This window comes from Natrix helvetica, assembly GCF_964273705.1.
Source record: "Natrix helvetica genome assembly, chromosome: 3".
In the NCBI taxonomy this organism is placed as follows: Eukaryota; Metazoa; Chordata; class Lepidosauria; order Squamata; family Natricidae; genus Natrix; species Natrix helvetica.
Window position 1 is genome coordinate 131777587 of NC_138549.1, and position 72089 is coordinate 131849675.

Consider the following 72089-nt stretch of genomic DNA (forward strand, 5'->3'; position numbering starts at 1 on the left):
CCTTTTATTTCCAACCATTCTTTCTCCCACAGCTTCATCAGCCCCTTCTTTTCTCTCAAGTTTCTTATTCAACACTGGCCTAATCTAATCCGTCACTTTATTCCCTGGTGGACTTTGCATATCTCCATCTGTTCCTTTCATTGTCCCACAATTTCTTTTTTGAAAAAGCAATCATTTTTTGAATAACAAAGGCATTATTTTTATTTTTTATTTTTCTAGGTGATATGTTTTGTCTTGATCAATATTTAGCATCTTCTTTCTTCCTTTGTGCATCACTTTTATTTAGATTAGAAATTTGGAAGCATTAATAAATTTTGCTACTAGTTAGGATATTTAGATATTAAATTCTCTTCATTGTAACTTTTTCTCCTAGATTTTGGAATTAACAATTCCCCAATCTTTACTGAGTAGTACTAAACTACTGTTTCTGAACAAGACCACTATGTGAAGTTTGCCTCAGCTTTCAGCTTACTCTCGTTCTCATTTTATTGGTCATTGATGTATACAAGGGATTTTAGCAATTATTATAATACAATTTGGAAATACAACTGTAGTATAATTTAATTCTTGTGGGTAAGTGATCTAAATGCTAAATAACTATGGCTTTTAAATAAAAAAAATCAAATTACTACTATTACTTTTATACTGTCCAAAGCCTTCAAAATTGATATTCTGCAGCATTCAGGAGCATGTATGATGTACCTATTTTTAAATAATTAAAGCATTAAGCATTATTTGCAAGATTCATATTGATGCTTTGCAAGATGTGCCAACCCCATTGCTTTACTTTTTTTCCAAGCAAAAGAAAATGATTGTACATATGAAGTACATTTTTCAAAAAAAAAATGAACAGGCTTGTGAAGTAACATTATTGCTTTTTAGCAACCTATTCAGTTCTGGAAATCAACTCTGAAGAATTCTATACTAGTATGCTGAATAATGATTTTTAAAGAGAATTATCAATGTAAGTTAAAATGACTAATTTGTTGAGTGTTCACAGAAGTAATTAAATTGCTTCTGTATCCCTGGCAACCTATTTTGCACTTGAAGGTGTGTTCGCACTCAAGAATACTATTTACTGCTCTTTTGGATCAAGTCAGGGCAGTTGTTATGATTGGTATTGAAACTGGACAAACTCTGCCATCAGACACTCAACCAGCCTTCTGATCATTTGGAAGAATGTTTTAGAAGGCATTACTATGTCACTATTATTTATTTAGTGTCTGCTGAGAACATGACAGAAGAGAAGTAAACATAATATATCAGTAAATTGCTCACAAATTATATTTTAGGAAAAAAGAGATTTTTCTGCTTAGCAACAGAATTGCCAGTCCTAATTGAGATTGCTAAACAAGGACTATTTGTATTATGAATTAATATAGATTAAAATACAAACTATATAATGATTACTTTTAATGGTAGCATAAATCTACCTGGCTTATTAAAATTACATTCATTCTTTAAAATATGGATATATAACCCACTATGATTAGGCAAATGAAGTAACATTTCTGCTGTGATTGCTACCAAAGCAAATTAGTGTGATACCAGTAATGATAATTGTGCTCAAGTGTTTGGTAATACATTTGTTTTTCTTCTCAAAAGAGGAAGGAGGATATATTCTTCACAGTCCAATTAAATGTTATTTCCCCACCATATACATTTAGAGTCCTAAGTAAAAAATATTTAACCTGCGATCAATACATTCTGGCTTTATGCTTCAAATATTTGGGAAAGACACAATATATTTGGATTCTACTTTTATAATTGCTTCTGATGAATGAAACAATTTTTGTATTATGTTAAAAGCCTGTAGTTATGCATGGAAAATTACATGGATATGCAACACTCATCCTAATAAGAAGGATTGTTGTAATTTTTCTACATTGTAATTGCTTATAGGGTACTCCGTATATACAACCTCCTACTAATCAATCTGCACAAAACAAGGGCTCCCTTTGCCTCAACACGCTCATAATCTAAATTGTTAAAGTAGTTTGGGTGGCATGTAACAAAGAGATAAGTAAAACTGATGAATGAATGGGATCAAATGCTACAATACATTTGAACTATTCATTTATTCATTCTTCACTCCTTAAAAAGAAACTACAATTTTTAATTTGTACCAATGGGTTTTTTTGAGGGAGAGAACTGTAATGACTGAAATGAACAACAATAATGGCAAAAAGGATATTTAAATGTAATCTTGATTAACTAGCTATAAAATGGATGGGTGACATGCAGGACCCAGATTTCCTTCTTCCAGGTCTCATTCAAAGGAGAGGAATTCCATGGAGAGAAATATAGGCCACACTTAACATCAACAAACACTAGTGCAGAAACATTTTTCCTTATAGCAGTAATTATATATGAATATTTTATTTATGTTGGAACACAGAACAAGATTGATTGAACATTGAAGAGAAACAAGAGTTTACCTATTGAAAGGACAAAGAATGGAAGCCCAATGAAAAGTAGTATGAATACCCTACAAATCTGCAACACAAAGGCACTATACAAAGAACTGACTTTTTGTTTCATAAGATAAATATTTTAAATTTATGCAGCCTGAGAAGATATGGCATTCTTTACATGTAAACTTACAGAAACACAAAAAGAAATTATCAGTTCTTAAGCAGACATCTTTACCTATCCCTAACTGCTGCCTTGAATGGCTGCCTAGAATTTACATGCTGCATTGAAATGCAAACTATAAAGAAAGGCATTTAAATGTATGAAAATAAATGTATTAGGAAGGTGTCTTCAAACTTAGGGGCATGAAACATCCTCTCTCAGTGGAAAGCTTTATCAAGTTACTTGTCAATGCTGGAATAAACCTTTTGCAGACTCTATTTAAAAGGAACATTCTTCAGGCAGATGGTCTTCTAAAAGAACCAAACAATATCTGTGAAAAGTGTTCCCATCAAAAGCTATTGTTATTAGCTAATCACTTTACTTGTAATAAACACAACAGGCTGCCTTCATCTCCCTCCCTGAGTCCTTTTAAGGACATGTAAAATGTCAACATGAACAGGACAATGATGCCACCTGCAACATATGCAAATCATCATGCTGCCACGCAAGATGTTTTGCAATAGCTAATATGTACTACTTTGTTTTTTTCTTTAATTGAAACTGGACCAACTGAAGAAGTTATGAAACACCAGTATAGTTTTTATTCATTTGGTTGTGGCCAAAATGTCACAAGCCATCAGGAAAACTGAAGCAAAAACTTATCTAATTTTCCATATTTGCCTTTTTGGATTTTCACTGCATTTAAAAAAAAAAGAAAAGACTGATCATCAGAAATGGCAACATAAAATAATCAATGAACAAACAGCCATCTATACTTTGTTTAATGCTGTAAGGAACAGCATTCAAACTTAGTATGTCTCTGGGATTAAAATGTCCGATGTTGGAATTCTACTCTAAAGCTGCACTGTTGTATCTATAGGCTATATAATAGGCTGGTTATTAATTGTACTATTCTATTTATTCCTCAAATGATGTTTAAGATTGTTATAGATTGTTAGACTGTCGAAGGATTTTCACGTGGCGTCATATATTCTGGTTGTAGAAGGCCGCCTGGACGCCTGAATAGTGTGAATGACCTTGGTGGAAAGGCTATTCCTATTTAGCAGGTCCCTCTCAAGTGCCAGACGGCTAGTTGTAGCCACTAGGGCTCTGGATGTTGAAGCGCCCCCTGGCTGAGAGAGACCTCATGTCGGGGAATCCGCCAAGGAGATGGAGAGACTCACCAGGTCAGCGAACCAGGTCCTTCTGGGCCAGTAGGGAGCCATGAGCAGAATTTCCACCTCCTCCAGCATAATTTTCTGAATCACCCTGGGAAAAAGAGGCAACAGGGGGAAGGCGTACATCAGACCCGGTGGCTACGGAGAGTGGAGAGCGTTGACCCCCTCAGCTTGCAAGGTGTGGAACCTGGAGAAGAACCTGGGGAGGTGTGTGTTCTCCGAGGAAGCCAACGGGTCAGCCAGAGGAAGGCCAAACCTCTGAGACAACTGGTGGAACAGGTCCGGGTGCAGGCGCCACTCCGAGTGATCGACCGTGGCCGTGCTCAGATAGTCCGCCTGGATGTTGTGGACCCCGGAGATGTACTCCGCTTGGATTGAGCACAGGTATCTTTCTGTCCATCTTCCCATCAGGGACCTGGAGCGGGTGCCCCCTTGGCAGTTTATTTGTGCCTTTGTGGCCACATTGTCCGTTAGGATTCTCATGTGACATGAGGATCTCGAATGTGGTCTCAAAAGTGAACGAGTGTGAGCCGCACAGCTCTCAATTCCAACCAGTTGATAGTGTGGGACACTTCGGGCGATGACCATCTGCCCTGCGCAATCTGGTTGTGGAGGTGAGCGCCCCAGCCGAATAGACTGGTGTTCGTCGTGATAGTGAGACAGTCCGGCTCTTTGAAGAGGGTGCCCTTTGCCAGCGTGGTGGACAGCCACCAATGGAGGGACTGATGTACCTTCGGTGAAACTCGAACCAGCTGTTGAGAGTTGCTCATGTTGGCCCTCTGGTAGGGCAGGAGGAGCCATTGTAGGTGTAGAGAATGAAGACGTGCCCAAGGAACAATTGACAGGCACGAAATCATCTTGCTGAGGAGTTGTGACAGCTGCACCACCGATGCCTGTGACGAGTGTAGTACCTGCAACACCTGGCTTCTGATGCTTGCCAAGCGCTCCAGAGACAGAGAGACCTGGCAGCTGATGGTGTCGATGATGGCACCCAGGTGCTGCAGCCTGGTGGTCAGATGCAGATGACTCTTCTCCTTGTTGCTGGAGATCCTGTGATGTTGGGAGGTTCTCAGTGTGTGTTGTAGGTCTTGTACCGCTTGTTGCCGTGACGATGACTGGATGAGGACGTCGTGCAGGTAGCAATGCAGGCGTACTGGGTGAGATTTCAGGAAAACCGCCACTGCGGCTAGGATCTTTGTAAAGGTTCGAGGTGCTGAGGACAGGCCGAATGGCAAGGCCCTGTTCTGGCAGTGGCGGCCTGCTTAAAAGAATCTCAGGAACCTGCGGTGAGCTTTACAAATGGGGATGTGGAGGTAGGCTTCCTTGAGATCTATGGATGTTAGGAGATCCCCCGGCCTGATGCAACCCAGAATTGACTGAAGGGCATCTTGAACCTCCAGTATGCTATATGATGATTTAGCATTTTTAGGTTGAGGATTCCCCTCCACCCCCTGGAGTTCTTTGGGACAAGGAAGAGTATTGAATAAAACGCTGTCCTTTACTGACCTGGTGGAACCAGTTCTATGGCGTTTACGTCTCTGAGGTGAAGGATCTCCTGTTCCATGAGAACCTTCTTGACCGGACAGGAGGGGGTTGGACACCGAACAAAGTATCGGGGAGGGGGAGAAATGAACTCTGTTAGATCTATGCATATTGTCTGAAGGACCCACTGGTCCGACGTGATCTGCTCCCATTGGGCGTGGAACAGCTGTAGATGCCCTCCTACGGGAGCCGTCCACTGGTGGTCACTTATAGCATCTGAAGGGTCTGGAATTGGACCCTCCGCAATAGGGACGTTTGGAGAAGGACTGTTGGCGGTTACTGTCACGAAAGGGCTGATGGTCCTGGGACCTATCCGTGCCCTGAGAGTATGGACGTTGGAAGGAACTAGAGGTAGACGGCTGTTCCGAGTTCCGAAATGGCTGCCTCCTATAAGTCTGTGAATCCTTACAATCAGATTTTTTGTTGACCAAAGGCATAACCTTCTTTTTGTCCTTATTTTCAACCAGGACGGGATCTAGGGCCTCCCCAAAAAGCTTGCCGCCCTTAAAGGTGGCCGAGGCGATCTTGTTCCAATAATCAGGAAGTAGAATAGAATCTTTTTGTAGTAAATAGAAAAACAGAGAGTCCAAACAATCAATTAGGAATGAAGAGAAACTGGAAGCACGTCCACTGGTCTTAGCTGAATTGAAAAAATCTGAAGATTAGTTGGCACCAGAGGCATCGCTTAAAGTTTCAATTCAGTCCTGGGCAGATTGGCTGTATTTAACCCATGCTTGGACTCTCCAGAGCAGCACCCAGGAGAACATTAGTTTTGTGTATGGTAGCTACTGCAAGACTATATGTTGGAGAAATTCCTACAACTGAGGAATGAATTGTAAAAATGGCAAAATTTGCAGAAATGATAAAACTGATCTGTTTGATCAGGGATAAAATAATAAACACTTTTTTAATATAAAAAACTGGAAACCTTTTATGGACTTTTTGTTGAAAATGAAAAAAATAGAATTGAAAATGTGATTTTTGGATGTGCTGGTTAAATGGGTTGAATAAGGGATAGAAAGTAACTATGTGATCTAATCTTAGAGAGGGAGGGATACTATATTGGTTTGTAACTGCTGTACAGAACATTGGAAGTTGAGTATTAAGATTTAGACTGGTTTGAAAATCAATATCCCAGATTTGTTGCTTTAAGATGATACCTGCTTGAACTGTGGTTGGCCTAAAAGACCTCCACAGTTCCTTCCAACCTAATTATTCTATTATTCTATTCAAAACCTAATTGAAGGAGACTTTCCAAAGAGACATCTAAGAATTGGAGTTTGCTAGAAGCTTTTATTAGCCAGTTTAATTTAAAACAGTATCTAAGAACAGGGAAAACAAACAATTTTAACCAAAAGTTAAGAACATAAAGATAGAACCAGGGTCTGGCACTAACAGAAACTTATAGTCTCTATCTATAAGGCAGCATTTTGATGCCTTTTAGAATTGTAAATACAGTGCTTATAAATTTGAACTGTATACCTTTGTAACTTCATAAAAATGCTTATCTGAACACCATAAAGCTGAGAAATACATTTAGCAAGAAAAACCTTGCAATTTGCCTGAATAAAAAGTGTCCCTTTGAATGGAAGATTCTTAACACAATTGTGGAGAGTACATTGGACAACATTTGCCCAATAAATGTGTGCTCCATGTTAGGAAGCCTGAAACTTCACTCCACGATATTTATAAATATGCACCTGCTCTACTGGGGTTCTAGCAATTTGCTATTTATGCAACCTACTGATATGTCATGGAATGATTTAACTGTAGTTTTTTGATACTACAAATTATTCTTTTAAGCAAAATAAGCCTGTACCATCAATAAATACCTTTCTCCTTTCCACCTAGGAAAAGCGTAACAAATCATCTGCATATAGCAAAGCTGGCATTGCACAATCAAATCCAGAACATTTCCCCTAATGCATCCCTATAGAAGATGCAGAAAGACAATGGAAAGACCCAGATTCTAGTTCATTCTTAGCCACAGCACTGGACCTGTCACTTCTTTTTAGCCCAAACTAACTCATAGGTTGCTGCGGTAAAACAACAAGAGACTATTGAACAGAAAGATGGGATATAAATCTTATAAATAAATAAATAGACAGATGCCATGGTTTGATCTTTATAGTCACATAAGGATAAATACACATGATACTTTGTTGTACATAAGAAATACAGATACCTCCTAGGGCCATGCTGAAAAAAGGGATTGAAAAAAATATATCCACAAACCATGCTCTGTATGCTTTTCTTATCCAGTTTGCTATATTCTTTCTCATATATACAAATCTATTCTAAGAACACAATATAAATGGAAACAAGCAAAACAAGACTTCAAATAGCAGCCAAATTCAAACTTGTAGTATCTCTGAGAAAGTAGTAAAAAAATCAGATTTCACTGAACTAATCTTGAGTCCTGATCACTATATCACAGCAGTTTTCTTTGTTCTGGAATATGTCCAATATCTAAAAAGCACAGAACTGCAACCACTCACCATCATTGTTCGTTATTTTTATTTTAAAAATAAAAAAGCCAACAAAGAGCTTGCATATGAAGATGATCCTAGGGTTGTTTTGTTGTGGGTAAAAATGGGTGTTGGGTTTGAGTTCCTCAATGAAAGTTAGAAGTAAAGTCAAAGTATGCTTGCCAATTGTTTCTCAATACCACACATTTCAGTTTATTATTATTTAAAAAATGAGATTAAAAACAATCAAATGAAAGCCTGTTTAGTGTAGCAGTTAGTGTAGGCCTAGAAATCAGGAGACTGAGTTCTAAACCTACCTTAGGCACACAAAACTGGTTGAGTGATTTTGAGCCAGTCACTCTGCCTCAGCCCAACCCACCTCACGAGATTGTTTTTTTGGAAAAAATAGAAGCAGGAAGGAGTATTGGTATGTTCACTGCCTTGAGTTGTATCTGAAAAAAGGCAGATTTTTTTTTAAAAAAGTAAAAAAAATGATACTTAATAAATATGGTAAATCAGGAGCAGAGATCCTGGGAAATCTCAGAAGAGACATTTGTGGATAAATGTAGGTTCACAGACACTATTTTGTCTAACACCCATCATAATTTATTCATTGATATAATCTATATCTTATCCTAGACTTGTTAGATTCCAATAATAATTCTAGGCTTAGCAGATAAACTTCCACATAATGTCCACAAAAAGCATATTCAGTTTTTTTTAAATACTACTTTCAAGTACATTTATAAAAAGACAAACGTTGTACCATTTCAATCAACCACCAAATTTCTAAATACTCTTATGCACAGTAAGTGCAATAGATACCAATATAGTTTGGTTTCCTCTTCTTTTTCTTGCTTTATTGTACAGTAGATAACGAAATATAATGCATAATGACAAATATAGTACGTACAATAACATATAGTACAGTAACAGTTGATACAGTTGATACTTGCAGATTACTGTCCAAGAGAATGTTCGCAAATCTGTTTATTTGCAAATCCAAACTAGTATAAAAAACATGCACGATAACAATTCTTACCTTCCATAAGTAGCAGCATTGCAGTAAAACCTGATGTTAATGGTGTTGGCTTGTCCTCAGGAGTTGATATGTTATGTTTCTCCTTCTTCCCAAAGAAGTGGTCCAGTGAACTTTGGGTGCCGGCCTTCCTCTTTTTCTCATAGATGATACTGTGGATTGCATGAGGGACAACTGCAGACACCTTAGTGAAGCATTGATATTAAGGTCATCTTGAAAAATGGCAGAGCTTTCTTAATCAAGCAGAAAACTTCTGTCATTAGCTTAGTCTATAACTGCTTCAGCGCTTCAATCTCTTCCTCTTATTTTTGCTGGCTTTTCAATTCCATGAGGTCTTTCTTGGAGAAGTCCTCCGTGTGTATAACTAATAGTTCATCAAAGTCCTTCTCCTCAAGGTCATGCTGAAGCTCTTTGCTCAGAGCAATCAACCACACTCTGCAACTCCCTTTCTGCCTTTAAAAATCATGAACAAGCTAGTGGCAAAGGCGTTTCCACCCTATTCAAGTTTGTAGAAGTAATCTTGCTCCAGGCTGCATTGATATTCTTGATAGCCTTATAGATATTGTGGGATTTTCAAAACTAGTACAAGGTGATCTGAGACTCCACTCTATAAACTGCCTACCTAAATGTGCCATGAAGAATATTTTTTGAAGGTTGCTATCACCTCCTGGGCCATAGGCTGGAGGAATATGGCTTTTGGAGGCAGATACACAAACTTCGCATTTGGTTGGAAATTATCCAGGGAAACTGTTAGATTTTAAATACCCTGAGGGTGTTTTGTGAAATAAGCAGAATCTTGAATTCAAAGTTTTTCTCATGGCAATACTTCTCCAATTCTGGGATGAAAGAGTGGAAGAACCAGTCTTCAAAGATGAGAAGGGTGAACCAAAGTTTTTTGTTAGCTTTCCACAGAACAGGAAGTGAACTCTTTGAAATGTTCTTAAAGAGATTGCAAATTCATGGAATGGTAGACGAACAGTGGTTTTAGGCTCAGATCACTAGAAGCACTGTCATCTAGCACCATAGTTAGCTTATTTGCAGCTTTGTAGGCTGGCATCATCATCATCTCCTTCCAAATGTAGATTTGTCTGCTATTTTCTTATAATAGAGCTCCATTTCATCTAAATTGAATATCTGCTGAGTCAAATAACCACCTTTCTAGGAGAAAGTCGGAAAAGATTTCTGTAGAATATGTGGCATGCACCAGAAGCTTTCCTGCCTTCTCCTAGTTCCAAGGGTCTTCTAGGATAGACTTATGGACAGGTTTCTTCATAGAGGCAAAAGTTCACAGTTTGAAAATTCTTAAATAGAGTAATATCTACATAGCCTGTAATTTGTCTAACTATGCTGTCAATTATTTCTCAGGCTCAGTAATATAGATCGTTCATAGCTTTTAACCACATTTATGAATGAACTGTACTCAGTCCTTTCCAAATGCCAACTAAAAAACCAAAGAAACTACACAGAGGGACACAATCATATCAAGTCGAACGTTTGTATCTAATAGAGTTTCTCTTTTCTGGGGTCAGCCATGAATGTTGACTATGTGGACAGGTCTACCCTGTTTCCCTGAAAAAAGGACCTCCCCGGATAATAAGCCCAATCAGGCTTTCGAGTGCATGCACTAAAATAAGCCCTCCCCCGAAAATAAGGCCTCCCTGAAAATATTGCAATACAGCAGCAGACATGGGATGACTACGCTCACTGCCTCCTGCACTTGAAAAATAATAAGACCTCCACGAAAATATGGCCAAGCACTTATTTCGGGGGGAAAAGAAAATAAGACCCTGTCTTATTTTCGGAGAAACATGGTACTAAATGCAACATGCAATCTGAGTACAATGCAATGAAATTTGATCTTTCAGGTGTTTGATATGGTATATGATATATGAAAATATATTTTCTAGCACAATATTGTTGTGTAGACACAACTTCATAATATTGTGTCTTACTTTAAAACCCATTTTTAACCTCTTGATATTTCCAAAATCATCTATGCCTACCTGATCTGCCATTATTTTTCCTAACTCATTTCTCTAGAATATGGCATGATTAAATTTGCAAGCCAGTCTTATCACATGCCACTTTACTTGGCAATAAATTTCACCATATTGTTTACAGTTTTTAACACAGTTCTCTAAATGATAGCATTTATGGGATTTTAATTTTTAGTGATGAGAATATCTTTCCTAGAATGTTATTTTGGTTTCAGATAATACAATTTTGGACATCTGATGTTTCAATTAAACAATGGCAAAAAAGGTAAGTAAATTTGAGTGAAAAGAAGACAAGTATAAAATGTTACAAGATGCAAAAGAAAGAGGAGAATAGAGTTTTGGTAATTTGAAATTATTTTTTGCAGCTTGCTGCTTAGTTTGGGTAAAAGAATGGATGCTGCCGAGAAACAAGGCTTTTGAAATTAGAAGAACATGACTTAAGATTTGGGTGGCATGGATATCTATGGCATGATAAAGCTAGTGTAGATTTTAAAAATCATTAGACATGTTATATTGACAATATGGAACAGATATACACCTAGTTTGTGGTGCTTAGCACAGAAAACATTTTATAGAAAAGAAATGATGCCTAAACATAAATGGTTAACTTACTCTGATATATTAGCATTTGGTCAAGGAAAATGTAAAATAAAATGAAGACGAGTTGATAATAAAAAGATATTCAGGTCAATGGTTTTCTTATGTAGAACTATCAGAAATATATAAACCAGACAAACTAATTTGGAGTTAAACATTTTAAGACTGAAATTGAAATAGAATTGTGTAAAAATGATGAACATGTCACTGCTATAATGTATAACCTTTTATTAAAATAATGTATGATGAAATGGGCTAAAATCTTTGGTTACAATATACAAATGGATTAAGGGAAAATATTGTTCAAATGATTGAAATTTACATTATGTTATAGTCTTAAAGATAATTTTGATAAAAGTTATCATTGATGCATGACACCAGCAATGACACATTGCTTAGAATGTATAAAGTTTCTTCAAATTTATGCTAGAAATTTAATAAAAAAGGGAGGTATTTTTATCAAGCGTGGTGCATAGAATAAAAAGGTAAAAAATTCTAAACTGAATTATATATAATATTTAAAGATTAATATACAATTAAAACTGGAAGCTTTTATTTTGGAACCGATGGATAAGCAATTGGAACAATCCATGAAACTTTCCTTTTGTAACTGCAGTGAGACTATTATTATGTACAAAGGTAGAAAGATTTGGTTTTACCCACAAGAGAGCAATGAATAGTGAAGTTGCTAAGATGGCCAGCTTTAAGTAGAGAAAGGACACTCTGTAAGTTCAATGTTGATTAGAAACTCTTTACTGACTTTTTGCAGAAAACAAAATGATGGTAGATGGTTCTAATTTTTTTTAAAAAAATGATAATAGAAAATATGTAAACGATATAACCATAGCTCAATTTACTGTATTTTTCGGACTATAAGACACACCAGACTATAAGGCGCACCTAAATTTGTAGGAGGAAAAGAAGAAGAAAAAACTTTTTGGCCGCTGCACATCGCATTTTCGACTTCCCCGCCCCCCCCCCCAAGCACTCTACAGTGCTCCGCATGTCCTATTTTCACCAAAACCAGGTCTATTTTGGGGCTCCCAGGTTCTCTGCACAATGCGTATTTGCCTTCCTTGGCTGCTAGAAGCACTCTGCAGGTCAAAAATGGGTATTTTTTGCTGAAAATGGGCTCATTTTTGGAGAAAACAGGATGTGCAGAGCACTGCAGAGTGCTTCTGACGGCCAGGGAGGGCGAAAACATAACATGCAGAGGGTCCAGGAGGCCAAAAACGCCCATATTTGGTCTATAAGACGCACCTAAATTTTCACCCACTTTTAGGGCGGGGGGAAAGGTGCATCTTAAACTCTGAAAAATCTATAGTTATAACTGATGTGAAAGAAAATTGGAAGTAACTTCTTTATAATCTTTTTTCCTTGTCTTTCAGTTCTGAATTTTTTTCTTTGTTTTTTTCTTCTTTTTTCCTTTCTAAATATTAGTTCTTGTTAGTTTTTAATCTTTTATTTTAAAATTTTAGTAAAGTTACATAAAAGGAATTTTTACTTTTTAATTCTGCCATTAGAATTTGGATGGATAATCGGTGATCCTTGGATGGATTTCAAAATCTCTTTACTCCAGGAAGAATAATCTGTTAATTTATTGGCAATTGTCTAGAAAAATATTGGGGAAGCAAATGGTTGATGGAAGAAAATATGGCAAAAAGAGGGAAGATTCTTGTTTCACCATTTCTGGGTCAAAAGCTTTTTTTTTCTGCCTAGCACATGGCTCCTGACACAGTGCCCCTGACAAAAATGCAGTAATCCAAAGGGAAAAAAAGCCCACCTTTGTTACATACAGTATTCTGAAAATGCATCCAAATGCTATTTGCAAAATGTATACATTACACTAACACATCATCGACCATTTTAAAGTATGTGATACACATACATTGTGGACAGAAATCTGAACCTAAATTTTATTTATTTATTTTAACATAATATTCTTTCTCAATAATTTCTGAAAAAGCTACACCAGACATTTAGTAGTGAGAGTTATTAATTCATTGCAGATAATAAGAAGAGGTATTATGCAAAGGAATCTGCTTCAACAGGAATCTATTTCGTTTCCTGCTGCACAGCCTGCCAAACTCTGTTCTGCCAGGGACAGAGTCGTTTCATTGTTTTGGTTGTCTGTGGCTCTCAAATTTAACAAGTTTTATTCAACATGAAAATAATCCTATCATACAAATACTTATTCCAATAAATCAAATGGTATCCTGAGGGTCTATGGCTTACAATAAGAATCTAGATTCACAGCTGGATCAGACTAAAATGGATTTATCATATGGAATGATATGCAATACATAAGGAATTCATTAATATCAATTATTTTCAAAATAAAATATATACTCCCACCAATGTCCTAAGATAGCCATTCAAGGCTCTGCTCTGGATGCTCTCAGATATTATGACGAAGGTAGCATCGATCCATGAGTGATCCTTCTCAATGATAGCCACCACACATTATAGTTCCAAAGATATCAGTTTTTTTATATCTTTTTTTGGCAACAGATTTTAGTAACTCTTCTTGTAGGCCATTAAAACAGTTAATGTTTTAATGTTCAGTCCATGTTTTGAATTTCTTTCAGAAAGGTATTTGTAGATTTAATTATCAGTGCTGCATAATGTTTTAGCCTCTTTCAATCTAGATGGTTTTTTTCTGCTTTTAAAGTGTATATATATTTGAAGTTCATTGAATTTTATTCTTGTTTTATATGGGTTATATCATTCTGTTATACAATGGATAACACACTGAATGAATAAAGAACTACATTAAGATGATTTTGCTAGTCACCAGCTTTCTACTTTCCCTATCATAACAAGTATCGTGGCAAGGTCATATGAGTGGAAAATCAAATTGTTATCATCCTACATGATTAAAAAAACAAATTTATGCTACATGCAACTTTTCAATCTGTTTCTTGCCTTTACAATCCTAAAATGAAATTAAGTTCTTTAAAAGAACATAATACAAAATCTCAATATCTGTCTCTTCACACAATGGAGATTGTATCCAAGACATCAGAGTAAATACTGCTTTTCTAAATGTCTATGGAGATTCTCAGTCATCCAGGACATGGTTGTCCCAAAGGTGTTTTTTCAAGAGGCAACTTTTCAAGTTTTTCTTTGAAGACGTTTCACTCCTCATCCAAGAAACTTCTAAAGAACTGAAGAAACTTCTTGGATGAGAAGTGAAACATCTTCAAAGAAAAACAAGAAAGTCAGGTTGCCTCTTGAAAAAACCCCTATGGAACTACTTATTTTCTACTTTCTGAAAAATCAAAACACTGGACTTATAGCACTTTAGACCTTTCTGACATATATGCCATTGCATATGCCAATACAATTAGAATAGATCACAGAATTATACATATATATTATTTCCTGAATAATTATTCCCTCTGGATAATAATTTACATACATTCACATGTGTAAGACAGTATTGAACTTTTGCCACCTGAGAAGCAAAATGCCTCATTTGAAAAAACTATGGACCTATTACAGTCTATATCTATTGAGTAGTGACTACTGGCATTTCCCCAAATAATATAAATATATGAAAACTATACAGACTGGCAGATTTTTCTTAGTAAAAAAAGAGGAAAAGAAAATTATTTCTGTTGATGATAACACTCTCTTGATCTCAGGTCACATATAGATAACCATTGACTTAGAGTTTGCCCATTACAGTCACAAGTTGTGGTGGCTATAAATCAGGTCACTAATGTTACCGACCCAATTTTATGACCTTATTCCCTCTGGATAATAATTTACATACATTCACATGTGTAAGACAGTATTGAACTTTTGCCACCTGAGAAGCAAAATGCCTCATTTGAAAAAACTATGGACCTATTACAGTCTATATCTATTGAGTAGTGACTACTGGCATTTCCCCAAATAATATAAATATATGAAAACTATACAGACTGGCAGATTTTTCTTAGTAAAAAAAGAGGAAAAGAAAATTATTTCTGTTGATGATAACACTCTCTTGATCTCAGGTCACATATAGATAACCATTGACTTAGAGTTTGCCCATTACAGTCACAAGTTGTGGTGGCTATAAATCAGGTCACTAATGTTACCGACCCAATTTTATGACCTTTTGGCTGTTAAGCAAAGCAATGGCTTGCTATATAGCCTGATTTTTGCCAAAAAATGGAAGTAAAAGCTGGTTTTGTGCAAAACGTGGTCATGGGAACACGGGATGTTGAAAATGCCTGCAAGTGCAGACCAGCTACTCAGCACCTGAAATGGTGCTTCCGAATTACTGCTCGGGAAGGAAAACAGTTATGGTCACATAATGGAAGGGCCCTGGAACTTCAAAACTGTGTTGTAAGTACCCACTGTGTGGTCTGCCACAAATTCAAGTGGTTGGTGAGAGAACAGTTGTAAGTCTAGGAATACCTGTAATAGAAAGCCATCGTAGTCCCTGGCTTCAATTAGAAGAGAATACGTTCAGATGCATGTTCTTCTCCTGGCACTTTCAAGTATGAGGATGCACACCATATTAATACAAAAGATGGAGCTTTAGATTGTGATAGCCATCTCTGTAAAAGAATTAAATCTAAATTAGATTAATAAGAAATGTGTTAGAAGAATTAGTATACCTTGAGAAGCAGAAAAACTTTATAATAAATAACTTTGTGGGAAAGCCCCATTCTAAAATATAACCCTAAAGAAAGGTTTAGCATGCACTAAAATTTTGACAGTGACTACAGATAAATTAGAGAAGAAAGCAGAAAAGAATGCAGGTGTGGAATGATATAACTGAATTTATTATATTGTAGAATATCCTTGAAGTAAGCAATCTGGGTTGGAAAAAAATCTGCTAAAACTCATTTAGATTTAGATTTTAAATTTTCCATGTTTTCAACTTTACAAACTAAAATACATTTCATTCCTTCAAAATCTTCTATTAGTGTAGAATGGTGGTTTCTTAACTCACATGCTATTTGCCTCAACAATTCCATCATATTTTAAACTTTTCTTTTACCATTTCATTTTTCCTGTTACAACAATTATCCTGACTATTTTCCTGTTTTTTTGTCCAAAATACAGAAAAACAACCAAATCAATTGTATTTCATGGAAGCATGAACAGCAAATGGCACTAAGCTCATTGTTCTTCTACCTCTCCTACAGAGTATACTCATTCATTCTACTTAGGGCCATGCAGAAATTCAATGTTTGCAGCAAAGCTCAGAAGAACTTTTGAAGTAGATACAGATGATATCCAAAACTGTATTAACTTCGAACAAAAAGTAATTTGGTCAACTTTACTACAAAGTTAATAGTTTCTCTTTGACATACTCATCATGAAGAACTGTTTCTCTATGATGATTCCTTGGAAAGCTAGGTATGATTAATGTAACATACAAATATGCTTAAGAGCCTTTTGTGGGTCTTCCAATAGCTTTTGTAATAGATGATTCAATGAGCTTAAATGTGCATAGCAAAAAAGATATATGAACTAGGCAATAATCTATGTATCAATGGTTTCACTTAGACAGAATATTAAATTAGGATATAATGGCACTAGAGCTCTGTGGGCAGCAGAAATACATGTGCTGAGAAGATCTGAATGATTTAGCTTGGATCTATATCCATCCATCCGTCTCATGTATTTTATCGTCTCATGTATTTTATCAAATGGAATGTAGTTAATCTGTAGTAAACATATGATCTGTTTATCTGTAATCAAATTCTAAATGGTTATTTACTTATTATTAACCAATAGCACTTTCAAGTCAAAGGGAACCAATCTACTGTTACAATCGATCATGTGGAAAAAGGTGTGAAAATCAAATGATAGTGAAACGAATCACTTCTTCCCATATAATACACAGAATGGAAAAACACATCAATTTCTCATCAACTAAAAACACATAATTAATCAGCAAAGCAACTGACACTACTAGCTATCATGACAATAACACATTCTAGCTCAGTAGTCCCCAATCTTTGTGGGTTGGCAGCCCAGAAAGGGGGAGGGGAGAGGAACCAGGCCGCACAAGTGGCAGTCGTTGAGCTGCATGCATGTGCGTCAGCCTGGCATTCGCGGCCCAGTTCTAAATAGGCTATATACTGGGCTGCAGCCTAAAGGTTGGGCATCTCTGCTCCAGACTATTCCTAATAAAAAGGTAACCAAAGAATACAAGATGTTACAAAACAAAACCCAACTCTCCCACTCATTGGTTGTATCCATGCCTTACTAGCCTTTAGGCAGTGTGGGTGGTCTCTGGCATGTGACTAGATAACTTAACTTAACTTTATTGGATTTCTAGACCGCCCCTCTCTCAAAAGAGACTCGGGGCGGTGTACAGTCATATTAAAATAGTTGAACAGTAAATATACATGTTATAAGTATACAATAAATAAATTAAACATAGGACTGGAGGAGGTAGTAGAAGTTCCCTGTACAATTTAGTTAAGTTAGATTAAAATTTTTAAAAATTTTTTAAAAAGTTAAAAACATTATCCTTAAAAGCTATCCCAAATAAAATATCCGCCAGGAGGTAAGAGTAGAACTATAAGTGGGCCAGGCCGGCTAATCGGAACAGGTGAGTCTTAAGTTTTTGTCGGAAGGAGCGGAAGTCGGTAGTAGTTCTAATATCAGGGGGGGGGGAGGTCATTCCAGAGGGTTGGGCCCATCACAGAGAAGGCTCTACTCCTAGGCGCTGCCCGTTGGCATTGCTTGGTGGAAGGCACCCGGAGGAGTCCCTCCCTGTGTGAGCGAATTGGTCGCAGGGATGTATGTGGTAGAATGCGATCCTGCAGGTAACTAGGCCCTGTGCCATGGAGCGCTTTGAAGATGGTGATCAACACCTTGAAACGCACCCGAAAAACCACAGGTAGCCAGTGCAGCTCGCGCAGGAAAGATGTTACGTGGGAGTACCTAGTACTCCCCATGATGGCCCGCGCAGCCGCATTCTGAACTAGCTGTAGTCTTCGGGTACATCTCAAGGGGAGATAGACTTGAGAGATGATTAATATCTGTTGGGAGAGGTGGTGGTAACAGCTGCCTTGAAGATGTGCTTACTTATGAAGTGGCCATTTCTAAATACACCTTTTTAGACAATTTCTGCCCAGACTCTAATCTCTCTTTTCTGGGGATATTTCCGGGAAACTGGAAAGATGTCAAGTGCAGACAACCCTAATTTTTTAAATCTAGGATTCAGTCAGGGCATTGGCTGGAAATTTAGGGAAGAAACCTGGAAGGGAGAAGCTAGGAGGAACTGGATGGAGGGAGTTCATCCTTCCTGATCTTAAGACATCAGTGGCATTCAAACATCTACAATGGACTACTGTAAGGTTTGGGGGTGGCAAACATGATGGCTCCCTTCCTTTCTGAAGTTCAGGATGGAAGTTTTGAAGTTATTAACAGGTGAACCCATGTCTGCTCCATTTTGAGACACCATAGGATTCGGCAATCTCATTTTGTTTAAACTGAAGGTAAAACCATTGGGAGAGGTTATCCATTAATTAAAGGTATATCAGTATGCTGATAATAACCCAGTGCATTTCTTTGTAAGCCTTACTGGAGATGCAGAGAAGCCTATCCTATTTTTGAGGGGTTGGATGAATCAAACAAGCTAAAACTGAATCCCAAAACAATGGAGGCACTGTTCATGTATGAACTATTTGACTCAGTTTTTATACTGGTTCTGCACTTCCCCCAAGCAGCCAATCTGAGATTCAGAAGAAGTAATGGAGTGGGAACCCAATTTAACAATTCTAGTCTAGCTTCACCAAGAACTTTAAGCTCTTGAGTATGTGAGTATGTATCTGTTAACTTATATAATGGGCAAAAAAGACAACTCCAAATATGTATCTTACTATGGTCCCAGAAAACAAGTAAGTGCCACCAAAGATGATCTATGCAGAATCAAGAGTGCAGCAGACCCAAACAATTTTAGATTACTGATTGTAATCTTTGAGTCAATAATTATTCCCAGTAAAGAATTATTTGCAGTTGTTTGCAAAATAAGAACAGACATCTGATTGAATAACTACTAATAAAATAATATTACTAGCTGTTCCAAATTGCTTTGGACAGCATATAAATTTAATAAATAAAATAAAAATTTCAAATACCCATATATTCCATAATAGCAATAGCACTTAGATTTATATACTGCTTCATAGGGCTTTTACAGCCCTCTAAGCGGTTTACAATGTCAGCATATTGCTCCCAACAATCTGGGTCCTCGTTTTATCCACCTCAGAAGGATGGAAGGCTGAGTCAACCTTGAGCCGGTGAGATTTAAACTGCCAAATTGCAGCTAGCAGTCAGCTGAAGTAACTCTAACCATTGCACCACCTCGGCTCAGATTTAAATAACTTAGATCCAAGCACATTCTATCAACTTCTGATTACGTTTGCCTGAAATTATTGTACTTTTCTGCCAGATCAGAAAGAACGTTGGTCCTTACCTGAACGTTTCTTTTCGGTAGACAAGAGGGAGGGGCGACTCCTGGGATATTCTCACAGCCTGATTGGTCCGGAAGACTGAGGGAAATCTCTTTTAACCACCTTCTTTCCCTGTGGTTCCCAGTTTCTCGAAGCCGCATTAACAGAAGCATACTGACAAACAAACAGACAACAGACAAGGGGACAACCTACCCCCAGCCCTTCACCCCGACTGACTACCAACTACATCTTAATAGGGGCAGGATGTTGCCCCTCCCTCTCGTCTACCAGAAAGAAACATTCAGGTAAGGATCAACATTCTTTTTCCGGTAGACTCGAGGGAGGGGCGACTCCTGGGACGTACCCAAGCTCAGTCCCTGGGAGGGAAACTAAGACTCGGGGGGAGGGGTGGCTGCTACCTGCTGTAGGGCCCTACGGCCGAAGGACGCCTTGGCCGATGCAAAGGGATCCAGCCGGTAGTGGCGAATAAACTGAGTTGGGGAGGCCTAAGTGGCCACCAGGCAAATGTCTTCAAACGGAGCCCTCGTGGCCCACGCTGCTGTAGTAGTGGCACTCCGTGTGGAATGGGCTGTGATCCCTGAGGGGGGAGGCCGGCCCGAGGACTCGTAGGCCGTGGAGATGGCCTGTTGTAACCACCTGCCAATGGTGGCTGAGGAAACTCTGGCTCTCAAGGAGCCCGGTTGGAATGAAATGAAGAAGGCCTCAGATCTACGGAAGGAAGACGTGTGTCAGAGATAAATGCGCAAAGCACGATGCACGTCCAGCCTGTGCCAAAGCCGCTCCCTCTCATGGGAGGGAGTCGGGCAAAAATTGGGGAGGATGACATCCTGCGCTCGATGGAAGGGCGAATTGACCTTAGGGAGAAATGTAGGATCCAACCTCAGGATACTCTATCCTGGTGAAACTGGCAGAGGTCGCCTTAGATGACAGAGCCCCTAACTCGGAGATGCGCCTGGCCAAACTCACGGCGACAAGGAACGCCACCTTGAGAGATAGAAACCTAAGGTGAACTGTGCGCAAGGGCTCAAAGGGAGCCCCCGTCAGGGCCCTAAGTACAAGTGGCAGGTCCCAAGTTGGGAATCTATGAATGGGAGGTGGCCGTAAATTAGCGCCCCTCCCCTTAGAAACCTCTTAACAAAGGGGTGGTGAGGCAAAGACGAGCAAACTTCCCCTGGCAGGATCGAGGCCAAGGGCACTATCTGTCGCCATAGGGTGTTATGAAAGAGCACCCCATCCAGGCCTTTTTGTAGAAAATCCAGAATTTGAGCGACTGAAGCCTCCGTCGGACAAATGCTGAATGGGCCGCACAACTTAACAAATGCAGCCCACGTGGAGTTGTATATCAAAGTGGTGGAGGGGCGCCTAGATGCCTCAATTGTTGCTATAACTCGGGAGGACACGTTGGCACTTCTCAGGAAGCTCCGCTCAAGCACCAGGCGGTCAAGTGGAGCCACTGGGGCTCTGGATGGATTAAGATCCCCTGGCGCAGGGAAAGCTCCTCCTGGGGAATCCCCCACGGGGGAGATGGAGAGCTGGACAAGGTCCACAAAACAAGGCTGTCTGGGCCAGTAAGGGGCGATCAGAATGAAGTCTGCCTTCTATACCACTACCTTCCTCAGGGTCCCCAGGATCAGAGGGAGTGGGGGGAAGGCATACAACAGGCCCTGAGGCTATCTGCTCTGGAGAGCGTCCATCCCTTCTGTGGCCCGGGCTGGAAAACGGGTGAAGAATCTCGGGAGCTGGGCATTCGATGGGGTCGCGAACAAGTCCACTAACGGATCACCGAATCTTCTGGCAAATCTTCTGGAAGAGGTCTGGTAGAAGCTGCCACTCCCCTGGGTCGACAGTTGCACGGTTCAACCAATCGGCCTGGTGGTTGGCCGTGCCCGAGATGTGCTCCGACACCACTGACACAAGATGTCTCTCTGCCCAGGAGCCTAGTTTTAGTGCCTACAGCCAAAGGGCTCTGGAGTGAGTCCCCCCTTGGCGGTTTATGTGGGCCTTTGTGGCTACATTATCAGTCAACAGAAGAACGTGATGGTCCTCTATCGTGTCTCTGAACTGATGGAGAGCCAGCCTGGTGGTCTTCAGCTCCAGCCAGTTTGTATTGTGGCGAAGGTTCGACCGGGCCCAATGGCCCTGCGCCATCTTGGAGTCCGTGAGCGCTCCCCAACCGAACAGGCTCGCGTCTGTAGTGATGGTCACTTGATCTGGCTCCCAGAACTCCGATCCACATTGAAGGGCCGGGGACAGCCACCAACGCAGAGATAGCCGCACATCCGCTGGCAGATGGATAAGTCACGGGGAGTTGCTCAGACGTTTTCACTGGAACAGGATGAGGGCCCACTGCAGAGTACGTGAATGAAGCCATGCCCAGGGAACAATCCCTATGCACGACACCATCTTGTCCAAGAGGCGGGACAAGGTCAGGATGGAAACTGACTGCCTTGCACGAACCTGTCTTGCCAGGGCCTGGAGGTTGACCAGCCAGTCTGAGGATAGACGAACCGTGCCCTCTATGGAATCTATCACCGCCCCCAGATGTAAGATACTTGTTGTGGGTGAGAGGTGGCTTTTGGGAAAGTAAACAGGAAACCACAGGGTCTGCAAGGTTCAGATGGTCAGCTGGAGGTTTAGAACGGCCCAAGCGTAAGAGGGGGCCTGCACGAGCATGTTGTAGAGGTAATATTGTAGTCTCACTGGGACCGAGTGCAGGTGAGCCGCCAATGCCGCCAGGACCTTTGTGAACGTGCGCAGGGCTGAGGACAACCCAAAGAGGAGGGTCCTGTATTGGAAGTGAAGCCCGCTGTGGAAGAAGCGGAGATAGGCTTCTGTCAGGTCCACTGATGCTAGGAAGTCCCCCTGCCTGATGCCCTGCAGAATGGACCTGAGGGAGGACATCTCGAAGTGCCTGTACACCAGAAAACGGTTGAGGCGCTTGAGGTCCAGTATTGCTCTCCAGCCCCCCGAGCTCTTCAGAACGAGAAAAAGGTTGGAGTAGTAACCCAGCCCATGGTCCATTTCTGGGACCGGTTCCACCGCCCGGATGTCCAGCAGATGTTGAATGGCTAGGGACATCTAACAACAGCTTTCCGGATCCCAGGATGGCGGAAAAGTTCTGAAGAAGGTTGGGGGCATGGAAAGGAACTCCAGGCGGAGTCCGTTCCGGATAGTGGACCGAACCCAGGTATCTGAAGTCACGCGATTCCACAGATCCGCAAACCGTTCTAGGTGGCCTATGGGAATGCTTGCATTGGAGTAATTTCCCCTTGTGGAAGGGGCGGCCGCCCCCTCTTTGAAAGGGCTGTCTGGACTGGCCCTGGAACCTGCCTCTGTCCTGGTAGTAGGGCCTCTGGAAAAACCTATCTGATCTATGAGGGGCATATCTCTGTTGTTGATTGTCTGGTTCAGGGGCCCTGAAGGGCTGCCTGCCTCCGGGCAATTGTCCATCTTCTTGGTGTTGGGTGGCAAGACCTTTTTGTCCTTATTCTCTATCAGAAGGGGATCCAAACATTCACCAAAAAAAATTGGGTTCAGAGTAGGGCGCAGCCGCCAAGCCCCACTTGGACTTATTGTCCATTTGCCAATTGCGCAACCATAACAGCCACCTAGAAGTCACTAAGGTGGCCAGTGCTCGGATGAGTACTTTATAGCTTCTAGGGTGGCATCCTCAGAGAACTGAGTGGCAGCAATGATTTTTGTAATATCCTGATAAAGTCTCTCATCCTGGATCGGAATGCGATCCTACAACTGATGAAACCACATGACGGCTGATTGGTTGAAATAGGAGGCAGCTGCAGCAGACTTTATTGCCTATGCTGAGAAGTTGAAATTTTTATGTAGTGTAAGTTCCGCCCCCTTGTTCTCCGGTTTTAACTTATCAGCCACATCCCCTGTCACTACTGAAGATGCATTAGCAAGGGAGGCTATAGGAGGGTCAATGTTAGACAATTGGAGAGCCTGAGAAAAGGCCTTCTCCATATTGTAGAAGCAGCGGTCGTTGCTCCCGGGATTTGGAAAGGTAGAAGGGTGAGCCCACTGATTCTTTACCACCTCTAGAAAAAGGAGAGGAGCAGGAGGAGAGGGCCATGAGGAGAGGGAGAAATTTCCAGGCCTGATTGCCTGTGTGCCCCAACGGGAGAGATAGAAAGGGAAGAAAGACTGAATCCCCTGGGGGGAGAAGCTGAATGAGCAGATACTGGCCTTAAAGGAGACCTAGATCTGGAAGGAGAAGCTTGTTGGCTTGGGCCTGGTGTTCTGCCCCAGCAATCACTTTTTCCAGAGACTTTTGGTGCCTGGTCTCATCCCTCTGGGTTGCTCTGGAGGGCCGCAGGGCTGCTGTAGGCTTCACCGCTGCTGCCCTGGTTCTGGGCCCTTCCATCTCAGGCATGTTCTGGCACCCCCCTCCCCCCGGGGCCATTGAAGTGGTCTGCCTGCTCTCCGCCATTGGAGCCACCCACATGTCCTGAGGGTGCTGCTGCCCAGTCACCAGCAGGTGCAAGGGCCTTGCGGGAAGAAGGATTGGGCTGCTGAGGCTAAACTTGCCAGCCCGACACTGGCTGCAATGCAAGTGGTAATTTTCGGGGCCTACAAATGGCCGCTTCCACGTGCGTGCCTCCAAAATGGCTGCCCCCACGTGCGCTCAGCCAAAATGGCTGTTGGAAAGCTCCACCCGCTGCAAACGGCTTTTTTTCTTCAGCCACGGCTTGAAAAGGCTTGCGACCAGGTGCGGCTTGCAGAACTGAATTAATAGCCCCCAGCCTGATCGTAGCCTCTAGCCAGCAGCCCTTCCCGCGGAGCTGCGAAAAGGAGAGCCTGACACCCCCGCAGTTCCAGGGATCGGTCAGAGCTCCCTAAGGACACAGGAGGAAAGCGGAGCCAATTTGCTCTCCCCCCGGCTGGTGTGAGACAGAGGACTCTGTCTCTGCAAGTAGCAGCTGAGACAATTTGGAATTTAGAATAGCCAATGTATAGTTGTATATTAAATCAATTTAAATTTTTACTCACTCTGGGAACTCAAACAGTGCTTGGACCAAAAGACTGAGAGGAACTGGGAACCACAGGGAAAGAAGGAGGTTAAAAGAGATTTTCCTCAGTCTTCTGGACCAATCAGGCTGTGAGAATATCCCAGGAGTCGCACCTCCCTCGAGTCTACCAGAAAATAAGAGGCTGCTCAAATTTGCTTCAAATCAAGATTGGGATAAGAAATTTTAACATGTATTTTAAGTATACATATCTGCCAGGAATGAGATTCTACCAGTTCAGCCGAACCCTTAGCTGTGAAGATCAGCTGGGAGCGAACTGGTTCGCTCTCACTAGCAAGTGGGCCCACCCAGCCTCCCCTGCACTTTACCTACCTTTATCTTCTCAGCTGAGTTGCGCGGCAGAATGGATTGCCATGCCTCAGCTATTTTCCTTCCCAAGCAGTAATTCGGAAGATAAGTCTTCTCTAAACTGTGCATGCATACTTTCAATATTCTCTTACTATAATTTTACAATAAGGTAGTTTTGAACTACATGGCATGGGTTTCCTGATCTAGTTTACCTTGAAAGACTGATATTCAGCAAGGAATTGAACAAAGAACCTAACTTTATTTAGGTGGTTTTTGTTAAATACCACATTTTCAGCAACTGTTCACATTTGTGAAGTGCTGAATGAGTGGCACTATGATAGAAACTTAAAAGAGTTCTAGCTCTTGCAAAGTCCCTGTAGACATGTGATCACTATCTCTGTGCTCTACACCTGGCTCATGATTATGATGTTGCAGCAACATGCAATCACATGGTCACCATTCTTTGCTGGCTTCCGACAAAGTCAATGGCAAAGCCAGTAAAAAGTGGTCTGGCAACCATGTGATATCCTTAGTTAATAACCTGTGATGATTTGCTCTCATGCTTGCTGAAGTTGCCATTTCTAGGTGATGAAGTCACATGACATCAAGCTTTACAACTATGTTGTTATTGATGGCAATTCTAGTCCCAATTGCTGTTGTTAAACCAAGGGCTACTTGTATACTTGATTACTTCTTGAAGAGAGTGATCTAATTTATATCCTGTTGAGTCTATTACTGATGATTTCTACAAAGTGAATTTAAAACATAAAAAAATATTTATATAAGGACCTGATTCTCTGGTCTACTTTCAGTATTTCACAAACCCTGAAGCAATACAAAGAAGGAAACCTAGATTTTTGACTATTGTAACATTAAAAATATGAAATATGGTAAAACAAATTGATTTAAATAAAAATAAAATAATACCAAATCTGATATTTAAACTATATGCAACTAGAAGACATTTTTGAAATCTTGCTACCCTAGACTCTGCAATGTAAGTGGTCTACTGCATCCCTGATTTTTGGGGGTGGGGTGGGGTGGGGGAGCTAGATCCACTAAAAAAATCAACGAACAAAATTTGTAGAATATCTTTCTCCCTTAGCCTTCTACCAATAATCAATAATATTTCAGGAAAGAATCTAAATTCAGATTAATAAGATTCATTAAACCAAATGTTAGTATGATCACACAAGAATCCCAACAAGTATTTCTGGTTTCATATCTGAACTTTACATTTAGATCATTCAAAATAGTTAGCTCCTTTCTTTCTCCTTTCAAAGATGGGAGGAGTTTATCTCTTCTGAGCACTCTATATTGCTCATGTAAGGTCTGCTGGCACAATCTGTGTGAGAATCTCCATAATAAACAAAGGCTCCGTAATGAAATCACAGTCTTAAAATTCAAGTAGTAGTACTTCATCTAGATTATAGCAGTAAACTAAATAAAAGTAACCTAGAGAAACTGTTGCTGAACCATGCCTGAAATTTGTCTCTGTAACAGCACAACTGAAGAAGTAACTCCAAAGATTTGGTATTTACGGTATTCTGAAGCAATCTAGAAGTTTAATTCTGTATGCCAATCACGGGGGCTGTTTTGCATGCTCCTTATTCCTCTTATTTGGCCCTTGAGCCAATGTTTCACCCTATATAGCATAACAGCAGCATAGTTTTAATAATATACACCTAATTTATTACATGATGTAAGAATTGTTAAGGCAGTTTAATACACCCCCCCACATAAAATCCATTAAACACAATGGAATTTATTTCAGGATAGGACTGCATTACAAGGCCTTTAATGCAGATTCAAATCATGAAATTCTTGGTCCTCTAGAAAACTACGGGTAAAATAAACAGTTAAATTGAACTGTGGAAACTTGGCACAGCTCTTTTCTGTGTTCCTAATCATTTTGTTCTGTTGAGGAGTCCTCTGCTTCTGCCCCCTCATCCTCCTCTTCCATGGAGATATTCATAACTCATTATAGTCACAGCTATTGACAGTTACACCTAGCAACCATTTTCTGTACATCAAATAGTTATCTGTTTCAAGCTACGTTACTTCAAAGCCAATTTAGCTTCTATTTAGTTTTATCATATGCCTGTTTGTTTTAAAATGCATTCCATTTCTTTTTTAAAGCTTATTATATAAACATACAATAGTCAGAAATGACATGTGACATTTTCATATATGAAAGCCAAAGGTTCTATGGTCATTTTCTAAAATAAAGTAGAAACCTGGCAAAAGTAAACTGAGAACTGAGAAACTAAGAGCATAGATACTCCCCTTGATTTCACCAAAAAGCTAAGAAGTATAATCATTGTAAGGATTGTCTTTGATTTAGGATTAAAATTAATTTGCCTAATTCATAACAGTAGTCGAAATTAACAAGAACATCAGGAAGCAGCTTATGAAGTAGACACCCACGACCTTAAAAATGGTGCAGCCACATGAAGGTTTTTTTTTTTTAAGTTGCTTCATAGATAGCATAGACATATCACTAGTTGCACACAATGGTACCCTTGGTCATCACAGGAATAAAGGTTTTATAGTAAAAGTGCATTATGGCCCCAGGGATACAGATGTTTCTAAACAGATTTGAAGGCTACCTTCAAACCCTTCTCAAATTGTTATCATACTGTAAAGTTTCAGTCACCAAGGAAAAAATCGTTAAATATCTAGCCTTAATAATATGAAAATAATTCATTTGGTTACATTTAAAGAAATCGTACTAATTTCATTGTCTTTGAATTGTCTTTATTTAAACTCTAACCACTTTTTAGAATATGGCTCCAGAGTGGTTACTCAAAGGGACACAGATTCAATATGAAAAAAAGTTGTACAACTCTAAACTAGAAACTTCTAAGGCCATGGAGGTAGACATTTGGCTTCAAATTTGAAGATTTACAAGATTTTAAAAGCAATTTTTCTTGAATAATAAATCCTGTCAAGGGTATTCTGACAATGTGGTTTGAAGGAAGAATATGAGGTATCAGCAGATAAGTAGGCTGCATATTCATGTACCTTACCTCATCTGTTTTTGATGGCATTAAAGGCTAGCAAATCTTATTTTACAGAAGTGATGTGATGGCAGCTATCAGAAATTGTCTTCAGACTCCATAGCCTGTTTGGGCACCTGATTCAAGATATTGCTGAAAAAGGAAGGAAAAAGGAAGTTGCTTGGAACCTGGAACCAAAGAAATAGCATTTAAAGTAATTTTTACAATCTGCAATTAGACCCAAATTTCAAATTAATTGATACTTTTATTTGTAAAGTCTTGAAAGCTTTTAAATTTTTTTTTCAAAGGGTCAAGAAATATGGCACCACAATAGGAGTGGGATTTACAAACATTCTCAGCTATTTCCCAGCTAATTTTAACTGTTGCAAGAGTGAATGTTGCAAGATGGACGTTTTGTATTGCCACTTTACCCATAAATCTTTCCTTAAGAGATCCCAAGTTAGTCAGCGCTATCTGCTACATTTTGGAGGCTAGCTATCAAATTTGGGCAGTATTAGTAGAAAACTGCTGCAGTGCACAAGACATTCTTTTTTGGAAAAAGTCTTGTTGCATTTTGTAATATTTTCTTTGCTTTTAAGAACCACGGTAGGAAATGGTACAGGTAGTTCTCAACTTATGACCTTTAAAGCAGTGGTGAAATTCAAAAATTTTAACTACCGGTTCTGCGGGCTGGCAGGGGAAGGATACTGCAAAATCTCCATTCCCTCCCCATTCCAGAGAAGGATATTGCAAAATCTCCATTCCCTCCGCACTCCTGGGGGAAGGATATTGCAAAATCTCCATTCCCACCCCACTCTGGGGCCAGCCAGAGGTGGTATTTACCGGTTCTCCAAACTACTCAAAATTTCTGCTACTGGTTCTCCAGAACCTGTCACCCCTGCTTTAAAGACAGTTTATAGTTACAACAGCCTTATGACCCGTACTCACATTTATAACCATCATGCCATCACCACGATCTTATGATTGCAATTCAGATGCTTGGCAGCAACTAAATTGCAATTGATTTAGAGCCATGGTGGTGCAGTGGTTAGAATGCAGTATTCGGCTTAGTGCCAGGAATTCAATCCTCACTGGCTCAAGATTGACTCAGCCTTCCATCTTTCCGAGTTCGGTAAAATGAGAACCCAGATTGTTGGGGGCAATATGCTGACTTGAGGTCAGCATATAGAGGTTATATGCTGACTTGAGGTCAGCATATAACTGCTTATAGAGTCTGTAAAGTACTATAAAGCGGTATATACCATGTTTCCCCGAAAATACGACAGGGTCTTATATTTTTTTGACCCACGAAATATGGCCTTGGGCTTATTAAAGGGGACGGCTTATTATTTTTGGGTTGCCAAGCGGCTGCTCCCTTGCGACTGGGCTCCCGAAGAGCCGGGTACAGCATCAAGGTCGAATGGCTGTGTTGCGCTGTCGCAGCAGCAACACAGCAGCCATGAGGTGACCAAGCTCGCGAGCAGCTGCCCGACAACACCCCTTTCCAGCCGGGTACAGCGCTGCTAACTGACCTAGCAGTACCCGGAAGGCACCAAGCAACGCAAGCACCTGTTCGCCGCCCTCCGCCTCCCGTGGTTCGGTGCCTTCGGAATGCCCCTAGGTGAGTGAATGGGGCTCTGCATGGCTGGAGAAGGGGGTTGTGCAGTGGCTTTTCCACTCCCCGCTCGTGCGACTCACAGGCTCACGATGTCCTTGGCTAACTTACAGTACCTGCAGAGACAGGGCATCTCCACTGCTGGCGCCGCCTGCCGCTTGGGTTTTTCTTTTCAAAGCACAGAGGATGGATGCCGCTCTGGAAGTACGCTCTATAGTTGTGGGCTGCAGATCATATAACCATAGAGCGTACTCCCAGAGCGGCATCCGTCCTCTGTTGCAGCTTCCAAGGCACGGAGGTAGGATACTGCTCTGGGAGTACGCTGTATAGTTGTACGTTACCATAGAGCATACTTCCAGAGCAGCATCCATCCTCCGTGCTTTTTTAAAAAAAAAAACCCAAGCGGCAGGCGGTGCCAGCAGCGGAGATGCCTTCTCTGCAGGTACTGTAGAGTTAGCCAAGGGCATTGTGAGCCTGTGAGTCGTGTGAGTGGGGAGTGGAAAAGCCGCTGTGCAACCCCCCTCTCCAGCCATGCAGAGCCCCATTCACTCACCTAGGGGCATTCCGAAGGCACCGAGCTGCGGGAGGCAGAGGACAGTGAACAGGCGGTCGCGCTGTTTGGTGCCTTCCGGGTACTGGTAGGTCGGTCAGCGGTGCTGTACCCGGCTGGAAAGGGGGGTTGCCAGGTGGCTGCTCACGAACTTGGTAACCTCATGGCTGCTGTGTTGCTGCTGCGACAGCGCAACACAGCCATTCAACAGTGAGGCTGTGCCCGCTCTTCTGGAGCCCACTTGCAAGAGAGCAGCTGCCCAGCAACCCCCTTCAGCTGGGCATAGCCCCGCTGACCGACCTAGCGGTACCCCAAAAGCACCAAGCAAAGCAAGCACCTTTGCACCCACCCCGTTCCCGCGGCTTGGAGCCTTCGGGATACCACTAGGTCGGCGAGCGGTGCTTTGCCTGGCCGGAGGGGGGGATTGTCCAGGGGGCTTATTTTTGAGGGTGGGCTTATATTTTTGCCCAAGCAAAAAATGTGGCAAGGCTTTAGTTTCAGGACAGGTATTTTCGGGGAAACACGATAAGTCTAAGTGCCATTGCTATTGATTTAAGACTGGATGCAGCATTCTGTGGCTTTATGATTCTGATTTGTAACAATTTTTTTTACAATTTCAGGCAAAAAAAAGACAGCCCAAAAGTCCAAGAGGAAGCTAGTTTAACAGCTGGGTAATTTGCTTAACAACCTCCTTAAAGATTGTTGTAAATAAGGCCTAACTCAACTAATTCAGAAGTCCTGATATCTCACTGATTTATTTATAGATGTTTAAATAATTATAATTATATATAAAATATATTTTGGTTTCATTATCTATGCTAGTGAGTATCCTTATAAATTGCTTTAAATAGTAATACAAAATTTGGTGAAATATAAGCCTTACTACTAATCACAGTTAGAGCTAATGCAGAATTAAAATCAACACTGGCGACCACAATTACGACTGCCCATTCAACTGCCTCTTTGTTTAGTTCACGTCAAATGAAGGCTGCTACTTCTTTTCCTTGCTCTTTTGGTCTTTGAATGCTTGGACAGAGCAACAGTGGGAAGGAGAAAACAATCATTGGTCCTGAATGTTGATTCTAACGATGGGAGCGGGAGGTGCTACCATCGGACTATTGTCAATCTTGATTGGTCCATAGACTGAGAGAAAAAGTTGCAGCCACGCCTCTACTCCTTCTGCCCAGTTCCTCGGGGTCATAGGGAGTAAAGTCCTGTAATAAAGGTCCCAACAAGGATACCCCTCCCTCGCTGCTATTCTAAATAGGGTAGGAGGTAGCAGCTCCCGCTCCCATCATAAGAATTGACTTTCAGGTAAATACCAATGATTGTTCTCAATGATGGGGAGCAGGAGATGCTACCATCGGGGCATACCCAAGCTACCATCCCTAGGGAGGGAGATAATTTATGATTCCATAGCAGCTGCGGGAGCCACTACCTGCTGCAACACTCTACATCCAAAGGATGCTTCAGCCGACGAATAAGCATCCAGTCTATAGTGTCGAATAAAGGAAGTAGGGGATGCCCAGGAGGCAGCCCTACAGATATCTTCAAATGGCACTCTAGTTGCACTGCGGGTAGAATGCGCGGTAATATCCTGAGGAGGAACCTTGCCTCTGACTTCGTAGGCCAAAGAAATAGCTTTCCTCAGCCATCTGCCTATTATGTTCGGGGTTACTCTAGCACCTTGAGTGGCTGGCTGGAAAGACACCAGCAATGTGTCTGACTTACAAACAAGGCCATTTGTCTGAGATAAATTCTCAGTGCCCTACGTACATCCAACCTGTGCCAGAGACATTCCCTGGGCAAAAGTTGGGTAATACCACCTCCTGCACCCTGTGAAAGGGAGTATTAACTTTGGGGAGGAAGGAAGGGTCTAGCTGTAATATTACCCTGTCCTGATGGAACATGCACAAGTCGTCAGGAGATGAGAGAGCCCTGAGCTCTGAGATACGTCTACTTTCAGAGTCAAGAGCTGAAGAGAGATTGTGCGTATGGGTTCAAAGGGTGGTTCTGCCATTGCCTGTAGGACCAAAGGTAAATCTCATGTAGGGAACCTGTGTATAACAGGAGGGGCAAGATTGGCTGCCCCTTTCAAGAACCTCCTGATTATAGGTAGGTGTGACAAAGGAACCTGACCCTCCCCCGGTAGAATGGTAGAAAGTGCAGCAATTTGTCAGGGTAAAGTATTGTGGGCAAGGCCCCTGTCTAAACCGTCATGCAAAAAATCTAAAACCGGAGGTACAGAGGCGTCTGCTGGAACTATAGATGCTGCTTCGCACCACCTGACAAACGGCAACCACATGGCATTGTATATCCTGGTGGTTGATGGACGTCTGGATGCCTCCAAGATGGAGATGACTATCAGAAACATCTGCCTTGCTTAAAATTCCCCTTTCAAGTGCCAGGCGGTCAACTTGAGCCACTGGAGCTCCGGGTGTATCAGGACCCCCTGGCACAGACAGAACTCTTCCCTGGGAATCCTCCAAGATGGGGACGCAGACAGCTGGATTAGGTCCGCATACCACGGTTTCCTGAGCTAGTTTGGGGCTAGGAGGATTATCTCCACCCCCTCTGACACTACCTTTCTGATGGTCCCTGGAAGAAGGGGAAGGGAAGGTGTAGAGGAGGCCTGTAGGCCACCTGCATTTCAGAGTGTCCGTGTCCTCGGCCCCACGCGTCCGATATCTGCTAACAAATCATGGAAGCTGTGTATTCGCTGGGGTCGCAAAGAGGTCGATCACCGGCGTCCCGAACCTGCGGCAGATGTGGTGAAAAAGATCCGGATGGAGTTGCCACTCCCCGTGGTCCACTGTAGCTTGACTAAGCCAATCTTCCTGATGATTGGCAGTCCCGGAAATGTGGTCCGCTATGATCGAGTCCACATGTGTTGCCGCCCACGAAATGAGTCTGTGTGCCTCTGTCCACAGGGCTATGGAATGAGTCCCCCCTTATCAGTTCACATGAGACTTTGTGGCGATGTTGTCGGTGAGCAGTAACACGTGCTTGTGTTGCAAGTCCCGCTGGAAGTGAAATAAAGCCAGACAGGCTGCTGTGAGCTCTAGATAGTTTATGTATTGACGTAGATCTGTGGCAGACCAGCATCCCTGTGTCATCTTTGAGCCCATCAATGCAACCCAGCCATAAAGACTTGCATCTGTAGTCACGGTTACCCTCGTCAGCTCTCTGAACTGTGACTCCCGGTTGAGTGCTGCCGAGAGCCACCGGAGCGACAGGCAGACCTGTGGAGACACTGGAATGGCCAAAGGTGAGTTGCTCATCATCTCTCTTTGGTATGGGATTAAGGCCCACTCCAATGTCCTGGCATGAAAGCACGCCCAGGGGACTACTCCTATGCACAATATCATTGTGCCTAAAAGACGTGAAAGGTCTACTATAGGGACCACTCGCCTGAAACGTATCCTCCAGACTAATTGTTGTAGTTTAGACCTGCGGTCCTGTGACAGGAAAACCACTCCTCCCCTCGAGTCTATTGCCGCTCCCAGATGTAATAATCTTGTGGTGGGTGTGAGGTGGCTTTTAGTAAAATTGACCTAGAACCCCACCTGCTGAAGGGTGTCAATGGTGAAGTGAAGGTCCTCCACCGCCTGATCATAAGAGTGGGCTTGTACTAGGACATCATCAAGGTAGTATTGGAGACGTACCAGAATAGATCGAAGGTAAGCTGCCACTGCTGCCAGAACCTTGGTGAATGATCTTGGGGCTGAGGCCAGCCCAAAGGGTAAGGTCCAATATTGATAATGCAACCCCTCCTGAGCGAACCTGAGGTACCTACAGTGGGAATGATCTTGGGGCTGAGGCCAGCCCAAAGGGCAAGGTCCAATATTGATAATGCAACCCCTCCTGAGCGAACCTGAGGTACCTACAGTGGGAAGGCAATATCGGAATATGTAAATATGCTTCAGTAAGGTCTATAGAGACCCTGAAATCACCCTGTCTAATTCCTTGTAATATTGACCTCAATGAGGCCATTTTAAATCTACGGTATACAATATACCTGTTCAAATGTTTCAGATGTAGGATCTCTCCCCACCCCCCTGAGCTCTTCAGGACTATAAACATATTTGAATAAAATCCTGACCCTTGCTCTTCCAAAGGAACTGGCTCTATTGTTCAAATTTCTAGTAAGTGTTGAATTGCGAGCCTTACAAGATCCCACCTGTTTTTCAAGGGCCCGCTCTCTGCACTGCTCGTCCTGCAGCGTGGTCCTGGAAGGTCATTGCTCTGCAGATGGCTTGGTGCCCTTAGACCTGGTACCTGCCCCGGGGGGGGGAGTTTCCTCCATTGCCTGATGTTCAGAAGGCTTCTTGGGCCTGGCTGCCATTGTTATGTTATTTAAATATGCTGCGCGCCACAGCACAGCCCGTTATTTTACTCTGTGCAATGTGGCTCTCTTTCCCACTCTGCAGATAAGTACAGCCATCAATTCCAGGTGGCTAGCAAAGATTGGCCTCTATTTTAAAGCCTCGTGGCCAAAACAAAATGGCCTCCGCTCCTTAAAAGGCTCTCAAAATGGCCACCTGATTCAATTAACGACATCCCGCTTCGCAAGAAATGGCAGGAGACCTCACGCTTGAATTATTAAGCCTCTGGGGTGATCCCTGCCAAGAAGCCAGCTAAGCCGGCAAGAGCGCGATGATAGGCGGCCAGCGAGCTGCATCGAGGTGAAGTAGTGGCTGGCTGGCTTGCTGAAAGGGAAGGAGAAGAAATCGCATCAGAAAAGGTACTTTTAAAAGAAGAGGTTTTTCCCGATATACAGGGCTACAGCCGCGCGAGACCGTCTAACTAATTGGGAAGCCAGCCGTCCTCTTACCTCTAGACATTCATGTGAAGTCCCAGGCTGGCGGATTTAAGCCGAATGGTGATCCGGTGCCTCCTCGAGGCGGCAGTGATACCCGGCGCCCCCTTCGCTTGGAGCTACAGCTGTATTAATTTGTAAACTCAATTTAGAATAAGCCAATTTAATCAAATTATTTTGATTTTTAAAGGTAAATTTTGTAATTCCTACACTAGCCAAGAAACTAACAGTCTAATTGTACCATAGACTGAGAGGAACTGGGCAGAAGGAATAGAGGCATGGCTGCAACATTTTCTCTCAGTCTATGGACCAATCAGGAATGACCGATGGTAGCACCTCCCGCTCCCCATCATTGAGAATCTAGGAAATCCTGTGGATCATCAACTTGTCCTGCCAAGTTTTAGACCACTGAAGATGCTAATTCTTGAGTAGACCTGCAAGCGTTTCCAAAAAAATTGAAAGGAAGAATTCAAAAAGTTTTATTTTTATTCTGAAAAGTTAACCAAACTGATTTTAACAATCTTTACAACATGTTAAATTACTTTAGAACAATAAACACTTTTTTTGTATAATTGATTTGTTCATAAAGTAATCAAGTCTGGTATATTAAATTTATAGTTTATGTTTGATTCTTAAAGTTAAATTCAGTTCGAGAATAATTTTGCCACAAAATATAAGAAGTTGTAATTTTTACAGATTATAAAAATATAGAAATAAACAGTCATCCACACTATTTATATGCCTTTCAGTCCTTTGAGCTCTAGTAAAGCTCACAGGAACATATTCACCTCTCTATGAAATTAAACAACAAAACCTATGAGCAAAGTAAGCAGAGAATTCATTTCTCATGAAAAGGGCAATGTACTCCGAGAGGAGGGAAATGACATTTTTTTTACTGCTTGATCTTAATATAGGTCTGTTCATAATCCTATGTAAAAAGAAATTCTGTGCTGCATATACACATAGATAATACAGCATCCTATGAAATTTTGTACAGTCATAGATGCTACAATTTCAAATTGCAATAAACTGATTTCTGAAAGCTATGTTTTTGAAAGAATACTTTGGGGATATATCACTAGACAAAAGTAACTTGAGCATAAAGAACTAATTCTTTGGATTCCAGCCAAAGTATACTAGTCTGATTTATATATAAATTAATTGAGTCATATGGGTTTTTGTTGTAGCCCTCCCAATGAGTATTTTGCAAGCCACCTATCTACAATATCAACAGCATTTTATACATATACCCTTTGCCAAATAAAATAATTAACAAGATTCCTGTTTTAGAACACAAATTTTACTTCAAGGCAGAAAAGGATAATTTATGGATGAAAGTCATGTAGTTGAAAACAGAGTTTATGGACATCTGGACTGGAGTCAGAACCATATATATCAGGGGTGTCAAACTTGCAGCCCATGGGCCAGATGCATCGCGCGCTGGCCATGCCTACCCCCGGTTTACTGAAAGGGGAGGATAAGCATGATACATCACGTGACACAGCGAGTTTGACACACACACACACACACACACACACACGTATATATATGATAAATCCGTTTAGAACAAATGAATTTACATTATTTGAGCATCTGTAAAGTATATACATTATTTTTATCTCTTCTTAAAACAAGACTGAAGTTTAATTCATTTTTAATTAAAATCTAGCAATAATCATGACTAAATAAGAAAAGCCCAAATAATTTAAGCAATATTTCAATTTAATATTATATTAATTTAATGCCTATCTGAGGCAGAAGCAAATAACTATTGTAATTTATATACTTGTTTCTTAATTCAATGTAAAAGATCAATGTCGCCTGACACTTTTCCTAATATATATATATATATATATATATATATATATATTCAGAGTAGAGATGTTCATCTATAAATGCACTGCAAGATCAATTTTTAACATATACATATCAAGAAAAGTTTGCAATCAATAGCCATAAACAAATGACGGAAGGAAGAAATCCAGACTCTTTGGTTTCTAAAGGCCATGAAGAATAGTTTACAGCAACTAACAGAATGGAAAATAAAGTTTCCCAAGGTAAGGAACCTGCCTACTTCTTTGGAGAATATGGGAATTCAACACAAGTTAATACACACCACCATGTATGACAAAAGCAGTCACAAACTGAGGCAGGAGATACGTAACAGTGACAGACATATAAATTGACCCAATCTGCATGTTTGGGTCAACAGTGACAACTTTCTATTCCATACCAATGTTTTCCTTTTAAAAAAAAAACAGTAATTTTTCCTATGTGTATTCTAAATTAAGAAATGTATTCTATAAAATCTTGCTTTTCTACTAGGGTATTGCTCATTCAGAGTACTAACTCTGGAGCTGCCCACCATCTTGGCTTCATGACTGTACACTAATCAATATTAATCTGGATGTTCTAATGTGATACAAAGATATAATTTCAATGAGAATATTTACATCTGGAGAATAATTTACTGATATCTCCAGCTAATGAAAGTGTTGAAGAAAGTAATATCATAAATACAAATAGATAAAAGATGAACAAAAATCTTACATTACGAGAAAGCAGAATTTGGTAACAAAAATACCCCAAAATAACTTTAATTCTGGCTATAATTTAGAGCTTCATAGATTATTTAATTTATCTTTATGCATAGACTATTGAATTAGTATTTATGGTCAGCCTATAGAGAAAAGACAAATAACCGAGTCTACAATTTGGTCTTGGGCATTATGCTCCGGAACTACGAGTAAATATAATTCAGGATTTTGCAACGTGGTAATAGTAGATGATGATACAGCAAAATGGCTACCCAGAAAGCTACATTGTATCGTTTCTCTTCTTCAAGCAATTCTGAAATACAAAAATCTTCTAAAAATGTGCTTTTATAAAGGTGCAGTAAAATGTTTAATTTAAAAATAAAATTAAAAACCCTAGTTGTGGGTATGAGGTAGAGGAAGCCACAATCCTCTATTCTGTCTTCCTTGCAGAAATGTAAGCTTCATATTTGCTACTGTAGGAAATATTTCCTCCCAACTATGAATGCAAATATAGAGGGAACTGTGGAAGAAAATGCTAGACAGAGTTACCACACCCAAATCAATACAAATGGCTACCTGGTACAAGACGAGAAAATGCAAAATATATTTTAAGTCTGTATTCTGGTTGGAACAGGGTGAGAAAAATCAAAGGGAGCTATCAAGTTTACAATCAAATACTATTTCATGAACTATTTTTTTTTTAAATATAGAAAATCCAGGAGAGAAAAATACCTCAAGAAAATGATTCTGCTCCCAGCAACAGCAAGTATCTTCCGGATACAAATTGAAGGCTGTTTTTGTACGAGACAGAAATTAATAGCAATCGTATCACCGGCTCTGAATATACTTCGCCAGCAACAAAATGGACAGGAGTCATCATTAAACTATATTTAATCAATAGTTTAAACTATATATCCAGCTGTTAGCATGAGTGAAAGAAATACGTGCTGATACCAAAACATTTCTGATTAAGAAAACAAGTTTTGTTATGATTTTAAAGATAGGTTCCCTCCCTCTCCACAACTCGTTTTTGTTAATATTATTTAACTTGTTAAAGAAATAGTAGATTCAAACCTAGATGCGTCACAATCAATCACTAGAAAAAATGTACAGTTAAGAACTGGGTCCATCTGTTTGCCAAAATGGTCCCAATAAAAAAAATAAAAATAGCAGTAGCTAGGGACACACATTATGTTTATTGCATGGCCTTGGTTAATTACATCTACACTCTGTAATCCTAATATAAAACATCAATCCCATTTTATAAGGAAGCCCTTGCATTTCAGGAAACAACATGGTTGTTATTAAGAAAAAGACAAGCAGAAATGTCAACATTCCTGTGACGCACATCTTATTATGCCCACTTTGCAGATGACAGAGAAAAGCAGAAACTGGCAAATTAGCCCAAGGTCACAAAGCTGAGCAAGATACTAATGCCAAATCCTCTGGCTTCAGGGCAGCATCAGAAGTCTCAAAACCACCTGCAAACAAGTTCTATACAAGCCTGTAGTCACTTGTATTGTTAACCTGAGATATAAGAGATGAACTGTCAAACCTTTCCACAACAGTAAAGCAAAAACAACTCACCATAGCTTCACTTTTCATATGTTAAAAGTATCTTTATGTGAGCCATTACTTATTAAAGCAGCAATGATTAAGAACTGTATTCAGATTTATAAAAACAAGTACACAAACAGTCTCAATCTTTAATGCCTGGGTGAGAAAATGCACTTATTTGGGGGAATCAAGAAAACATATGTACTATTAATCTTTCTCTTGTACAAATCCAACTCACTCTAAAAATATTTAAGGTATGCCATTTCAGAGCATCATGTGACAAGAAAAAGCAACAACATGTTGCTTTTCAAACCCCCGTACCAAGATACAATCCCTAGTGGCTGTATTTAAAAAACGCAAGCTATGTTTGTTTAGATGGCGTCGGTAAAAATGAAAGTAACCCAACTTTTTTCAAACCTACTCACTTTTTTTTTTTGCTCATGACAGAAGAAGCAAAATCTCAGCCTCAGTGTATCCCATCACAGATGGACCTCTGATTGCCCTCCTCTGCAGAATTAGCACCGCAGGATGCAAGACTGCCTCTGGAGGAGACAGCTTTGCAGAGCAAGGAGTCTCAGTGGGGAGAAGGAGAAACGAAGGTGGTACACTTCCAATGGAAGAATTTCAAATTAGGCATAACACGTGACAACGGAGAAGATATAATAAAAATGAAGTTATGTTTGAGAGAGTATCAGAGGAGATAGGTATCTGTCACATCTATCCGTCTTCTCCTTTCATGTATCATGTCCATTTCCAGATACGGCTTTCTGGTTATTTCTCCTTCCTTCTGAATAGCAGACTATACTTGTTCATTCTTCCTGGGATTATTAAAGCCTGCAAGCAATAAAATCTCGAAACAATACTTGAGAATACATGAGTACTTTAGAAGAATCAAGATGGCGAATCAAAGTGTTATCTGATTTGGTTCCAAAGCCAGAAAACTACTGCTGAACAACCAGCTATACTTGACTCTCTCAATGCCAGTGAGTCACCCACACAGATTCTTATATTATTGTTAAATCCTTCAGTTTACTGAAACACTTCATGAGAATGTACCACAGAAAATAGTGCCCCATGTTCTGTGATAATGCTTATTGCTTAGAATTTCATTGAAATTCCAAAAGAAAAAGAAGGTGAAAACATACACTTCATTCTCCATAATAATTTTATATCTGGAATTGGCTTTGGGATAGGTCGGAAGGGAAAACAAAGTTGATCAGAAATGTTAAAGAAACACGTCTATTTAGATACGTATGTATCATAAATGAAAGATTTCCAGCACCCCCTACCTGAACTGGTTTATAGTTCACAACTGCCCAACTATCCTACCATCTTAGAACTCACAACTATCTCATTTAAAAGTAAAATAAAACAACCAGAAAGTAAACTTTGTATTTCTTACCACTATATTCATCCAGCACTGACTTTCGATTCACAGTGTTGTAACCTAAGACACAGTTTCTGTTCTAAGCTCTGTCCAGCGTTTTACAGATTCTCCTCTAACAAGCAATCTCTCTCTGTCCTCAAGAGAGTTTATAACAGAAGAAAACTGCTTGGCTTAGTTAAGAGTTTTTTCACACAAAAGGCAAAGATAGACACCCACCAAAGCCTCTTTTTGTTATCTCTCCTGAAGGCTATAATAATGTCACGTCATCGTGGCTTGTCTCACAGCAGCCGGAAATATGCCTGTCACTGATGCAACTCGAGTCACAGAATATTTGTTTTTCCTTCTGCGTCACTTGCACCAGTAATAAACTAAAGTAACCTACAATAGACAAGCTCCTGCTTTTTGCTTTTCTCTTTAAAACACTAGCTCTGAGAATACAGACACATTCCAAAGTGCTTGCTGTAAAGAAGAGGAGTGGGTGGCCAATGAAAGCAAATAGCCAACATTTTAAGTCACAAACTGTTCAGAACCCCTTTTAAAGCAATTGGAATGGAACATTTAGATTTGATATTCTGGCTCTAACCAATCTCAGACAGCATTTCACCTGCCACTGCTTCTCCCTCCAATGGAAATTAGTGTTTAAAATGAAAGCCCTCCCCAGCCAATCATGTGCAAGCTCAGGCACTCAGTTAATGATGCAGCAGTACAGGGAAGACTATCACATGTGAGCTGGAAGGCTGCCAACATGGAGACACGCAGAGAGAAAGGTAAACAACTTTCCGACGCCGAAATGATGACATTTAATTCTTAAATGCAATCTTTCCTTCTTAACTTATCCTCTGCCAGCTGGTCTGGGGCTTCACAATGTACCTGTCCCCTCTCCACCCCCCCCCCAACCAATGCTTTCTAAATCTAACAACATGCCAAGCAAAGATCCCTGCGTCATCATTTGTCTATTTGCCACTTTCTTAACTCTGCAGATACAGATTCTCAGCTTTAAAGATCCAGAGTGTCTTGATAAACCCCTCTGCCAATTTCTTGATTTAATAAGGAAATTGGGGAAGGGGATATTAGATGGCATCCTCTGCAAAACTACTGTTCTATTACCCTTCCTCATTTCTTGACTCAGCATTATAGCTAGCTATGCACTGACATTTTACAACTTGTGCCTTCATTCCATTGGTCTGATGCAGGACACAGAAACAACATTTAGCCATAGGAAAATAATACTGGATGAAAAGTTTTAGGGATGGCAGGGCAGGAAGATACCTCTAGCCACATACATACAAAGTGAGACACTCAGTTCAACTCCCCCCCCAGCCCCGATAAAAAAATACGTACGTATTAAATAGAGGAACCATGAGATCTGTTCATCTATACCTGCGCAGTCCTCAACCCTCTGTTCGCTCTGCCGCAGCACAGAACATTCCAGAATTTTCCTCCCATTAACCCTTCCTATATCTGCCCCCCCCACCTTTGCGGGATTAATTGCGTTGCATCTTTCCGGTACCATCAGTGGACAAAATGCACTGATCTTCAACAAGTTCCCAAATAATGTCTCTTTAAAGAAAAAAAAAAGCATGCTGGATTGAAAAGGAACCATGCTTCCCAATGTTGTTATTACTTCTCTTGCATGATCTCTCTCTCTGTCTCTCTTGCTGCAGTAGGCTGTTGCTAGTAGACCTATCGACAGAGCTGGCTCTCCTTCTCTCCCTCTGAGCTGTGTGACGCAGCTCAAAATTCTCCAGGCTGCTCCTTGTGTTTTAACAGCAGAATTGCAGCTTTCCCCTAGAGAGCCGATGCCAGCAGTACCAGGGCCGGACAAACCAAGACAGAAAGTCACTCCCCAGCTAAGCACCCAAGTTATTTATATCTCCCTGTTCTCTCCTCACCTTGGCATCTCTGCTTCTTTTCCACTCTTCCCTCACGTTTGCATCATCAGCTTCTCGTGGCTCCACCACGGCTACACTTGCTCACTTAACTCTTTTAGGAGTGGCAGTTACAGGAACCACTCTGGGGCAGCAGAACTGGAAACACAGTTGTTTGTTTTCAACTGTGCGCAGAAGATCTGACTGAAAGAAATACAACAGCCCTCAAAACAGAGGGCAGTTTCCAAGCAGCCATGCACTATCTGAATTAACCCCTTTGAAGGACAGAGAACACTCATCAGTTCCAAGAAAAGAGTTTGCTTTCCTCCAGGACTAGGCGCACTCTCCAATAAGTGTTTCCCTTTTTTGTTATACGAATGAGTACAGGTAGTCCTCGACTTACAACCACAATTGAATCCCAAAATTTCTGTTTTTACATGAGACAGTTGTTAAGTGATTTGCCCCATTTTATGACCTTTTTATTTATTTATTTATTTTTCGTATTTATAGACCGCCCCCTCTCCCGAAAGGGACTCGGGGCGGTGTACAGTCACTAAAATGCGTTATAAAATACATACATAAAACAGTTAAATAATTAAATACGTAGGTGGAGGAGGTTGCAAGACTGTATATAGAATAATAAATATAGTACATTAAAAGCTCTAATAACCCAGGAGTTAAAATATTACCCAAAATTACCCATTAAAATATATCCACCGGGAGGTAAAAACTAAGAATCGTTCTTGCCACAGTTGTAAAGTGGATCACTGTAGTCGTTAAGTTACTACCATTAACTTAGTACCGTTGTTAAATGAATGTGGCTTTCTCATTGATTTTGCTTATCAGAAGGTTACAAAAGGTGTTCAAATGATCTTGGGACACTGCAACCATCGTCAATATCAGGCAGTTGCCAAGTGTCTGAATTTTGATCATGTGACCATGGGGATGCTGCAATGGTTGTAAGTGTGAAAAATGGACGTAAGTCACTTTTTTCAGTGCCGTTGCAACTTTGAATGGTCACTAACGAATGGTTGTAAGTCAAGGACTACCCATAGTTATGAATGTCAAGCCTGCCACTTTCCATTAAAAGACGTGGCAATGAGGAAACAGGATAAAATACCTTGGTACAGATCAGATTCTGATGCATATAATCTGAAGGTCCAAGTCACCAACAGTGGTATGGCCCAAGTGTTTGTTTCTTCTTTGCCAGCTGATCCTTTGAGCTCTGCAGGACTAGGCAGCAGCAGAAGGGTTCCCTCCATAATGTTCCTAAGGGTGTGGGCGACGTTCCCTGAATCCCAGGCAACAAATTAATCCCTTCTCTACCACTGGGAAGTATGCTGGGAGGTTAAAGACTTGCTCCAACACTGAAAGAATATAATTGGAAACATTAAGGAAAGGAAGAAAATGATCAGTTTGACAAAAGAACATAATTCAAAAATGAAAGGAAGCTTCCCTTAAAGCAAGAAACCATAGATGAAAGAAAAACTTGGAGTGATCACCCTACACAGAAATATGCCAGCCTTAATTCTTGCACTGGAAGGCAATTCCTCATCCCCTTCTTTACTGAGCTATTTTAAAGTCCTTCAAGCCTGATAGTGACATCTGTTATGCACAGATGCATACAAAAACAACTGCAAGCTTTCACATACAGTACTAAGCAATGCACCAAGATACCGAGTTTAGAATGCACAGGCATGAAAAGCAAAGGACAGGCACTGAACAGAGAAACAGGCCAAGGCACAACTGAATCTCCCAAGAACTCTCAGAGAACTTCTTTGTAGCAGCATTTCTTCAGCCATTTCCTTTATTCATGCTCCAGAGTTTCAGTCAATCATCTTTAACTGAAATTCAGATGAAGCAGTGTTTATCCCTGCTGTGATGCCTAAATGGATCCAAATGAGAATGGGACTCCCATTTGACTTGCTGGCCAAAACGTATTTTACAAAGCAACGAAACTGCAAATTATCAATGAGTCAGCAAAACAGCAGAAAAGCAACTATTTTAATTCCATGGAAAAAGTTAGATTGGATCCCAAATCGTTTAATGAATAGAACTTTAAGAGGATAATCTCAGAAAAAGTAGCTTTTCCAAAAAATCAGAATTTCCTGGAATTGCCATCTGATGGCTAGTACACATCAGAAGATGTTTCACCAAAACAAGAATAAAATAAAAATTAAAAAGTCTGCCATGCCTTCACACGCCTGATGAGTACACACTGTTCCTAAAAGTGAAACATGACCATATGTTTCTTAATTTATAATTAGAAAGCAACCTGTAATGGACAAATTATAGAGTAAAAAACAAATGGTGTTCCCTTGAGCTAAAACAAGACAAATTGCTAACAACAATATTGGTGAACAACGTTTCCAAAAAGAAGACTGTACCACAGGGGTGTCCAAACTTGGGAACTTTAAGACTTGTGGATAGCTGGCTGGCTGGGGAATTCTGGGAGTTGAAGTCCACAAGTCTTAAAGTTCCCAAGTTTGGACACCCCTGCTGTACCATAATGATTACAGCCAGCCATGAGAGGTACACACGCACCAAAAATGTGCATCGGTTTGTTACTAAACCTAGAACCACATATGTCTCTATCATTATACCATTTCCACTGACTTGCTAGTTCAAAATTAAATTAGTACTGTGAGCCAGACATAGCTTATTACTGTTTGTCTCAGAAAGACTGAGAAATGGCAATGCAGACAGTTGCAACGATCACAGTTTTGCTTTATCTTCCCGAACAGAAACAGTTGGGTACATTTTAAAAAGGCAGTATCTTTCATACCCCCCCCCCCCTTTTTAGTGAAACAGAATATTTATTTTTCTCTCCAGAATGGAAACAAAAGCATGAAAAAAAGCCATTGTCTAATATCCAAAGTGTCAACATTAGAGAAGGACGCCATTATTGAACTTAAAATGAGAAGTAAATTACTGCTGCTTTAAAAAAAAGTCAGCAAGGATGTACTGAAAATGTGAAAGCTGCATCCTTAAGAAATGGAAAATCTATCATCTTCCCACTACTTGACCAGCACTGAAGTTATCATAGTGTAACTCATTCTATCATGGAAATCAGAATCTTAAAAAGTATAGAGAGCATATAACAGGCAGAAGTCTTCTTACCTATTAAATATGAGTAGATCAAGAATACATGCCAATGAAACTTGACTCTATGCAAAGAACAAAACTAGAATTACCAAAGGGTCAGCATAATTATCAATCACAATAGAAAGAACATCACACTGCTACAGAGCTTTCTGCCACACATTGAAACTAGGTCTAGGAAACTCCCGTTCTTTCAATCTATGCACAACATAATTGTTTCATGGCGTCTGGCTCTCTCAATGAAACATGATATAACACCATATTTATGCATATCAATTCTTCCACCAGTAGCACCACCACTTATTATAATTCCTTCAAAAGGCAATCTAGGGATACAACGGAATACTAATTATTGTTTTACTTTAGAGAGATAAAAATAGCTTTAACTATAATTTATATAACGTCTGCAAATTCCGTGTAGTTTCAGAAGATGACAATGACAAATCATTTCAAGGCCCCTATTTACCCTATAGCTCAAGATCAAACAATACCAAAGTATATGCAGCACCAAACAAGTTCTTTCCTGGGAATAAATGAGGTGTAGTTATTGATGTAGGCAAAAAACCCTTTACCTCAACCTCTTAGCACGGAAGTAATTTCTAAATATAGTACATATATAAGTATGCAAACTCAGAAAGCGATTCTATACTCAAATGGTAAAGTTTCAATATTAAAAATGTTCTACTGTACTTGCAAAGAATGTGTAACTTTAATTCTTCAGTTCATTCAGGAGTTCAATTAAATTTGATCTGTAAACCAGGTTTTGTGTAGAATACAGAAAGATTATCCCCACCCCCCAGTAAATGTGTGAGCTGCTGTGATGACTAGGATTCTGATCTAAAACCAGAGATACTCAGATTCAAAGTCCATATTGAATTACAGAAGCTCCTCAAATAACTTTTTAGTTTTCCAAAACCTCATAAAATAAAATAATGGTTATAATGAAGAAGGAAAAAGTCCTGTTGAATGATCTATGTAATAACTATAAAAAGTTATAAAATGCAGTGCTTTGACAATAGAGAGTAGAGTGTTGCCTTAGTAGGACTTAGGTTTCAAAAAAATTGAATTTATTTTTAACAGTAAATTTGAAGCATTCTTAAAGTTTGTTATCTACTACTTAAAAATTATATGTTAAAGTTATCAAGGAATATAAAGATAATTTTTCAGTAAATAGACAACAAGTTTTATACTGCATAGATGCAAAAATGCAAACTAATTTTAGGAAGTACAAGAAATTGCACATCAGCAACAAACAGCAATAAAACTCAAGAGTGGAACTTAACAGCAGGCTTAAAATACAGAACACAAAGTCCTAGTAATGCTGAGACAATGCAGGATCGTAAACCTTATAAGAAACAATTATGCAATCACATTCAAGAAATTAATTGTGGGTTTCAGAATTGTCCTTTGGCACCAAGAGATGCTGCTGTCCTTACTTTAATTTTATATGTAAATTATATTCAATTGATAAATATCTTGCGTTATAGCTGCGACAGCATCAGTAATGGGAACTATTTTAGAAAACTGTACAGAGCAGGGATTTAATATCGAGTATCCCTACCCATTCTACAGGTGAGTAAATATCAAGAAAAAAGACAAGCTTCTGAACAGGAGAAATCAGTATTGCTGAAGGTATTTCCATAAAGATTTGCTAAGAATAAAGAACACAGGGGCCTCCTACTATGGAGGTTCACTTGACAACATAAGAGGAGGTAGTGGGGTTTGCACTGGTGGCACAGAAATAGCCATTCTCTGTTTGGCACCCTGTACTTCATGAGTCATGGAAGAAACACACGAGGAAAAAGGCTCTAGAGCCAAGCGCATATTGTATGCTAGCAACGTAAAAAAATGCAAGGTGATTGTGTTGCTATTAAAAATCTGAAGATTATATATAATTTATTATTATACTGTTTCCAGTTTGGTTAGGTGTAGTACAAACACAAGTATGCATTTATTCAAATTCCAGTTTGAATGTGGCGTCTCATACTTATTTCCCACTAAACATGTCAGTTTTTTTTCCCCAGCATAGAAAGACAATTGCAAAAAACAAGAATTAAGAAAAAAACATAACATGCATATCCCTTTTTTAACTTTTCATTGTGGGAGGAATTGATAATTCCTCAAAATGTCATATGGACATCCAGCTATCTCTACAACACACAGAAGAAACTCTGTTTTGAAATCCATTTTCTAATAGAAATGTAAGAGAAGTTAATCTATCATCAATTATTCACTTCAAGTAAACAAATTTTCTCACATTTAAAATAGTGAATATAGCATATAAAGACACTGGGAAATTGACATAAATTAATCTTTTAAAAAAAAAATCAGGTAAAATTATAGAAAATAATGTCACTCAAAATTTGAGCATAATCATTAGCCTACTAAAATTTGCACATCCCTAGATTAAAATGTTGAACTATCATAAATACAAAGATACATTTAGAATCACAAAATAATCATTTTAATACCATCTGGAATGAGCTGCCCCCAGAGCTTCGCATAATCCCTGACCTCCGGTCCTTCCGACGCGCCCTAAAAAGTTGGCTTTTCCAGCAAGCCAGCCTGGCCTGTTAATTTTGATTTTTAAATGTATTGTCTTATAAATTCGGTTTTTTTTTTTTTTGGATATGTATTTAATTTCTTTATAACTTTTGGGATGTGTGTTTTTTAATGTTGTACGCCGCCCTGAGTCCTTTGGGAGAAGGGCGGCATATAAATCCAATAAAAACAAACAAACAAACAAATCTGAATTAAAAGATGGAACAGCACAGAATAGATTTGATAGTAAACTGTGAGTTCTGATAATTTTGCCAGCAGCTTCAGAATCTATTGTAATAAAACTTAAAATAGCAAGACCCCTCAACTTCCCCTCTTTAAAGAATCCTTTTTGAGAAGCATCAAGCAAATGAAGCTTACTTAACAATACTGGTTCTTGCAATGTAAAAAAACAAAATGTTACTTACGTTTTTAAAGGAGTCAACACTCATAAAACTCAATACTATTCCTTAACGGAAATAGATACCATGACTGTTCACTCTTCTTTCTCCTTTCCATTACTTACATGGGAAACCATTAATTGTCTTTGCAAAATACGTAAGAATATAAATAGTTCTTAGCTACCTAATTGGAACATCGAGATTTTTTTTGCTGTATAAAGATGAAAATATCAACAAATCACAGCCAAGATATTATGGAAATAAGAATGTATCAAAGTTTGTTACACTCAACTCAATTTTCCAATACAAATATAGGATTAGATTCCTTAATATTCTGTTATTTAAAAGTGACATTAAAAGTTTTTAAAAAGGGAGAGAAAGAAAAGTTCAAAGGAAACAGGAAGTTGCTGCTGCAGCAGACAGAGTTAAGAGTTATGTAATTTCTTTACTGGGACATGGATAGGACAGCACATAGCTTGCTGATTAACTAAAAATAGAATAATCCCAATTACAGCCACACTTCAACTTTTTCCTAGGTTTCATGTTTCATGAGCTCACAGAGAACTCATGAATGGAGAGGGTGAGAAGAAAGAGACAGAAGAACAAACAGCAAGAGACCATTTTATTTTTCTTCTAATTTAGAGAACATATATACTGTATTAACAAAATCTTCTTTTCTACTCTAATTTTATGGGCTGTTGCATTTCACATCTTAATAGGCTACATTCCAGATTATTTCCTTTAAGATCCAATTTTTTAATGTGAACATAAAATGTAGTAGATAAAGAACTGAAAATCTGCTGTTTGATCAGTTTTACATTAATAACTTAAATAATGCAAACAAAACAATAGTTTTGCCAAAGGCCACTTTAAAGATTAACAGGCTTTGAGAACTAATTCCAGATGTGGCCAGTGTATAAAACAGGTTTGAATACCTGTTTTGAATACAATGAAAGGCTATAAATATTGTCACAGAATGATGACAGCAAAGCTGATAGAGAACATATTAGATCTACTATCAAAAACTATTCTCTAGTGATCAAGACAGCAAAGAAATAGAAGTGGGCATTCCAAGTAATTGGAAGTTAAAACTTACCACTTAGCTCTTCTTCCATAATTTAAGAACAGCTCTCACCTACCATGTTTCCAAGCAACAGGATTCCCATCATTTTTGTCTGAGCCCTAATCATCTATGATGATCCCACTATGTAGACTAGACTAGGAAATCATTCCACAGGAAGAGTAAAGCTATTTTTTAAATTGAAATTAGCCTTAGTAATAGAATCTTGCAAGTTTGATTGGGTTATACATTATTTCCTCCCTTTCTTATCCTTCAGTGAAACAGAGAGGTCTCTCTGCCAGAGCTACTTCAAAACATTTCATTTCTCAGGTCTTAACAAATTAAGCCCCTTTTGCCTAGGTTCTTACATACTGTATTCCATCAAGATAGTTTCCCATACTCTGTACAATGCACCAAATATTCAGAGGCAACTGTAAATTAGTAATTCCAGACACTCCAGCAATAAATCGTTTTTCAGCATTGAATTTCAGTCAGACTATTATTTGCCCAAGATAGGTAATAGAAGTTTACAACAGTAAGAAGGAAGGGATATGGCCTAACCACATTGTGAATATGCATCAGTACATTTCATTTTCCTACACAGATCCCAACTGAGTTCTGGCTAGATCAATATAAACGATATAAACCTCCATGCTAAGCTATATCTAACCCACCTACTACTGATTAAGCTACTACTGTGCCATAATAAATGACCAGAAATCTGCAAATATGTTGCATTACTTCTTACTTGGAAGCTGAGAAAAGGGAAGTGTATTTTTCACTTAACTCTTTATACTTTAAATTATATATTGATTTTTTTCTAGTTTAAAATAGTTTTCACATGACATAAAATGTGTAGCAGAGACTTGTCAATGAGTTTCTTAGAAAAGTTGGTTCAGTATTACTGAATAATTCAAATAACAGAGATACAGCTCCCACTTTCTTCAGATCTGGAAAGCCCTTAAAATCTGCTTCTGTCTCTAGACTTCGGTCAATATGGGTGTGATCAATGGTGACTTGCTATGAAATTGATCTTTGGTCAAGAAGAATCCACTGTTACCTTGTGGACAAAATGAGACCTCCCAATTAGAACCAGGAGATAAACATATGCAGAGCTGATGAAATATGAAACTACGGGTGTCAATGATTCTGTGTCACATGGAAGGAAATGTCTTGGGTCAGGCTGCATGGCTCCCTGCGCTACTCAATGTACTTATAAATGACTTGGATGAAGAAAATGCAGTTAGCACATCTGCAGATCGCTCAAGAAAGAGCTGGCAGCAAAAACCTGTAGGAACAACAGACAGAATGGATAGAAACCAGTGAGATGAATTTCATGTCAAGTCCTACATTTGTAAAGAAAGAATCAAAGGCATGAGCTGGATGCTTAAATAAGGGCTGGATGGTCATCCATTAGGAATACTATAGTACAGGTAGTCCTTGACTTACAACCATTCGTTTAGTGACTGTTTAAAATTACAACAGCACTGAAAAAGTGACTTATGACAATTTTTCGCAAGTACAAAAAATGCACCATCCCCATGATCACATGATCAAAATTCAGATACTTGTGGTGTCCTGGGATCATGTGATCATCTTTTGCAACCTTCTGACAAGCAAAGTCAATGGGGAAGCCAAATTCACTTAATAACGATGTTGATAAATTAAAAATTGTAGTGATTCACTTAACAACTTTGGCAAGAAAAATTGTAAAATGGGGCAAAATTCAGTTAACAGCTGTCTTGCTTAACAACAGAAATTTTGGGGTCAATTGTGGTCATAAGTCGAGGACTACATGTATGGATTTCTGTCCTGGGCACACAGCTGAAGTAGATGATCTTCATATCACTTTCAGACCTTACACTGCCAGTGTTTGCTATGATGAAGGTCATTTTATAATCATATACAAATTGTAACTATCTTTAAAAAAAAAATCTACCTTTAGCCTTTTAGGTTAACTATTTAGAGACATACCAAGATCCAATGTTTAGTTGCTAAGCTTTAAATCCTATCTTAATCTCTCATTTCCCTAACTCCTTTTCTTTTACTCATATTTACTTAATATTCTTTTGTTCAACATCTGCAATGAAATCCTACTAATGTTATTCTTGTCTACCCTCTCAGAAGGGAACATATTACAGCATGATACTTATTTCAGAATCTAATGGACAAAGAAAACAATATTTATGTCAGGCTAAAACTTTCTCAGATCACCAATTAAAACAGCTGTCTTTTTGTCTTTCAGCTTAATTTGAATGATATTTGGTGTACTGGTCTCCATTCCATTGTGTAAAGTTGAATGCAGACTTCTACAACTGGTGAATTCTGTTAGGTAAATTTCAGCTTGTTATCCTACAACTAAAGTCTAGGGGTGGGGTTGGGACTCAGATACAGAGGCAAGGATACATTAGCGGATGTTGAGACGTGAGGTACTGAGCTTTGTGCATCCATGTCCTGAGTTAACCCAAAGTCCTAGTTTCCATAGGTAACCGTAGCAACCTGAATTCTCATAGCATGGGGCCTGTTTAGCTGATTACCGCAGAGAGGGCCTAAAATCATATCCTTAGTCATTTTTAGTGTTTCAAACATGTGTATGAATGTCCTCTACTTGTTTCATTAAACTGAGTAATTAAAATACAAAATAAATTGAAAAAAGGGTAGTGAATAAGATTAACAATGAAGATACTATAATAATATGGATTCTAAGCAATATGACTGGTTACTTGGCAACCAGAAAGAGGTGTATTAGGGGGAAAAAAACGAATTACAATTATAGAAGTGGTTATTCTGGCAGCCTTTGGAGAAGGCTTTTGAAAAAGAGCTTTCTTAGAGATCTGATCTAGGAAAATAAGCAGAAATTATGTTTACAAAACAAGCATTTGCTATTTCCAGTTAAATACTTTGGTTTTATTACTTGTTAGCCACACATGGAAAGCACATGGAGAATCTCCCCATTTGAGGCCTGTTTTATCCTTTTTGCTGTTTATTTTCTTCCGTTAAGAACAAGCCAGACAACAGTCCTATGATAATAGCTATTCATTTTTAAAGATAGCAAAGGCTATCGATATAGAGATGCCTCTACAATATCAATATCCTACTCTTCAGTGTGGGTTGCCAATCTTTTTACTACCCGTTTGGGAGTGCTCACGCGTGCCGCTTCTGCGCATGCACAGAAGGTGGGTGGCGGAGTCTCCCGCCGCCGCTACTACTGCCCGATCCGGGCAGAACTGGGAGCAAACCACTTCTGCTACTCTTTAACAAACAGTTGTATATGCACTTGTGCAGATATGCACACAGATATTTCTATATTGCTACAAAACGTTCAAATGTACAATATGGCCTTTCTGTTTAAAAGCTGTTTGTATCTGGTAATTTTCTATAAACATTATCCAACTTCCTCCACTCAAAAGGTACCATTTTCTTCTGAAACATCCAACCAACCATACACTTGGAAACTGCTATAAATGGGAACTGCACCAGTTACCGAAGAACCCTATCTATCCAAAAAAGCTTGCTGGTAAATCCATGAGGGAAATGTTGAATTGACTTGTTGTATCTCAGGTGTCAATCAGTGCAGTAACAGAGCTCTCATTGGTCAAGATGCACTGAGCTTGCTGGCGGGAGAATTACGTGTTCTAATTGGTTGCCGGTTTGACAGCTGCCTTATAAAAAGCTGTCAAACCGGAGTTGCTTGTTCTGTTCCTCCTGAGTTGTTAATAAACACTTCTGGTTGACTTGCCTCTCGCCTCAGCCCGTGATTCCTTGTTCCGGAATACCCAAAACTGGCGATGAAGATGAGATACTAATTTCCCTCAGTTTCGCAGCTAACAATAGAATTCCAGCCTTAGAATGGCGACTATGCCTACTTTCGCACTGTTTAGCGCAGATAGAGAAGCGTGGGAGGCCTTCGTAGAACGGTTCAAATGCTTCCTAATGGCTAATGTTCTGGCTGAAGTGAATAGTGATAGAAAGAAAGGGTACTTCCTTAGTGCCTGTGGGCCAGAAATGTTTGGGACAGTGCGAGCTATGTCAGCACCAATGTCAGTCAATACTTTGCTAAATTGGACATGGTGCAAGCTTATCAACAGCTGCCTGTTGACGAAGCTATGGCCAATGCCCAAACGATTGTGACACACAAGGGGGCCTCCCAATGCTGCAGCCCCCAATTCGGAGTCTGCGTAGCTCCAGGTATTTTTCAATGTTTAATGGAACAGCTTCTCCAGGGGCTTGATGGAGTGGTCCCGTATTTTGATGATATGTTACTGGCTGCAAAGGACAGGGCAGACCTCGTCCGCAAATTACGGGCTGTTTTACAGTGGTTTAGGAATGCCGGGCTACGTTTAAAAAAGAGTAAATGCCAACTGGGAGTGCCCTCAGTAGAGTTCTTAGGGTTCCTAATTGATGCTGAGGGGATCCACCCTACCAAGTCCAAGGTGGACGCCATCCACAATGCCCCTATCCCTAAATCAAAGAGTGAACTTCAAGCATTCTTAGTCATGCTTAATTTTTATGTGGTTTTCCTCCCACATAAAGCGTCAGTGGCAGAGCCTCTCCACCGACTACTTGATGGGTCGGCGATGTGGCATTGGGGCGCTAGGGAAGCAAAGGCTTTTGCAGCAGTAAAGGCCTTTCTCACGTCATCGGCAGTCCTTGTACAGTATAAAGAGCGACTGCCCTTGCCCCTCACTTGTGATGCGTCGCTGTATGACATTGGCGCTGTCCTAGCCCACAGATTACCTAATGGACATGAGGCACCTATTGCCTACTTCTCGCGCACCATAACGTAGGACCTCCTACCCTATTATCGCAGGCAGATGGAATTGTCAGCTCTTAAAGGGTGCTTGCTATGAGGCAACTGGGTTGTGGTGCCAGTAGCCCTGCGGACCCAAATATTGAGGAGATTACACAAGGGTCACCTGGGCATAGTACATATGAAAACCCTGGCCCGCAGTGCAGTCTGGTGGCCACGAATGGACAAGACCATTCAGGAGTGGGTTGGCCAGTGTCCGATGTATCAAATTGCACGCCCCGCACCGCCAAAGTTACCGAAGAGCCCTATCTATCAAAAAAAGCTTGCTGGTAAATCAATGAGGGAAATGTTGAATTGACTAAATTAGATCCCTGGTAGAAAATGGCGCAATGCCAAAGTGTTACCTCCTTTCTACAGGTAAATATTTCAGCTCTGTAGTGTATTTGCCAGCAACTCTATCTTGTTCACTAACAGATCCAAAAATAATAAAATCTCCAATACTGTAATTTATTCCAAGTTTTCTTTTCTCTTTTCAGCATATTACATTGGTTCCTTTATTGTACTTTTCCTAAATCTATCCAAAGAACCACTCAATTCTTTATCGTCTTTATTCAAAACATTGTAATTGCTTACTTATCCGTTCTTCTCTGACTTCCACTGTCAAACTTGTAATTTGGTACAGGTTTGATTGGGGTTCACTTAACATTGAAGTACTTTTCCTGGGATTCTTACAATTCGGGGGGGGGGGGTGTTAATCCTTTTACATAGCACAGTCTTTCACTTCTGTTCATGACTCATTTCAATCCTTTATTTGCTTACTACCCAAAGCATCTAGTGAATATGAAGACCCATGCATACATTAGTAAAACTGTCACTGATAACTCCTTTAATATCTTTTCTGGTGGGAAGATATCCTATAGTAAGTAACTATGTAGTGGTTAAGCCAAGAATTTAAGGTTCAAACAGCTAAATATTTATTTGGATACAACATTTGGATAATACATTTAAAGCACATCTGAACAGAGAAAGCAACCTGCCTATTATTGGCATCAGTTATGAATACTATGGTCCCTTTGATCATAGCAAATTGAATGAAATAGCTAAAACAACTCCTGTGAAATAATGAATGGTGCAAAGTATCAAAACAGTGGGAGAAAAACAAGATTTGTATCAATTTTATATACTCATTCATATTCATCATTTAAATTTTATTCATAAAAGCCCAGAACTTAAAAATTCTACAGAGAGAAATAAGCATTTTTCTTCCTAAGAAACAGCAAAAAATAATGAATAGCTTAGGAGTAGAAGCCATTATTGCCCAATATAAGTGATACATTCCATTTTTCCCAACCTTCACTTTTGGACTGGTCTTTTGCAGGCAGTACTGATGCAGAAAGTAGAGTAATTAGACTCCTTACAAGACTACAAAATTTCCCCCTTGGAGCTGATACACAGCTATGGAACATCACGTAGAAAGCAGCAGTATAAATATAGTTAAAAATGAGGGGGAATCAAATTGATTCCAAAACTGAAACAATCAGTTTCTAATATTTCATGAAAACGTCACATTCTAATCACACACACAGCATTTCAATTATTTGTTTTTTATACTGTACCTCTGGCTTTATTTGATCTAAACAAAATAGATTACAGTGGAACAGAAGAAACTGACCAAGCAAGCGTTTACCTTGTCTCAAGGAATTAGTTGCAAGAAAGCCCCCTTCCCCATTATAAAGAATCATTATGGTGAGGAAATCCTACATCTTATCACATTTAGATGATATAAATATTTGAAAATGGAAGTATTCATTTACTATAGCTTTTCTGCTTTTTATATGCATTACACAGACACTTTTTTATTTTCAATTGATTCTATAAAACAGACAACTTATTTGTTGAGCATCATGAGACCATTTAAATACTCACAGTAATGTGTACATAGCACTAAAAGCCTCATTTACCCAGGCCTTTGGTAACAAAATGAGATCCCTCACTTGATTGCACTTCTACTTTTGAGAGATGGATGGCACATAAGTTGAATAAATTATTATTATTTAGGAAATAAGTCAGAGTTCTTAATAAAACCATATTATTTTATATTAAAAAGTCAATCATATTGAAAGCAAGAATACAAGTGGAGCTCCAAGCATAAATCATAAGGGTATGTACAAAACAAAATTTTAAAATGTTTTGTTCTGGACCTGGAATAAAATACTGTCTTTTAAAAGATTCCACCAGAATGCTATTGCTGTGCTTGGAATGTTTTAAGTAATAGTCACAGAAAACAATTGGAACTCAGAACTGTTGTTCCAATGGGATCACTGAGAGTGGGCAGCCATATAAATTTTCATTTGAGAGCAGGAGAAGAGGTAACAGTTGAAATCTTTTCGAAGAGAAATCCAACCTAGAACTAAGGAGAAATTTCCTGGCTGTAAGAGCAATTAATCAGTGGAACAACTTGCCTCCAGAAGTTGTGGAGGTTTCTAAGAAGATTGGACAGCCATTTGTCCAGAATGTTATAGGGGCTCCAACTTGAACAGTGGGATAGACTAGAAGACCTTCAAGATCCTCTCCAATTCTGTTATACAGGTAGACAGACAGATGTAATGTGATCATTGGTCCATCAAAATAATAGAAAATTTCTCCAAGCATTTTTCAAACATTAAATAAATCCTATGGGAAACTGTGCAATAAATCTCTGCTCTTAACCACTGGAAAAATATTTTAATCTAAACAGGTGATACTTTTTACAACAGAAAATCAGTGTTTTCTATTTCTTTCCCAAATTGTTGAACCAAACTAATCTTTTAAAAATTATTTTTGCTAGTATATCTGACTCCAAAGCATTAAAAATATCAAATTTAATTGTAGTTTTCCTAGGAAGATATTTTTCAAAACATTAATAAGTTCCTTAGTCTATTTTTCTATAGGAATTTATGATACTTGATCTTGCCAAGAAATTGGGGTAACAGATTCTTTTTGTAAACATTCTGCCAGGTTAGGCCCAGCAAAAGTAATTGTTAGTTCTCTGCTATATCTTTTTGCTTCTACACAGAACAGACTGCTGGCTGTAAAAAGAAAATAATGTAGTGGGGAGAATTGCTGTTGCTTTTTAATATCATGTCAACAGTGCTTAAGAGTAAGCAGATAATATGCAAACTTGTCAAAGACAAGCCAATATATTTTTTTCAATTTTGAATGCATTCTTAATATCAACAAGTTTTAAGAGCATGCATTGACACACCAAAGTTTAACAAATTAAGTTTTCCAAACCCACACGTACCAGTACACTTTTCATAACCCTAGGAACATTAGCAAGTTTTGTATGAAACACAATTCATGTGTTGATAAAGACTCTAATCATCCACCCAAAGGTATCTATCATTAAATAACTATTCATACCTTTGTCTGACCTGCCTGCAAAATAATGAACAGGACAAAACCCACCTACAATCTACCCATCCCATTCTATCAATCTCAATAGCAGTAGGGGGCTGATTGGCACATGCTGCTATGCGGATTAGGTTGGAAAATGGTTAGAACAAAAAACCCAGCAAATTAATTGTCCAATTGAAATTCAATCAGAATATTCAAAATAGAGCCACTTGAAACATGTTTCATGTTTTGAACATTCAAAACAGCCATTACTAGATTGGAATGCTTTCCACCTCTCTAATATGTACATTTGCTTTTTGCTACAAGATATAGCAGCATCTTTAATCACAGTTAAACACAGAAAATTTATTTATATTTGCAGTATGAACTAGATTTAGTACATTCTTTTAAAAGCAATGCATCCATTTCAAGTTAGGAAAATATGGGGGTCTATTAAAAACAAAACTCTTAACAATTGACTCAAAAACTGGATCCTTTTATATTGAGATACCTTTTCCATATCCAAAATTCTTGAAGCTTAATAAAAACCAAAGAAAACCCAATATTGTTTGTAAAAACAAGGAAGGCTGAACCAAGACTGGCTAACCATTACTAAGCACGTTCACTATAACGGAATGCCAGCACAGGTTATGTTTTAGGGGCAGGAGGTGGAATAAGTCCTAAAAAGGTCATGGCTATCTGGAATTCTGAACAGTCGAATCTCTATAATTTTTCCTGCACATCCAATTTTATCATAATTATGTAGAAGTCTATGCAACTTTAAGACAGCTAAAATGCAGTGTTAGTAATAGGAAACAAACATAAATTTACTGGGAAAAATCCACTGGGAAAAAAAATTTAAAACTTATATCTTGGTCACAGATTTAAGATTACTTAGATATGGATTACTTCCACGGCACTTATTTTAAAATAACACACTGCATAAGTATTTTTCAAAGTAGATTTGAGAAATACAGCTCACTGCAACCATAAACAGAAGCAAAGCATTTTGAAAATGAAAATTATATAGTGACACATAGTGGCTTGCTAGTTCTGTAATTTCATTTTTTCCATAGTTTTAGTCATCCTCATAATTAACAGAACATGTAGCAAATAATTTGTCCCCAAAGCAAAAAAATAAAATGTGCCAATTAGAAACACACCTTATTCTTCTGGTTATTGGAAGGATTGGTCCCTTTTGCAAAGTTAAGTGGCCTATTCCTTGAAATGCAGAATCACAATTAAAATGTCATTTTTATTTTTGGTAGAAGTGTGAAATTTCTAAAGTGTCCTACTCCATCTCCCCAACCACTGATATTCACAATATTTCAATCTGTGTGGTTTATGCCCTATATACTTTACATATAAATATTTCCGCCACTGCAAATACAGATTGCTTAGAGTTTTCTGTACCCCGGAAGTTGAGATATATATATATATATAATTATATATATAATTATAAACGGATTCGTCAAACTTAAAACAAATATATTATGCGGTCTACCTCTTTTATCAGGGGCTAATCTTCCTGAACAGTGTTTATTATTAAAGGAACAGACGCAGGATCCAGCACTAAGGATCTTGTAATCTGCAACTCCAAGGTTATGCACCAGCACGGCCCCCGATTTCCTATTCCTGTTTTATCTAAACAAGGGCTTTTATTACAGTGCAGCTTTACAACCGCTTCCAATATGGTCCTCTATAACTTCAGCTATCACGAGGAAAAAGCCTCCCCCCCCCCAAAAGGCTGCACCTTCGGCTGCGGGATGGCTCAGAAGCATCGGCTGAATTTAGGATCTGGGCGGCGCTTAATGCCTCTTGAACCGGTTTGCACATTTGCATCATCAGCGCAGCCTCTCATCGCCTCGGCAACTGCAGGAGCGAGCGGTACAGAACAGAACATTTCCCTCCCCCGGGGAGCTCGGCGTTCTTTTCTCCACCTCCCTCCGCCTCCTCCCCCCGCACTTGGGCGAGTTCGAGCTGTTCTTCTTCCGACCGGCTCCACCACGTGGCTGCCCATCTTAACTGGGCCGCGCACTCGTGACAGCTTGCCAAAACGAAAACAACGCAAAATAATCCCAATCGCTCTGCGGACAGCCACGCTACTCCCGACGCATTCCAAGCCCAGGATCAGGAAGCGATCGATTAGAGGGGAGCAGAAACTATCACGTTTGCTCGTCATGGGCAAGGAACCCAAATCGGACTATCTTGTAATTATTTCTCTCTCTCTCTCTCTCTCCGACAATCAAAACAAAAACACGCGGAAGCCTCCAATCTTTATGGGAGAGATTCAGAAATAACCAGATCCCACGCTAATCATTCGATTGCTGATCTTACCTTCCTAGCAGCGTTCATTTGCATCGCATCTTTAACTACCTATATTTCCTCTCTTCTTCTGACGCACTTCAGTTTCTCGGACTGCCATTCCTATGCAGTTCGTCCCGCTGTATTGAGTTTCAAATTACAGATACTGTTTTCCAGTGTGATGGTCAAACTCCTCCTTTGTAATTCTGTGGCACTAGCGTGTTGCATGAACAGCGCCGGTGGTCACTCCTTCAAATGACACACAAAAATATTTGTGTTTACTTCCCTTTGCCATGTCTTTTAACAGGCACCCTTTCTCAACCTCAGAAGGCCGGCTGCGTCAGCTGGTGGAAATCGAGAACACCTTTTCTGTTTACCGCCTACTACTAACTACATTCGTTTTCCCCCACCCGTCCTCTCTAAGCATGTCCAGACGTGGAGACACCTCTCCAGCAAAAGTACAGTCCGACCCTTAAAAAGCACAAGAACTTCCTGCCTCCCACCATTCTCTACGTTTATTTCGAGAATGAACAAGTGAGTCTTGAAGAGGCCTCTCAGCTTTGCTATTGGCTCTGCCTGATATACCTCCGCATTTTTATTGGCTGAAGGGAAAAGGAGGAAAAAAAGAACATGCTGCCATTTGTTTGCATGCCTGTAAGTACGACGTTTTATACTCCACGCAGCTTCTGGAATATTTTGCAGATATAAGAAACAAAAATCGTTTTATCCCCAAGTCGCCCTACACTGTTCAGTTTCTCACTCAGTTCATCACACGGTACTTCGAGTGATTTGTTTGGCTTTTGTTCCAGATATTTTAATTGTGACTCATAACAATTTAAGGGTAAGACGTTACTAAGATGCTTTTAGATACATTCAAGACTTGAATTTAGTTGAGTGTTAAATTATGCGGGTTTAGGTTTATACATACATACACAACCCAAACTGGCATATTACAGAGAGCTTTTTGGTATTAGGCTAAAGCTAAACCCTTTTCTCTGACATCTAGTTTTCCATAAACATGATCAACATTTATTATTTAGTGGAATGGCATTTAATTCTATACGGTGTCTGCCATCCAAGCAATAAAACCGTGAGACGATGTAATGGTTCAGTGAGAAAATATAGATGGGATTTTAGCTTAACCATTGCTGGAAAATCTTGTGCTGATGTCAGGTGGGTTTGGATATTTTGAAAGATTTGCAGGGGAAATTAGTTGCAATTTAGGGGTGTTCTGAAGTACAATATAAATAATAGGATTTCTTACCTAGGACTAAAAATAAAGCAGATTTGCCTGGGAATGTTTTCTGGCTGTATTTTCAAACTCACGTGATAAAAACTGAAAGTTTTCCCAAGCCTTGATTCTTTGTGAGGAAGTGCACTTTCTGATGCTTTTCTGCCTGTGACAGTTCCCTCTCAGACAGGGTTGGAAACAGTTAAAGGTAGTTCCTTGATTAATGACCACTGGCAACTTCATTGCTCAGCAGCACAGTTGCTAAGTGAAAAATCCCATCACCCCAATGGGTTTATAATCTCCCCCTTTGGTTATTACAACGAGTATCATCTGCCTGCGATTTATGATTTTACTTCCATCTTCTCTATCAACTCTGTGTTGCAAGTCCTTCTGAAGCTCACAAATGGTGATCACATGACCATGGCATGATGCAATGGTTGTAAATGTGAGGATTGGATGCAAAGCTATTCTTGACTACTAGACCTGATGATGCTACCTAGTTTGGGTAATAAAATGTCTGCAAGTAAACAACCAAACTCAGAGAGCACCGAGGACTGCTCAAAGCTATTTATTATACCTTCAAACAACTGCTAAATAAGGCAGTTCATAAGCAAGAACTATAAATGAAGGTCTGGCCATCCTTTCTCAATTTTTAAAAAAACATTATTGCATTCACATATTTCTTTTGTTTTAAAGCACAAAGGCAATTATATATTGGTTTCCCGTCCTCAAAGGAACAACTCTTCATGTAGCTGAGCGAAAGAGAGAGATTGGCCCAAGTCATTTGTACTAAAGCAGCACCAGAAATTGTAGAGCATTTTTAGATTTTTTGTTCCCAACTAAAAATGGATTTGTCAATATTATGCAAAGTTCTCTACATCACTGTGGAAAGAAATACTCAAGGCTGCTGATGTGAGTTCTCTTTCATTATGTTTTTTTTTTGGTTTCTGGGACTTGAAGATAGCAAAGCACACACCTGTACTGCAGGGAGATAAAAGAGAAATGCTGAAGGCCTGCATAGGGTGTGGGTGTCATTGGAAAGGACATTGAGAGGGAGAACTGAAAAAGCAACCAGCTGCATGCAGGAGGTGAAACTAAAACAATTTGGTGAAACAAGCATTGGGGCTTTGAAACTACTAGCTAGTAAAAAGTAGCAGGTTTTACATCTTCACAAGTCTTGCAAACATGAAGGCCACCTTACAAGCCAGTCAACAAATAATTGCTTTTTCCCTCCTATAAAACCAATAAAGATTGAATGATAGAAAAGCAACTCAGTAAAAGGCAACAATTTCCAGGCTACTTCAGCATCAAACAGGACCACTAATATATATAAGCTGTAGAGTGGATGATAATATAAAACTAAAAATAAAGTAAAAAGACATTAACCCATTAAAAGAGAGAGCTGGGGGGGGAAGGAGATACAATTGACATGATAAAGGCAATATACCATAAACAAATAGCAAAGGTGATGGTAAATGGAGATATGACAGAATTTTAATATTTAAAAAAGGTACAAGACAAAGATGTCCACTATCTCTTTTACTATTTATGTTGACATAAGTGCTAGATAGAAATATTAGATAAGGTATTGAAATCAAAGGTATGGAAATAAAAAAGGAACAGTAGAAATTACAGGCATTTACAGACAATTTGGTCTTTATCTTGGAAGACCCACAAGAAAATGAATTTAAACTAATTATGAAAATAGAAGAACATGGGGAAGTTGCGGGCTGAAAATAAATAAAGAAAAAACCAAAATAATAGTTTAAAATGTTACAGACTCACAGAAAAAAGAACTAACGATGAAAATAGGTATACAGATAGTCAAGAAAGTTAAATATTTAGGAATTCAACTAATTGCAAGGTGTGTAATGAATCAAGAAGACAATATTAAAAATTGGCACAACAAATTAAAATGGATTTGGAGAAGTGAAAAAATCTACAACTATCATTGATGGGAAGAGTAGTCACTATAAAAATGAATATCCTGCCAAGATTACTATATTTCAAACAGTACCAATAAAACTGGAAAAATATTTTGAAGAATTCAATAAAACAATATTAAAATATATTTGGCATGGGAAAAAAGCAAGGATAAGCTTCAAAATGTTGCAAGATTCTAAAAATAAAAATAGAGGTGGTTTTGGGCTACCAGATTGGGAATTGTATTATCAGGTTTCAATACTTGGCTGAAAGAATGGATTGGCTTGAGGAATAAAAGACTATTGACCTTGGAGGGACATGGTCTTGAACTAGGTTGGCATCAGAGGTGGGTTGCTCCTGATTCGGTCTGGTTTGGTAGTGGTGGCAGCGGGAGGCTCTGCCCACCCATCCGCAAAAGCATTGTGTGCACGTGCGAGCGAACCAGTAGTAAACCAGTTAGGAACCCACCACTGGTTGACATGCTTTTGTATGGTATGGAAAAAGCAAAATACATACCATAGCAATTTCCAAAGACACTATGTTAGCAATGCATTATTACTAAAATGGGAGAAAATTAAAGAACAACATTATTTGAAAATACTGATCCAGCTTTCCACAATGGAGGCACTGATTTATCCAAATGTTGTTGATATAGACAATGGTACCAGATATATAGATATTTTAAATAAAAGAGGGAACTTGAAACTAAACAGGAACTGAGTGATCAAAGGATTGCAATAACATGGTGGTCATATGTTCAGATACAATCTAGATACAAGAAGGATATTAAAATGTATGGTTTAAATAAAGAACAGAACTAGATCAGATATTAACAGGGACAGATGGAAAATTAATAAAGAAAATATATAGCCATTTGTTAAGTATTAAGATGAAAGATGAATAAGTAAAAGAGGCAATGATAGTATGGACTAAAAATGTTGGCTATTCGATTGAGTTAGATCAATGGCAGAAATTATGGGATAGAAATGATAAATTAACCATGTCTACTGCATACAAAGAATATCTTTATAAAATGTTTTATAGATGGCATTTTCCGACCTCAAGGTTAGCAAAGATGTTTAAGGATAAATCTGCAAAATGTCATCAGATACCTGGTTCCTACTATCATTCTGTATGTGGTGAACATGTCAAAAAGCGAAAAAATATTGGACAAAAATACACACATGGCTTGAAAAAATGATAATATGTAGATTTGAAACCAGAGACCTTTTTGGTGGGCATTTTACCAGAGAAGTATAAGGGAATGTATATTTGATTTTACATGTGTTGACTGCAGTGAGAATAGTATTTCTACAATGGAAAAGTGAAGAGATCCCAACAGATGAAGATGTGATTAGAAAAATATTAGAATGTGCCGAAATGGATAAGCTAACACTTACAATTAAGAAAAGAAAGAAACTGAATATTTTTTTTACTTGGGACTTATTTTATCAATGGCTAGCTGACAAACACAGGAGCTAGAAACAGGGAAATACATGAAAGGATCAGTGATATAAGGAAGATACGTTAACTTGGTTAAACAAATAGTATGATTATTAATGTTAATATAATTGATATTAATGCAATGAATATTGTTGTAAACACTGTGATTATTATTTCCTAAAATGCTTTGTACCCAGACAACACACTGTCCAATTGAAATTGGAATTTTTGTATGCCATAAAATAAAATAAAAACTTATTACAAAGAGAGAGAGAGAGAGAGAGAGAGAAAACGCTAGGGAAAGAACTGTAGTAATAGTCATGAATGAAAGTGACTAGATGTGTCTCAGGATAATATTGCAGGATCCAATCTGGGTCAGTCACTGGCACCAGAGGTTTTATTTTCAAAGCTTTCGGACTAGTGCTGGAGCCCATCTTCAGGGAACTTCACTCTAGCAGTGTGTGTGCTGTGTTTGTGTGTGGTATTTATAGTCCCTGTTGTATGTGGCTTTTAAGATGTTGATTGGGATGTATTGATGACTGGCTTTTAAGTCATTGGTTGTCATTTGATTGTGCTTCCCAGTCCTCGCCTTCTATGAATTTGATAGGCTGGTGGTAAATTAGCACTCCTGTTGACTGATGAGGGGCCAGTTTTCAGACTTCAATCACTTCCATGACTGTTTTTGTGCTTCCTCATCCTACTATCTTAATAGTTACAAAATTGAATTGTTGCAGTGTGAGGCCATCGATGAGTTTGGGTCTCCTCATATGACAGGTCATTTGGATTCTTGCAGTCTATTCTGTTGGTTAACTTCCTTCCCGTCTGCCCTACATAGTCACAGGGGCAATCCATGCAGGGGATTGAGTAGATTACATTGGATTTATCTCCCACCAATTTTGCACCCTCTAAGTTTGTTGGATGAGCACAAAAACAGCCAGGAATGTATTAAAGCCTGGGAAACAGGCCCCTTTTCAGTCAACAGGTTTGCTGATTTACCACTAGCTATCAAGTTCCAGCTTAATTTTATAAATTGCCCCTTACAATTGAAAAACATCAAGTTTGGGGAAAGGTGCTCTTACCTAACATAGATGATATTACAGTTTTTTTTAAGTTTTACAAGACATTATTCATATTAACATGGGGGGGGGGGAATCAAACTGACAGCATCCTTTTAACATAAATAAGTGTTAATAAACTATTTTATGACCCAATCATCAGTTATATTGCACAACAACGGGAAAATGGCTTTGAATAATTTTTCATGTAACAGGCTATTAAAATGTTGTACAACTAATTAATCTACTAATGAGGCACCTTATTATCTTTCCACAAGATAGTATGTTGCCAAAGAAAAACTGACTGTAGGCCAAGTTGTGAATTGAAAAGGATATAATATGTAAACAGACAACAAAGAAATGTTTTAAAAAACTGAAAGAGAAAGGTAAGGAAAGGTAATGACAATGTAATGAAACAGAGGTGAGTTGCTCACGCTTCAGCCCGGATCGAGCAAACCGGTAGTGGCGGTGGTGGGAGGCTCCACCCATCTGCCCGGACGCTTCTAGGCATGCACAGAAGTGTTGCGCACGAGAGTATGAGCGAACCAGTAGCGCCGGGATTTGCAACCCACCTCTGTAATGAAATACATACTGTACTTTATAAATCTTGCAAGCAAATAATTCAGCATTAACTAAAAATAGTGAAGGTTATTTGGGAAAAGCAAATCAATTTTTTAAAAAACACGAATGTAGAAACCTCTGATGTAAAGTGGTGGTGTTATCTCAAGAATTTTCTCCCTCTCAGATGATAGGTGTTTCAGTATTTCTTATGTTAATATTTCTTACGTAAAACCTTTCAAATAGTGCAGAAGAAACAAATTTCAGACTCATGCTCTATCATTATATATCTATTACAGTAGTGGGTTTCAAAAATTTTTAGAACCTATTCTTTAGGTGTGGCCTATTTTGTGGGAGTGGCTCGGCGGTCATGTGACCAGGTGGGCGTGGCCAATTTGGAAAATGTGGTGAAACTCACTTAACAACGCTCTTGCTTAGCAACCAAAATTTTGGGCACAATTGTGGTCATAAGTTCTTTTTCTCTTTCTTTCTTCCTTTCTTTCTTTCCTTTTTTCTTTCATCTCTCTCTCCCACTTTCTTTTCCTTCCTTCCTTCCTTCCTTCCTTCCTTCCTTCCTTCCTTTCTCTTTCTTGCTTTCTCTTTCTGTCTCTGTCTCTGTGTCTGTCTGTCTGTCATTCTCTCTGTGTGTCTGTCTGTCTCTCTGTATCTCCTCCCTCCCCAGCTGTCACTCTGTGTGTGTGTGTGTGTGTGTCTTACTCACTCTCTCTGTGTGTCTCTCTGTCTCTCTCCCCTCCCTTCCTCTCTCTGTCACTCTGTGTATGTGTCTGTCTGTCTGTTTCTCCCTCCCTTCCTCCCTCCCTCCCCTTCTCTGTCTCCTTGTCTCTCTGTATGTGTGCGTGTCTCTCTCCGATTCCCTCCCTCTCTCTCTGTCTCTCTCTCTCTGTGCCTCTGTCTGTCTGTCTCATTCACACACATACACACACAGACACACATACTGTGGCCACCTTGTGTTCCAATCACAGGTTAAAAGTATCTGGCAGCAGCGTTCTTCTCTTTGGGGACAGGTCCTCTTCAGAAGGACGAGGCCCTGCTGATTGCCCTCCCATTCCTTGTCTTCCGGCTGCAGCTCCAAGCCATGGACAACATAGGTGTGTGCACTCCCAGCACAATTACAGCCTGGAGCAGGACCAAAGCCTCACTCCCAACTGTTTCCTGCCGTTATGAAGTCTCCGAGGCTGTAATTTACGGGTATGCTCACGCGCCTATGTTTTCTATGGCGTGGAGCCGCAGCGAGGCTCCTGGTTTGCTGAATCCGGCGCGTCGGCAAGACTCTTGCCTTCGCTGAGAGCTTCACTAGCAGCTGCTTCTTGCCATCACCGCCACTTTGGAAAGAAGCCAGTCTTTGGAAAGAATCTCCCCCTCCAGAGTGCCCATGCCGGGAGAGAAATGGGGGCGGGCTGGTTTGGATGTGGACTAGCGGGCGGTTTGTGGCCAGCACCTCTTTCGCTAATTTGGGCAGGCAGAGAAAGAAAGGAGGCTTGTGATAAAGCACCCCTGCCACCAAGGGCAAAGGGGAGCACCTTCGCCCTCAACTATTGCATGCCTCCTTTCTCCACCCGGCCGAACTAGCAAAGAAGGCGGGCCACTAAACTGCCTGCTCACCCGCATTCAAACAGCTCACCTCCTCTCTTTCAGCATGGGCTCTCTGAAGGGGGACGAAAGGTCTCTCCCAAGACCTGCTTCCCTTACCTCGTGGTGCAGTTCCGGGACACGTTTGGGCAATGGGGGGGGGCTTTCTCGCATGCCTTTGGAGAAAGAAAAGGCATGCGAGAAAGCCCCCGTCTGCCCAAACGTTTGAATGAAGGAGGCTGCAGGCTCCTTTGCCCTCCGCTATGTGATCTCCTTTCATTCTCTGCTGCCCGAACAAGTGAATGAGGCAGATGGAGAATGAAAGAAGATTGCGTTGGTCGGGGGGGGGGGAGTGAGCCAAGTGTTCCAACTGATTCTAAATGGCACGGTAGATTTGTGGAACCTCTTTTACCGAACCGGTTAGAACCGGCAGGAAGCCACCCCTTATCTATTACATATGCAACTATATATTTTGAATATAATTCAAAAATAAACTGAAGCTTTAATAAAAAATATGATAAAGTATTTAAAGTTTTGGAAAGCATTTTTTCTCAAGAGGCAGAGACATAGAAAAGCCGTACGTGTAATGTTTATGCATATAGGATCAATAGACATTTTGTAGACCTTAAGCTTTGAGGCCTGGTTTGTAATACAAGGAAATAGGATGTTCAAATTGCAAAAAGTAATACCTTAACAGCTTACTCTATTAAGTAGAAAATAAGCAACAACACCAAATCCAAGATTAATATAAGCATTATAGTACGATGAAAACATAGCTACAGCTGTAAATGTTTATGAATGAACTCAGGACACAGATAGACAACTTGCACATATATAGCCACATAAAACTTTCATACAACTTTCATACTTTCATACATTAATTGAGTATTAATTAAAAATGGTCAGATAATTTTTTATTGATAGAAAAGGCAAATTGCTATTCATGACAGTAATAATCATATTTACTCTATTTAATAAAAAAAATGATACATCCATTCTTGATTTCTTCCACATTGTAGGTGGTTTACTAGCCATATTACGTTTCCAAGATTAATCAATTATATGCCAAGTAAAATTAAATTAATTTAATCAAATTGAGGTATGTCAGTTAAAATTAAATCTAATTCAGTTTTGGCCTTCGTCCTTCCCACTTACTTGGAACGCAGCCTTCCAGTATATCACTCAAAAGCCATATAGGAGCCTTGACTGAAAAAATATTGTTCATATAAACTTTAAGAATTGAGCAGAGGTCTAAGATATCTGGGTAATGGACCAGTGCTTAAGGATTTCAATTAAGAAAGAGAATAGTTTGAAGAGACACATATAGACTTCATTTTGTATGATCATAAGGAATTGGGCCTTTCTTCCTCCAGAGAGGAGAGATTCTATATATAACTAAAAACATGCTATAAATAGTACGATTTCTTAGGACTAGAAGGGGAAAGTCTTCAGGCCATTACAGAGATGCAGTGCTTCATCCATAGAAATGGGAATTCAACCAGATTGTTTATCTTCAAAGAGGATACCACAAGTACACCTGGTTTTATTGTCCTAGAGGTCTAAGTTTTAACTTGACATTTACTGGTCATAAATGGACATTTTTATAATTTTGGCATTTGCAGTACTACATCTCAGCAGCCAAACCAAAGTGCTTCTAAATCTTTCATTCCAATAGTATACACATACTACTTTGAGATATCCTGTATTTATTAATACCATTAGAATAATTTCTTTGGGAAACAAACATATACTAATTGGAGGAGGAAAGTTATGTTAGTCTATACCAGTGATGGCAAACCTTTTTTGGCTCACATGCCAAAAGCAGGAGCAGCGCAGGGGGGTCATACACGGGTGTGCCGCACTCATAATGCAATGCGCGACCCTCAGTGTGCATGTGTGCATGACCAGCACTCCCCCCAATTTTTTGCAGGTTTTTTCACCCTCCTTAGACTCCAGAGGCTTTATAGGAGCCTGGGGATGGCGAAAACAGCTCCCCCCCCGAAGCCTCTCCGGACACTTCAGGAGCTTCCCTGAAGCCTCCGAAGCACAAAAAAACGGCCCTATGGGGAAACCGGAAGTTTAGGAATGGACTTCCGGTTTGCTCATAGGGCTGGTTTAGGCCCTCTGGAGTCCAGCCCTACGAGCAAACCGGAAGTCAATTCCTGAACTTCCGGTTTCCCCAGAGGAACGGGGTTTTTTGTGCTCCGGAGGCTTCAGGGAAGCTCCTGAAGCCTCCGGAGGGCCTCGGGGGGGGGAGGGGAGGGGGGGAGGCTGTTTTCACGCTCTCCAGGCTCCTATAAAGCCTCTGGAGCCTGGAGAGGGCGAAAAATTGCCTCAAAAAAAGGCTAAAGTCAGCTGGCCAGCACGCACATGTGCGCTGGCCAGCTGACAGGGCAACGTCTTGTGTGCCCTGACAAATGGCTCCGCGTGCCACCTGTGGCGCGCATGCCATAGGTTCACCATCCTGAGTCTATGCAATCCGAGAATCAGATTGAGTCTGGTCTTTATAGACTAACAAATTTTATTAAAGGCATAAGCTTTCATGTGCTGCAGCTCACTTCATCAGTTGCAATTAAGCGGTTAAATGATAAAGGATTTAAATTTGGATACAGGAAAAAGGGAAAATGGGGTAATTTTGCTGATGCCAGTTATATACCAGACAGATTAGAAATACGTTATAATTTAACAACTGTACTCTGTTAATTTATTTATAACAATGTGACCTTCAGGGATAACCTGCAATCTTTTGTTGTACTGTATTTGATGTCAGTTGTGTGGCCATTTTTCTTTTAATCCAGATGACTATTTTGAGGTATATAATGGAAGGTCCCTGAAAATTAAAGTGCTTTGATACTACTTTGCTCTTGATTTGAGCCTTGATTCAAACTTGGGTTTGTCCATTCTTTTCTGCAGAATTTGGTCCATTGGTTTTATGTAGAATCCCAAGGGGCAATGTTGACAGGTGATAGCATATATCAAATTAGAGGAACAGCATGGAAGGTGCCTCTAGTTTTATGTGTGTAGTTGGTGGGGCTTTAGATGGTGCTTTTGGTGTAAATGTAGGAGCAAAGTAGACATTTAGGTTTGGCTTCTATATTAGGGTCATTATTCATGCTGACTTTTGTTCCATATAAGACTCTGCTTCAAGCTGGATGGTTGTTTGTATGCAAGAATCTGGCATCTAGGACTGCAGAATAAAAACTAATACAAAGTTAGAAAAAAGAAAAAGATAGAAGGAGCAAATAAGAAAAAAAAGAGAAAAAAAGAGAAAAAGTAATATAGTAAAAAAAGAATGCATAAAAATAACTTTCCCCTTAATCATAAGTACAAACAGTTTTAATAAGAACACCTTTTCTTAAAATACAACAAAATGATTTCTATCTCTATAAATATTTAACTTACAGTAAAATCCCTAATAACCATTTTAGTATGTCTTTATTATTATTGATCCAGGAAACTGATTTTAGACTCTTCTTTTTCCTCTGAATAAATGTTAACAGAGCTTCCATGGCATTAGGACATTCAGAGTCAAATCATCATCCTGAAAAGGAAATTGAACCAAGTAAAATATTTTGAAATGAAACTTGTTATAATAGTGTTGTTAACCAAGCTACTTCATTCTATATTACTAGAAATCTCAATATGATGTAGTGCCTATTGACCAGAGGGGAACCCACTGCTCCTAAACTGAACAATTGGAGTCTGGAAAATGCCAGCCCTGATTGCATCTTTACCAATATCAGGAATGAAGCATGGTCAATTATATGTCAAGACATCTGTCAGAAGGAGAAAGAAAAGGCTTTTAAAACTGGAATAGCTGAGGATGATTTAGGCTGCCTTTATGGTAGGTTGAGACTTAGGCCATGCTTATTGCGGTGTTTTCATACCATGGTTAGCATGACATGAGAATCAGCCTATATCTCAAGTACAGGATTAATGAGACTTTGCCAATGTTCAGGATTTTAAGATCATATGCTTTAGAACATAGGTTCTTTCAGAGTGGCTTATATTAAGCAATAGCAATCACACTTAGACTAATATACCACTTTACAGTGCTTTACAGCCTTCTCTAAGCGATTTATAGAGTCAGCATATTGTCCCCAGCAATTTAGGTCCTCATTTTACCCACCTCAGAAGGATGGAAGTCTGAGTCAACCTTGAGCCTAGTGAGATTTGAACTGCCAAATTGTAGGCAGCTGGCAGTCAGCAGAAGTAGCCTGCAGTACTGCACTCTAACTCAGAAGTGGGTTCCTACCTGTTCGGA

General features: G+C 39.6%; 3 long non-coding RNA genes across 5 annotated transcripts; 2 read left to right on the forward strand and 1 right to left on the reverse strand.

Annotated features, from left to right (window-relative positions):
• Positions 1–7151: 7151 nt before the first annotated feature.
• Positions 7152–36847, reverse strand: LOC309389537. Of its 3 annotated transcripts, XR_014174960.1 has the most exons (4): positions 33085–36847; positions 28193–28315; positions 15806–15948; positions 7152–9959 (listed from the first exon to the last, which is right to left on the reverse strand). It is a non-coding gene; the product is annotated as an uncharacterized lncRNA (long non-coding RNA). The 3 variants fall into 3 exon arrangements; XR_014174961.1 differs by lacking the exon at positions 7152–9959 and having other exon boundaries at positions 15152–15948; positions 33993–36847; XR_014174962.1 differs by lacking the exon at positions 7152–9959 and having other exon boundaries at positions 15152–15948.
• Positions 28050–28380, forward strand: LOC309389538. The gene is made up of 2 exons (XR_014174963.1): positions 28050–28152; positions 28241–28380. It is a non-coding gene; the product is annotated as an uncharacterized lncRNA (long non-coding RNA).
• A 4466-nt stretch (positions 36848–41313) lies between the features above and the next one.
• LOC309389536 lies at positions 41314–53328 on the forward strand. The gene is made up of 3 exons (XR_014174959.1): positions 41314–41394; positions 51842–51928; positions 53007–53328. It is a non-coding gene; the product is annotated as an uncharacterized lncRNA (long non-coding RNA).
• The last annotated feature ends 18761 nt before the right edge of the window (positions 53329–72089 follow it).